We start from the raw sequence: 72,089 nt of genomic DNA on the forward strand, positions 1-72,089 counted from the left end.
AAGTCAGTACCTAAGTGAACTGCGGTTCAAAATGGTTCAAATGGCTCTGAGCACTATGGGACTCAACTGCTGTGGTCATCAGTCCCCTAGAACTTAGAACTACTTAAACCTAACTAACCTAAGGACATCACACACAGCCATGCCCGAAGCAGGATTCGAACCTACGACCGTAGCAGTCGCACGGTTCCGGACTGCGCGTCTAGAACCGCGAGACCACCGCGGCCGGCCACTGCGGTTCAGCCAGTAAGGAGCCAAGTTAGAGGATAAAAATTTGTTCAATATCAGAAATTTCGAAGAGTCATTTACCAGATGGAATGTATTATGAAGAAAAGGTAACTGTAATTATTGGTTGGGAGATTCATCTGATAATGGACCTCAGTGGCATCCGCTTATATAATGCTTAAACAATCATAAACTGACTTAATTTGAGGGGAAATGTCTGCTCTTTACCGAACACCTACAAACAGGTTTGTTTCCTTGTCGTGATCGATTCCCCATCATCTTCTCGTTTGCTATAACCATCACTAATTCACGAAGAGATCGCTGCGATTAATTGTGAAATTCAAGCGGTTGCACATCAGAACAATATGGACTAGGATCTCTAGCGCAAACTGACGCATTTGCTCTTATTCATAATACCTGGAAGCCTGTATTGTAACCACGAAAAGAAAAAGTTTCGTTTTGCTATGACCTGTTTACAGCCGACGAAGGCAAATTAGTGCTAATTTACTTTTGAAAACGTTGTAGAAGCCGTGGACGTGTGATCAGGGACGAAATCTCTGCTCTGAATAAACGCTGAATAAACAGCGTTGATCAGAACAGGAACTGCCAGAAAAGGCTCACTTCAGCGATAACTCTGTATAATAGTGGTGGTGAGATTCACTCCAGTGGATCACTCAGCATAGGAAAATGAGAGATGCTCTTGTTTTTATAGACACATCACCAGCTAATGGAAAGTGGGCAACAGGGTCGAAAGTCATAAACGCTTCGGACTTTATGAGGCTTCATTCCCGAGTCGCTTCCATTAGCACTTTCCTTCCGTGTGAGTATACAGCTTTGAAACGAGCTTGCGGCCCGCTCACTCACAAAAGACGGCCGAACGTGGGTTGCTTCCAGTACGATTACCATTATCCAGCACTTGTAGGTACACTGAAAGTGTACACAGCAGACAATTTCTCAGTCTGTAACATAGATGGCTAAATGTCAACGAAGTTTTGTCTTTGTTTTCTCGACGTATTTCGCGCCATTGACGTAAAACAAGTATCAGCTTACTGTATGAATCACACTAGGCACACGGTTTTTATCAATAGTTGAACTGTGATTCTTGAGTTTCTCCCGGCGTATTTGATAATCAAAATATCCACGGGTGTGCTGCCGGTCTAGAGGGGGTACCATTACGCCCCATTGTCAGCAACATCAGGGCACCTACACATTTGTTGGCCAAATACCTGACGGGAATATTAAGTCCTTATGTGGGTAAATGCCCTCATCACATCCGTAATTCCGTGGATTTTGTTAAACGCCTAATAGCTTCAGGTTGGATGAGTCAGATATCATGGTGAGTTTTGACGTCCTTTCCTTGTTTACGAGGGTACCCCTGCGAGAGTCACTAGAATTGATTAGTCAGAAGTTTGACGAGAAGACCATTGAACTTTTTAGGCATGTCTTGACTTCTACGTATTTTCTTTTCAATGGAGAATACTACGAACAAACGGAAGGAGTCGCCATGGGTAGCCCACTCTCACCGGTGGTAGCGAATTTGTACATGGAGAACTTCGAGGAGGAAGCCCTGTCGTCATCCGTATGGAAACCTACTTGCTTTTTCCGTTACGTGGACGACACGTTCGTCATCTGGCCACATGGTATGTATAAACTCCTTGACTTCCTTACACATCTAAACTCCATACACCCCAACATCAAATTCACTATGGAGACTGAAACGTAGGGTAACTTACCTTTCCTTGACGTCTTTGTCAAGAGAAGGGCTGATGGCACCCTAGGTCATGGGGTGTATCGGAAGACAACGCACACTGATTTGTATTTGCACGCAGACAGCTGCCACCACCCTTCACAGAGGAATGGGGTACTTAAAACCCCAGGAATTGGAACATCTGAGAACTGTATTTCGAAAAAATGGGTACTCAGAGTGGCAGATTCAACGTGCTCTCCGCCCAACCACTGCAGCACAACCTGTTGAGATGGATGAAGTCACGAGGGAGGAGGTAGGCACTGCGTTTATCCCATATACAGGCGCACTCTCGGGGAAAATCGCCCGCATTCTGAAGAAACACCGGGTCGGAACTGTGTTTTGTCCTCCGAATAAAACCCGTGCACTGGTGGGGAGCGCCAAAGATGACCTCGGTTTGAGGAAGGCCGGCGTGTACCAGATTCCGTGCCAATGTGGCAAGTCGTATATTGGTCAGACGATGCGTACCGTCGAGGATCGATGCCGTGAACACCAGCGGCACACTCGACTGATGTATCCGAGCAAGTCGGCGGTCGCTGAACATTGTTTGTCGGAAAATCACGCTATGGAGTATGAACGCCCGAGGATTCTGGTACAGACGTCGAGATACTGGGACAGCGTTGTTAGAGAGGCCATCGAAATTCGCATCAATGACGACCTCATAAACCGTGACTGTGGCTATAATCTTAGCAAGGCTTGGGAACCAGCGATTGGGTTAATCGAGAGTAAATCGAGCCAACGTATAGTTGTGACGACCACGGCGGACAGAGCCATCACACCGACGTCATCTCAGACGCCGTCGCAATCTGTTCCACCGCGCGACCGTGGCGCGGGTTGCGGACGGCGGAGGGAGAGCGCCGCGGGCGGAGGGTATTTAAATCGGCCGCCGCCGCGACCGAACCCAGTTCCCTCTGAGCAGCCATAGCGTACGGATCTCCGTGCCGGCACGTTCACAGGAGCTCAGTCCGTCAGTTCACCTGATGGTGGCGACATGTATGATCGCCGAAATATTGTGCCTGTTGGACACTATAGACCGGCAGCACACCCGTGGATATTTTGATTAATAGTTGAACTGTTTGTGTGAGGGGGGGGGGGGGGGGGAGATCTGCTGGAGTCACACGTGGTCGTCCCAAAATAACATTGACATAAATATCAATAAAGTGCTAAATACACTCCTGGAAATGGAAAAAAGAACACATTGACACCGGTGTGTCAGACCCACCATACTTGCTCCGGACACTGCGAGAGGGCTGTACAAGCAATGATCACACGCACGGCACAGCGGACACACCAGGAACCGCGGTTTTGGCCGTCGAATGGCGCTAGCTGCGCAGCATTTGTGCACCGCCGCCATCAGTGTCAGCCAGTTTGCCGTGGCATACGGAGCTCCATCGCAGTCTTTAACACTGGTAGCATGCCGCGACAGCGTGGACTTGAACCGTATGTGCAGTTGACGGACTTTGAGCGAGGGCGTATAGTGGGCATGCGGGAGGCCGGGTGGACGTACCGCTAGCGGTTCTGGCGCTGCAGTCCGGAACCGCGGGACTGCTACGGTCGCAGGTTCGAATCCTGCCTCGGGCAAGGGTGTGTGTGATGTCCTTAGGTTAGTTAGGTTTAAGTAGTTCTAAGTTCTAGGGGACTTATGACCTAAGATGTTGAGTCCCATAGTGCTCAGAGCCATTTTTTGGACGTACCGCCGAATTGCTCAACACGTGGGGCGTGAGGTCTCCACAGTACATCGATGTTGTCGCCAGTGGTCGGCGGAAGGTGCACGTGCCCGTCGACCTGGGACCGGACCGCAGCGACGCACGGATGCACGCCAAGACCGTAGGATCCTACGCAGTGCCGTAGGGGACCGCACCGCCACTTCCCAGTAAATTAGGGACACTGTTGCTCCTGGGGTATCGGCGAGGACCATTCGCAACCGTCTCCATGAAGCTGGGCTACGGTCCCGCACACCGTTAGGCCGTCTTCCGCTCACGCCCCAACATCGTGCAGCCCGCCTCCAGTGGTGTCGCGACAGGCGTGAATGGAGGGACGAATAGAGACGTGTCGTCTTCAGCGATGAGAGTCGCTTCTGCCTTGGTGCCAATGGTGGTCGTATGCGTGTTTGGCGCCGTGCAGGTGAGCGCCACAATCAGGACTGCATACGACCGAGGCACACAGGGCCAACACCCGGCATCATGGTGTGGGGAGCGATCTCCTACACTGGCCGTACACCACTGGTGATCGTCGAGGGGACACTGAATAGTGCACGGTACATCCAAACCGTCATCGAACCCATCGTTCTACCATTCCTAGACCGGCAAGGGAACTTGCTGTTCCAACAGGACAATGCACGTCCGCATGTATCCCGTGCCACCCAACGTGCTCTAGAAGGTGTAAGTCAACTACCCTGGCCAGCAAGATCTCCGGATCTGTCCCCCATTGAGCATGTTTGGGACTGGATGAAGCGTCGTCTCACGCGGTCTGCACGTCCAGCACGAACGCTGGTCCAACTGAGGCGCCAGGTGGAAATGGCATGGCAAGCCGTTCCACAGGACTACATCCAGCATCTCTACGATCGTCTCCATGGGAGAATAGCAGCGTGCATTGCTGCGAAAGGTGGATATACACTGTACTAGTGCCGACATTGTGCATGCTCTGTTGCCTGTGTCTATGTGCCTGTGGTTCTGTCAGTTTGATCATGTATCTGACCCCAGGAATGTGTCAATAAAGTTTCCCCTTCCTGGGACAATGAATTCACGGTGTTCTTATTTGAATTTCCAGGAGTTTATTCGACGTTCTGTGAAACGGCGTATCATATGAAAGCGTACGGTAACTCTTACTGAAATATTACTGCGATAAAACTTTATGGAAGCTGATCACCGCATTTATTTAACGCTAAATAACTAAAACTATCTCCGCGGCCAGGCTGCGACGACGAAGCGCTTCTGACAGTACTCCAGTTATCCTCTGAGAACGGTGTATTTGGACACGGTATGGAGGTGCATGGGGTCACAACACCTTCCTCTTAAACGAAGTCAGCTTCTACATCTTGGAGACGATACATATCAATCAAGTATCCACTAAATAGCGCTGACCAGGATGAGTGCACTCATGTCAAGCTCTCTCACCGACGAAAAAACCTTGGCAGTACCGGAGATCAAACTCAGGTCCTCACCTGGCAACCACAAACACCCGACCGATCAGCTACGAAGACGGACTGTTGAATTTCAAACAAAATCAACACCAAAATTCAATTTCTCAGCAAATGTAGATAAGAAAAACTAGCATAGTGCATAGATTACTTACTGTGATTCAGAAATAGCTCTGTCACTTCATAGTTAAAATGGTGTGCATTTAGAGCAGACAATGAAAGCCTGTAACACTACAACAAAACCGGGTGAAGTTGGTTTCACCTTTCGGAAACGTTAAGGCCAGCGTTTTCTGCGATACAAAAGAATCATTCTAATTAAAGGTTTTTCAAGTGGTAGCACAATAGCTGGCAAATAGTACGTCGTTCTTTTCAGCCACTAAGAAGAAAAGTATGTGACAAGAAATATAGATTGCGGAGATGAAAAACGAAATTCTTTGCCAGGGAACACGGCTGTCCACAGAGTGTCTTTGGTAATGGCAGAAACGACAAAGGGACCACCAGACCTATTGATCAAAGTTTTATGAGTCGTAATATTGTTGTAGAAGGGCCTGCCCTGAATACATGGCTAGCAGCTTTTCATGAGACCCCCCCTAGTTCCCGATAAAATCGATTGCCTTCTCTGCTAGATAGCAATGGAGATACTATCGAAGACAGTGATTCTTGAGTTTCTCCCGGCGTATTTGATAATCAGAGTTACTAAACACAGAGTTACTAAACACAGAGTTACTAAACACAGAGTTACTAAACACAGCCTCACTAAATGCCTTCACAAAAGAAGACGAACTAAACATTCCAGAATTCGAATCGGGAACAGCTGCCAACATGAGTAACGTAGAAGTAAATATCCTCGGAGTAGTGAAGCAACTTAAATCACTTAATAAAAGCAAGTCTTCTGGTCCAGACTGTATACCAATTAGGTTCCTTTCGGAGTATGCTGATGCATTAGCTCCACGTTTAACAATCATATACAACCGTTCGCTCGACGAAAGATCCGTGCCCAAAGACTGCGAAGTTGCACAGGTCACACCAATATTCAATAAAGGTAGTAGGAGTAATCCACTAAATTACAGGCCCATATCGTTAATGTCGATATGCAGCAGGATTTTAGAACATATATTGTGTTCGAACATTATGAATTACCTCGAAGAAAACGGTCTATTGACAAACAGTCATCATAGATTTAGAAAACATCGTTCCCGTGAAACACAACTAACTCCTTATTCACATGAAGTGTTGAGTGCTATTGACAAGGGATTTGAGATCGATTCTGGATTTCTGGATTTTCGGAAGGCTTTTGACACTGTACCACACAAGCGGCTCGTAGTGAAATTGCGTGCTTATGGAATATCGTCTCAGTTATGTGACTGGATTTGCGATTTCCTGTCAGAGAAGTCACAGTTCGTAGTAATTGACGGAAAGTCGTCGAGTAAAACAGAAGTGATTTCTGGCGTTCCCCAAGGTAGTGTTATAGGCCCTTTACTGTTCCTTATCTATATAAACAATTTTGGAGACAATCTGAGCAGCCGTCTTCGGTTGTTTGCAGATGACGCTGTCGTTTATCGACTAATAAAGTCATCAGAAGACCAAAACAAGCTGCAAAACGATTTAGAAAAGATATCTGAATGGTGCGAAAAGTGGCAGTTGGCCCTAAATAACGAAAATTGTGAGGGTATACATATGAGTGCTAAAAGAAACTCGTTAAACTTCGGTTACACGATAAATCAGCCTAATCTAAAAGCCGTAAATTCAACTAAATACCTAGGTATTACAATAACGAACAACTTAAATTGGAAGGAACACACAGAAAATGTGGGGAAGGCTAACCAAAGACTGCGTTTTATTGGCAGGACACTTAGAAAATGTAACAGACCTACTAAGGAGACTGCCTACACTCCTACACTACGCTTGTCAGTCCTCTTTTAGAATACTGCTGCGCGGTGTGGGATTCTTACCATCTAAGACTGACGGAGTACATCGAAAAAGTTCAAAGAAAGGTAGCACGTTTTGTATTATCGCGAAATAAGGGAGAGAGTGTCACAGAAATGATACAGGATTTGGGCTGGAAATCATTAAAAGAAAGGCGTTTTTCCTTGCGATGGAATCTTCTCACGAAATTCCAATCACCAACTTTCTCCTCCGAATGCGAAAATATTTTGTTGACACCAGTCTACATAGGAAGGAACGATCAGCAAGATAAAATAAGGGAAATCAGAGCTCGTACGGAAAGATATAGGTGTTCATTTTTTCCGCGCGCTATACGAGATTAGAATAATAGAGAATTATGATGGTGGTTGGATGTACCCTCTGCCAGGCACTTGAATGCGATTTGCAGAGTATCCATGTAGACGTAGATGTAGATGTACATGTTGAAATAGTATGCGTACCTCCTATAGTAGTAACGGCAGTCATATTTCCACCAAGCAAGTAAAGCGCAGCACCTAAGATTCACGGCTACCATGCTCATAGTACGGGTTCAGTTTACTGCCAGTATACTGTTTTCGATCATTCGCATGTCTCGCGATCGATAGATTTCCACTTATGAAAATAAATTCCTCCTCGTTTTACATCCTCTGTCCATCAATAGATTATTACTTTGTGTTTCAATCAAGAGGCTCCGTCTATTAAATCATCCACAACGATGTTTCGTCATTCGGCCAAATGATCTTGTATTATACCGGATATTGCATCTCCAGTTGCAGTGGTATTAGTGGAAACCGTGCTCGGAAGTGTATTTGTAAGAAGAATAAAATCGTAAAGCAATATTTCTGCACATCTGGTGGCGATGGCGACCTCACCCTTTGATTCCACGTCGCACCCTTCTGCTTCTGACGGATATTCTTTTAGCCGTCCTTCTGTATACATGTTTGTCCCTTCTATTTCACTGTACACTCTTGACACACACACACACACACACACACACACACACACACACACACACAATGCACTGGCGATGCGCTGATAACAAGTGATGCTGACGACAAATGGCAGCTGGCAGTGTACAGTGTTTGGGAATTCCGTAACAGTCCGTGAGGGGGCAATAAGAGGCGAGCTCACGCCTAGGAAACGCAGAAAGCGGACGTGGTCCAAATACTGGGAATTTTAACTACGAACCACAAACGAAATACACATTTGAACGAAATTCTGTAATGACTGATTTAATAAAGAATCTACTATGGAAAATATGGCCGTTTTTGAATAATTTTGTATGAGATACGAGGGTCGAAACTTAAATAGTGGCAACTATTTATTCACAACCGATGCAAAAGAGTTACATGTTTGCACCAGTTACTGTTCTTCAAAGTAGTCACCAGCGTTGTGTAGAACCCGTTACCAGCGATGTGGAAGGAGTAGTATACCGTTAGCAGAGCCTGTTCTGTTGATGGTGCGAATGGAGCGGTCTAAAGTTATGGTGATTCTCTCGTACGACTGTGATGGTGTTATCCTAAGGCATTACGTTCCTCCACAGAAGACCGTCAATGCACAGTATTACTGTTCGTTTTTGGAGCATCGCCTGCGACCAGCTTTGCGAAAGAAGCAGCGACACTTTCTGCGCAACCCACGCATCATTCTCCACGACAGTGCACAGGCTCATACAGCGCAAACTGTGGCTGCACTGTTCGGTCCATGGGACTGGCAATTATTGTACCATCCACCATACTCCCCGGACTTAAGTCCTTGTGATTTTAATTTGATTCCGAAGATGAAGGAACCACTTCGTGGAATTCGCTTCAGAACTGTTCCAAAGATTCGACAGGCAGTAGACATCTCCATACGCACCATCAACAGAACAGGCTATGCTAACGGTATACTACGCCTTCCACGTTCTTGGCAACGGGTTCTACACAACGCTGGTGACTACTTTAGAGGACAGTAACAGGTGCTAACAAGTAACTCTTTTGTATCGGTTGTGAATAAATAGTTGCCACTATTTAAGTTCCAACCCTCGTATAATATTGAATGATATTCTGTACAGTTTAAGTGAAAAAAATGCTCGGGCAGAGACCGAACCCGTAACGTCAGCGGAGTAACCGAAAACTTCAGTCGCTATGCTACGCTTGCTTGACTTAAAAAGGACGGACGTTACACGCACAGAAGGCTCTCGCACAACATCAGCATTGATTTTCTGGGAAAGTAGGGGTCGTCATACCAAAAGCAGCTAATCACGTTCTTCGGACAAGTCAATCTACAACGTATCTACGACTCTTCAAAACCGGTGATTAACAGACCTAATGGTCCACCTGCGAGAGATTTTTTATACGAAGTGATGAAATAACGAACTCAACATCTTCGGCACCTTCACACTTCCACATATTACCACTACTGGCCATTAAAATTGCTACACCAAGAAGAAATGCAGGTTATAAACAGGTATTCATTGGACAAATGTATTATACTAGAACTGACATCTGATTACATTTTCACGTAATTTGGTTGCATAGATCCTGTCAAATCAGTACCCACAACAACCACCTCTGGCCCTAATAACAGCCTTGATACGCCTGGGCATTGAGTCAAACTGAGTTTGGATGGCGTGTACAGGTACAGCTGCCCATGCAGCTTCGACACGATACCACAGTTCATCTAGAGTAGTGAGTGGCATATTGTGACGAGCCAGTTGCTCGGCCACCATTGACCAGACGTTTTCAGTTGGTGAGAGATCTGGAGATTGTGCTGGCGAGGGCAGCAGTCGAACATTTTCTCTATCCAGAAAGGCCCGAACAGGACCTGCAACATGCGGTCGTGCATTATCCTGCTGAAATGTAGGGTTTCGCAGGGATCGAATGAAGGGTAGAGCCAAGGGTCGTAACACGTCTGAAATGTAACGTCCACTGTTCAAAGTGCCGTCAATGCGAACAAGAGCTGACCGAGACGTGTAACCAATGGTACCCCATACCATCACGCCGGGTGATACGCCTGTATGGCGATGACGAATACACGTTTCCAATGTGCGTTCACTGCGAAGACGCCAAACACGGATGCGACCATCATGATGCTGTAAACAGAACCTGGATTCATCCGAAAAAAATGACGTTTTGCCACTCGTGCACCCAGGTTCGTCGTTGAGTACACCATCGCAGGCTCCTGTCTGTGATGCAGTGTCAAGGGTAACCGCAGCCATGGTCTGCGAGCTGATAGTCCATGATGCTGCAAACGTCGTCGAACTGTTGGTGCAGACGGTTGTTGTCTTGCAAACGTCCCCATCTGTTGACTCATGGATCGAGACGTGGCTGCGCGATCCGTTACAGCCATGCGGATATGATGCCTGTCATCTGGACTGCTAGTGATACGAGGCCATTGGGATCCAGCACGGCCTTCCGTATTACCCTCCTGAACCCACCGATTCCATATTCTGCTAACAGTCACTGCAATCTGACTTTTATCAAAGTCAGAAACGTGATGGTACGCATTTCTCCTCCTTACACGAGGCGTCACAGCAACGTTTCACCAGGCAACGCCGGTCAACTGCTGTTTGTGTATGAGAAATCGGTTGGAAACTTTCCTCATGTCAGCACGTTGTAGGTGTCACCAACCTTGTGTGAATGCTCTGAAAAGCTAATCATTTGCATATCACAGCATTTTCTTGCGATCGGTTAAATTTCGCGTCTGTAGCACGTCATCTTCGTGGTGTTGCAATTTTCATGGCCAGTAGTGTAGTCCAGTTACAGATATTTATAGATACAAATCGTTTCGAGCTTTCTAAAAGGTAGAAGTGTGTTCAGGGTTGAAATCTGTGCACTGATGAACGGAAATACTGCATTTATCTGAGAGGCAACTAAGAAAATTACGTGCATTTCTGACCTTAGAATATAGTCTTTCACCACCATGCTGACATATTCACATAATGCCTATGAAAAATAATAGTGTTTCAGGTAAGTGGAAAGCTGTTTCAAATTTTAGTGATCTGCACTGCTTGACAGGAAATTGAAGCACCCAGAGATGTCAATGTACGTGTGCCACGCAAGCATCATTGACGCGTATATAAACGATTCGATCTGCATTTCTCTGTGACAGGTAGAACAGCCACGACAGTAAATTGTGTTGTTCATGTGTACTTCTGTTACTGGGCCTGGTAGGACATTTAAGAGGCCTGAACAGCGTCAGATATTGAGTGATCGCTGTCAAGAAGACGGAGAAGCCGCGTACTCGTTTGGGAAAGCGTTATCAGCACCTGGCAGAGTTTGAGAGGGGCTAATTGTGTGTCTCCATTCGGCCAGTTGGTCGAATCATGCAATATCCAGCGTTGTGGGACGTTCGGAAGTGACGGTGTCTCGATGATGGAGTGTATGGAAGAGTGAGGCATGAAAGTTGTCATAGTTCCAGTCGACAGTGTCCCTGTAGATTTCAGTCGGGAGGTAAGAAAGTGTCTCAAAGTTGCTTATCGCGATAAAGGGACCAGTCGTGCAGGACTAGTTGCTTGCCCGCCATAATTCCGGATCTCAGCCCCCGGACGTCTACCTTTGAGGCCATCTCAAGGAGCTCGTCTATGGTGTTTCAATTACAACTACAGCAGCGAACTGAAAATGGCTGTGCGACTGTGCAGAATGAGATAACGGAATCTGCAAGATTCCGTGAGGGGTGAGACTTACAGCACGTCACCATCTTCGTCTACACGTACGAGGGCAGTTCAATAAGTAATGCAACACATTTTTTTTCTCGGCCAATTTTGGTTGAAAAAACCGGAAATTTCTTGTGGAATATTTTCAAACATTCCCGCTTCGTCTCGTATAGTTTCATTGACTTCCGACAGGTGGCAGCGCTGTACGGAGCTGTTAAAATGGCGTCTGTAACGGATGTGCGTTGCAAACAATGGGCAGTGATCGAGTTTCTTTTGGCGGAAAACCAGGGCATCTCAGATATTCATAGGCGCTTGCAGAATGTCTACGGTGATCTGGCAGTGGACAAAAGCACGGTGATTCGTTGGGAAAAGCGTGTGTCATCATCGCCGCAAGGTCAAGCAAGACTGTCTGATCTCCCGCGTGCGGGCCGGCCGTGCACAGCTGTGACTCCTGCAATGGCGGAGCGTGCGAACACACTCGTTCGAGATGATCGACGGATCACCATCAAACAACTCAGTGCCCAACTTGACATCTCTGTTGGTAGTGCTGTCACAATTGTTCACCAGTTGGGATATTAAAAGGTTTGTTCCCGCTGGGTCCCTCGTTGTCTAACCGAACACCATAAAGGGCAAAGGAGAACCATCTGTGCGGAATTGCTTGCTCGTCATGTGGCTGAGGGTGACAATTTCTTGTCAAAGATTGATACAGGCGATGAAACATGGGTTCATCACTTCGAACCTGAAACAAAACGGCAATCAATGGATTGGCGCCTCACCCACTCCCCTACCAAGAAAAAGTTTAAAGCCATACCCTCAGCCGGTAAAGTCATTGTTACAGTCTTCTGGGACGCTGAAGGGGTTATTCTATTCGATGTCCTTCCCCATGGTCAAACGATCAACTCTGAAGTGTATTGTGCTACTCTTCAGAAATTGAAGAAACGACTTCAGCGTGTTCGTAGCCACAAAAATCAGAACGAACTTCTCTTTCTTCATGACAACGCAAGACCTCACACAAGTCTTCGCACCCGAGAGGAGCTCACAAAACTTCAGTGGACTGTTCTTCCTCATGCACCCTACAGCCACGATCTCGCATCGTCGGATTTCCATATGTTTGGCCCAATGAAGGACGCAATCCGTGGGACGCACTACGCGGATGATGAAGAAGTTATTGATGCAGTACGATGTTGGCTCCGACATCGACCAGTGGAATGGTACCGTGCAGGCATACAGGCCCTCATTTCAAGGTGGCGTAAGGCCGTAGCTTTGAATGGAGATTACGTTGAAAAATAGTGTTGTGTAGCTAAAAGATTGGGGAATAACCTGGTGTATTTCAATGCTGAATAAAACAACCCCTGTTTCAGAAAAAAATGTGTTGCATTACTTATTGAACTGCCCTCGTACATCACTTTGAATACGTCCTGGGGTAAACGTACAGTACGTAGCTGAATTGAATTTCAGGTCCCCTCGTGTCGTTGCTTTCTGACACGAATTAATGTGGTGTTGCTTGTGTTGCACTTTTTATTCCTACTTTATTGCATAACTCTGAAATAAAACGATTTCAAAATAAACTTTATTTAAGGTTCTACTCTTACTTTTATTCATACATTATATCCGCGAAGTGCGTATAGTTACCTTTGAATGACCCTGCATAATTTCACGACGACAGTTCAGTATGAAAACCGGGGCATAAATAAAGAAATATTATCTATCAGAGTCTATTCTGGTATTCACAAAAAAAGTGAGCTTTGACCAGGAAACATAAGGCGCTCTGCATTCAGCGAGGAATCACAGTACTGAACTATCCCGGATGATCATCGTCGGGGAGTACGGTCACTACCTGAGTCGAGGTGCCATTCGACCAACGTTTTGGACAGGCACAGCAGTCGTACACACCCACCAATGCAGTCGTACTCCTGGCGTGATGGTGTGGGGAGACATCAGATACGGCTTTAGACCATGGCTGACGAAGAAAACTCTTCCGGCACAAGTGTAAGAAAATGAATCGCCTACAGCAGTTCTTGTGATCTTATTTATTGTGTAGCTACCAGTTTCGGCGCTTCAGTGAGCCATCTTCAGGCTGTATCTGATGCTGCAGGGGTTATCACCATCAACATGTACGCTGAAACAGTGGCCAACATAACTGGTTTAGCCGGCCAGAGTGGTCGCGCGGTTCTAGGCGCTACAGTCTGGAACCGCGAGACCGCTACGGTCATAGGTTCGAATCCTGCCTCGGGCATGGATGTGTGTGGTGTCCTTAGGTTAGTTAGGTTTAAGTACGAAGTTCTAGGGGACCGATGACGTCAGATGTTAAGTTCCATAGTACTCAGAGCCATTTGAACCATTTTTTTAACTGGTTTCTGTAACTGTGATGTCAGCACTCTAGCCACCAGGCCGGATTGTTTTCCTGTATAGAATACACATAACTTTTCAGTTGTACCACAGTAAGTCCTTAGCGTACTATAGATGATATGCTGTTATTTATTTCGCGCAGGTTATGTACTAAATTTCATCAGTTTTACCTGGATGTTTCGAGACCAAGATACAGACAAAATGGTTGAAATGGCTCTGAGCACTATGGGACTCAACTGCTGTGGTTATCAGTCCCCTAGAACTATGAACTACTTAAACCGAACTAACCTAAGGACATCACACACATCCATGCCCGAGGCAGGATTCGAACCTGCGACCGCAGCAGTCGCACGGTTCCGGACTGCGCGCCTAGAACCGCGAGACCACCGCGGCCGGCAAGATACAGACAGCAACTGCACAATAATTTCAGTAATGCTCTCACAAACGTAAGTTGTGATGAAATTGAATGAAGAAGAAAAACTTGCTTGTGTCTAAATGCGTTCGGTTCTTATATGACACTACCAGAGGGTGACAAGAAGCACTGACGAAGAGGTAAAAGTCCTGCACATCGTGTAGGGTCTTTATCGAAAAACAAATCAAACTGTTTGTATTTAAGCTTCATACGTAATAGAAAACAGGTAAAATACTTAATCATAGAGAGATTTGTAGAAGCTCTCGTGAAACATGCAGAAAGTCGAAAAATGGTGTGCTCGAACACAGACCAAAAGGAAAGTGTATATCATTAGTTAATCCTACAGATATTGCTATCATAGTACACTGTTAGGGATGTGATATATCTGAAAGAGTAATAAGTATCATCACACAATTAACAGAACGCTCACTGTTTAAGAACGAGCCACAGTCTCTCTACACACAAAAGGGATCTAAGCAGCTTGTTCTGAGAGACTGCACCATCTAGTTACTTACATTAAACTACTTAAATATTGTTCTATAGAATATTATTCCACATTCACTTAAATAAAATTTGACCAAAATACACCCAAAATTAAATAGTTGGTTCCCTTCCATTATTTATAATACAAAAATCGATATCAATTTTCCTTTCTTCAAATGGTAGTACAGTATACACATAAAACTTTCCAATAGTGCCAATGAAACTTCATGTAACTCCTCCAGTGTTAAATATCAAAAGGTTTTATTTTTATAAACTAACCCACTACCCAGAATTAGATGATGATACACTGATGAAACTTCCAAGACTATGCATATAGTATTTACACGAAATTACTTGTCGGTTTACCAATATGTCGCTGTACCCATTTCATGCCGGCCGAAGTGGCCGTGCGGTTAAAGGCGCTGCAGTCTGGAACCGCAAGACCGCTACGGTCGCAGGTTCGAATCCTGCCTCGGGCATGGATGTTTGTGATGTCCTTAGGTTAGTTAGGTTTAACTAGTTCTAAGTTCTAGGGGACTAATGACCTCAGCAGTTGAGTCCCATAGTGCTCCGAGCCATTTGAACCATTTTGAACCCATTTCATCACAGCGCGCTGCATTTCTACCACAGGTCTCTACCGTTTGGAGACAGGAGAGAAATTAGAGCCAAAAACTCATTTTGTGTGTGCTTTATCGAAGTTCATTCGAATGGTACCAGAATAAAGCCGTTATTAGCACTTCTCAAGAAACATTGAATGACCAAAATTCTTATGCGCTCGCTGTGTGATGTAACGATGTGTAGTAGGATTCGTAAACGAGCTCATAATGCCTCAATTACATACACTATGTTGAAATGTCTCGGCAGATTAAAATTGTGTGCTGGACTGAAACACGAAATCCAGACCTTTGCCTTTCGCGAGCAAGTGCTCCACCGGCTGACCTGCTTAAGCACGACTCACGACCTGTCCTGTCTGCTGAGCACCGGCCGGCGAAGGACAAGTGTCCCGAGTTCGAGTCTCCGTCTGGCACACAGTTTAAATCTGCAAGGAAGTTTCATGTCAGCGCACACTCCACTACAGAGTGAAAATTTCATTCCGTATACACTGTATTCTTTGAAATTGAGGTGCCCATGACTCTGTGGAACTGTCAGATAGGTGTCTCGGGAGTTGGGTGCTGATAGATCGAAACGAACAGAGTACGGAGGGATGGACAGTTTAAAACAGAATCCAATTATTTTGGTGTGGTAGGTTTAAAATGTGGCAGAAAAACTCGCACACATTTTTCATTTAACATGAGATCGAGTCTGCAATTAGTGGTTGATAACAGTTCGGTTTTCATTGGCAATGTTTTTATTAAAATACACTCCTGGAAATGGAAAAACGAACACATCGACACCGGTGTGTCAGACCCACCATACTTGCTCCGGTCACTGCGAGAGGGCTGTACAAGCAATGATCACACGCACGGCACAGCGGACACACCAGGACCCGCGGTGTTGGCCGTCGAATGGCGCTAGCTGCGCAGCATTTGTGCACCGCAGCCGTCAGTGTCAGCCAGTTTGCCGTGGCATACGGAGCTCCATCGCAGTCTTTAACACTGGTAGCATGCCGCGACAGCGTGGACGTGAACCGTATGTGCAGTTGACGGACTTTGAGCGAGGGAGTATAGTGGGCATGCGGGAGGCCGGGTGGACGTACCACCGAATCGCTCAACACGTGGGGCGTGAGGTCTCCACAGTACATCGATGTTGTCGCCAGTGGTCGGCGGAAGGTGCACGTGCCCGTCGACCTGGGACCGGACCGCAGCGACGCACGGATGCACGCCAAGACCGTAGGATCCTACGCAGTGCCGTAGGGGACCGCACCGCCACTTCCCAGCAAATTAGGGACAGTGTTGCTCCTGGGGTATCGGCGAGGACCATTCGCAACCGTCTCCATGAAGCTGGGCTACGGTCCCGCACACCGTTAGGCCGTCTTCCGCTCACGCCCCAACATCGTGCAGCCCGCCTCCAGTGGTGTCGCGACAGGCGTGAATGGAGGGACGAATGGAGACGTGTCGTCTTCAGCGATGAGAGTCGCTTCTGCCTTGGTGCCAATGATGGTCGTATGCGTGTTTGGCGCCGTGCAGGTGAGCGCCACAATCAGGACTGCATACGACCGAGGCACACAGGGCCAACACCCGGCATCATGGTGTGAGGAGCGATCTCCTACACTGGCCGTACACCACTGGTGATCGTCGAGGGGACACTGAATATTGCACGGTACATCCAAACCGTCATCGAACCCATCGTTCTACCATTCCTAGACCGGCAAGGGAACTTGCTGTTCCAACAGGACAATGCACGTCCGCATGTATCCCGTGCCACCCAACGTGCTCTAGAAGGTGTAAGTCAACTACCCTGGCCAGCAAGATCTCCGGATCTGTCCCCCATTGAGCATGTTTGGGACTGGATGAAGCGTCGTCTCACGCGGTCTGCACGTCCAGCACGAACGCTGGTCCAACTGAGGCGCCAGGTGGAAATGGCATGGCAAGCCGTTCCACAGGACTACATCCAGCATCTCTACGATCGTCTCCATGGGAGAATAGCAGCCTGCATTGCTGCGAAAGGTGGATATACACTGTACTAGTGCTGACATTGTGCATGCTCTGTTGCCTGTGTCTATGTGCCTGTGGTTCTGTCAGTGTGATCATGTGATGTATCTGACCCCAGGAATGTGTCAATAAAGTTTTCCCTTCCTGGGACAATGAATTCACGGTGTTCTTATTTCAATTTCCAGGAGTGTATATCATATCACAGTGGCTGTTCATACTGAGCTTTATGTAGCTTTGAATCCTGTCATTTAACATGGTGCTGGAATTACTTACTTCTATGGCGATTTTTGTGTGTGAGCGAAGAAACAGGACGATGTATTTGGGACGGGACAGGCGGACAATACAACGGAAAAGAGCGGCGCTTAGCCACCAGCGCAGACCGGTGCCTCAAGTGTTGTCTTCGTGGAAGCTGGGATGCCAGTTGCCGGGCTCAGCGGTAGCGTACTATTGTGTAGCCCTGCCGAGCGGCCGGGCTGGAACGCGAGCATTGGGTGACCGCTACTTTCTCACGTTTTGCAGACAACTTTGTGAAGATAATTATCAGATGCTTTTTTAAAGAAACGCAGAAAATAATGGCATAGTCTCACGAGCTTCTTTCTATTTTCACAGGGTCTCTGATGCGAGGCTAGTTGCTGGGCGCGAGGAAGCATCGTTGATAAAGTAGTCAGTGACGTCACGGAGACGGAGATGAAGCGGCCGTGTTTTAGAAGTGGAAAGGCATTTTATCGAGACGCGTTGTGTTGGTGAGATTTTGTGTTGGGAGGAACCACGTTATATGGCCATGGCGTTTTGCATTTTTTTCAGCATGGGCGGGCAGGCTCTGTTTGGTGGGAATACATAGTAGAGCATAAGCATCAGCTAAAACTATAAAAGTCGGTGGATGGACATGCAGGTGAGTGCATCGAAGGGGTCCGTGCGAAGCCGCAAACGAGTGCTCGCTAGAAGACTTCATACGAAGACGTGGCGGAGAGTGCATCTTACAAGGGAACCTCCCCATCGCACCCCCCTCAGATTTAGTTATAAGTTGGCACAGGGGATAGGCCTTGAAAAACTGAACACAGATCAATCGAGAAAACAGGAAGAAGTTGTGTGGAACTATGAAAAAAATAAGCAAAATATACAAACTGAGTAGGCCATGCGCAAGGTATGCAACATCTAGGAGAGTATCAGCTTGCGAGCGCCATGGTCCCGTGGTTAGCGTGAGCAACTGCGGAACGAGAGCACTAACGAGCGCAGTGTACTACCTGTTGTGGCGTCGAAATATATTCAAAGTGGCGCAAGCAACGTGCTCGCTGCCAACAAAAGAAGGGGGACTAGGTCTAGTTGATATAAAGACCAAATGTGCAGCCCTTCTACTGAAACGAACGCTCGCCATCCAGGACAAAAACCCTGACAGCGTCACAGCCGAGATAATTGGAAGATACAAGCCCGCATCACAAGAAGCGCCGGTCGACACGAGACACATTCCCTGCAGAATGCGACACGTCAGGCTGCACTGCGCCAACAAAAGTTACGTTCTGGACACCGTGGCGAACCCCAGCCACAGAACAGCCAAGAGAATATACTGGGCCCTCAGGGGGAAGCCGGCAAAAAACAAAATTGAACAAAAACTCCCGCAATACAATTGGAAACAAGTATGGGGGAACGTCTCAGAAAACATGTTGCCTAAACATGCGAAGGAGACATGGTACAAAATAATTAACAGAACGGTACCAACCAACCAAAGACTGGCGGAAATAAAACTCGTCGCAAGTGACAAGTGTGACGTATGTGGCATGACCGACACCCTCGAGCACCGATTCACGTGCGGGAATGCCATCAACATCTGGGAAGCGTGCCAGCAGATGGCCCACATCAACAGAACGGCGCCGGGAAGCATCACAGTGGAAGCAATCACCGCCCCAGACTGCAACCCATTTCCACGACCCAAGCGACAGGCGACTCTCTGGATACTCGCCATGACGGCACACGCCATCGTAGCGCGGAGGCAGACTGACCGGCTGGCCTTCCTGATGGACCTCTGGGAGGAGAACAAGACGGCCCAGCAGCACAGGCGATACCACGAGAACCTCAAAAACTTGCTGCAATCGCCAGAGTCCTTCCCAGCCTGTGACCCTCAGCACCGCCACCAGCCACCTCACCACACTCACCACAAGAATAACGTGTGCAGTGATAGTGAACAAGTGCAACAAAAAAGATAAAGTGCTTTCTCTTCTCGCATCAAATAGTGAAGTATAGTAGTATAAAGTGTTTCTTCCTAGTGGAATCAGTGACACAAAGTGCTCCTTAGTGGAAAGTGCCAACTACTCATTAATATTAGATATTTGATTTCCTTTACTTTGTGCCTATAAAATTCTATTGATTACTCTCACTATCCCTTCTGCTTCTCTTATGTAATATGACAAAATTTTCTCTCTTCTTCAATTAGGTATATTCTGTAGTATATGTAAAAAAAAAAAAAAAAGTTTCCTCCACTTCTGCTCCACCTATCATGGTGACGTTTCCTTCATACTGTCCCACTAAACAGTGTAACTAGAGGAAAAGATCAAACCAGAATACACAATGTGCCTGTGTCATCACAAGTGCATCACATACAGAAACATAAACTCAAATCAATGCAACGATGCCAAATATAAACTGTTATGCCTGTCCTGCAATGTCTACCCCCCTCAAAAAAAAAGACAAATGGCCATGTAAAAGGGTTTAAGGAACAAACAATAAGAGAAAACGAAAAAGGAAAATATAAAAACGAAAACATATAAAATGACAATAATATTAATCATCACAAGGATAATAGATTAATAGAATAAAATGTCTTTTTTTAAATGTATCGTTGTTAAAATATTTAAATAAATATATATGGTTACAAAAAAAAAGGTTCAAATCTTCTCACGAGTGAAAAGTTTAATTTTTTATTTTCAGACAATTATTAAAGTTCAGGCACTCACACATAATCAACTTCGCTCTCCAAAATTCCAGGACATGTTTAGATTTGCTTGGACATATGCAGGATTTGACGGTCTACACACGGAAACATTTGAAAACGTAAAAAACATATGTTTTGACAGAGCACAGGGAAAACTGTGCGACTGTGAAACTGTTGCATTCATTTGTTGCAGTTTATGTGACAAACTCTTATGTTTTCATCACTTTTTTGGGAGTGATTATCACATCCACAAGAAAACCTAAATCGGGCAAGGTATAAGAATCTTTTTACCTATTCGACAAGTGTGCAAGTTAGGTGGGTCGACAACATATTCCTGTCATGTGACGCACATGCCGTCACCAGTGTCGTATAGAATATATCAGACGTGTTTTCCTGTGGAGGAATCCGTTGACCTTTGACCGTGCGATCAAATGTTTTCGGTTCTTATTGGAGAGGCACGTCCTTCCGTCTACTAATCGCACGGTTTTGGGGAGCGGTCGCAAGAATGAACGGACAGATCGTAACTTTGCGAAAATAAAGAAAGTAAAATTCTCACCCGAGGGTGGATTCGAACCAAGGACCTCTCGCTCCGCAGCTGCTTACTCTAACCACGAGACCACGGCGCTCCTAAGCTGAGATTGTCCTTGATGTTGCCTATCTTACACATGGACTACTCAGTTTGTATATTTTGCTTATTTTTTCATAGTTTCACACAATTCCTCCTGTTTTCTCGATTGATCTGTGTTCAATTTTTCAAGGCCTATCCACTGCATCAATTTATAACTAAATCTGAGGGGGGTGCGATGGGGAGGTTCCCTTGTTAGCAGACGACCGGGAACAGGTGTTGTGGCAACAGCAATGCACACTCGTACACGTCGGAGAGCTACTCGCACGACGGCGTTGGTCACAACGGGCGTCGGTGAATAACTTACGGCGAGTGTAAATAGCAGCACCGACGTAATAGGACGTTCTTGGCCTGCACTTCGGAATTCTGTACAATCCCCCGTCTCAGGTCCAGCATCGCTGTACTGAGTATATAACAGGTTTTCAGAAATTACTGCAACCACTCGCCTTTTATGTAGATGTATTTTATTTAACCATGACCGGTTTCGAGCTGCCTAGCAACTCATCATCAGATGGTGTATACATTTAGTATACACCATCTGATGATGAGTTGCTAGGCAGCTCGAAACCGGTCATGGTTAAATAAAATACATCTACATAAAAGGCGACTGGTTGCAGTAATTTCTGAAAACCTGTTCACACCACAGTCGCAGTGCTCCACATCCACAATGGATAAAAGTCTTACTGAGTATATAAGCTTCTTAATATGGCAGCAGGTTTGGCTCTGAGCACTACGGGACTTAACATCTATGGTCATCAGTCCCCTAGAACTTAGAACTACTTAAATCTAACTAACCTAAGGACAGCACACAACACCCAGCCATCACGAGGCAGAGAAAATCCCTGACCCCGCCGGGAATCGAACCCGGGAACCCGGGCGTGGGAAGCGAGAACGCTACCGCACGACCACGAGATGCGGGCGGCAGCAGGTTTATAATCACTGTTTTTCGTTTGGGGTTAACGAGGTGTGAGACTGATTTTATGATCGATATTTGCGTCAGGAGGGCACTGTTTCATCAATGAATCTGCTCTCATTAACTATGTCTTTTCTCAGTAAATTATTGTATTAAGTGAAAGACTGTGTCTGCTAGACACCTTCTGACATATTAAAGTATTTATTTTGTGCAAATTCCCACTTTAGTACCTGTAGCTAGGCCCTTAAAAAAACCAGTTATCCACTGAAGTTGCCGACTCACAGTTAGTTTTCTGAGTCAGGGTAACTTTCACATACAGTGGGTTTCACAACTTGTTACCGTTCATGAGATATGGGTCCACAACTAAACGACAAAAATGAAACAGCAGTCGAAAGCCAGTAGCCCTCCACGAATACAGGGAATGTCAGTTTCGTCTGCTGTGAAGTTTATTACTAGTGTTATTTGGAACGCAAAAGCAATATTTTACTGTCCTGTGGAGGACAAAATAATAACTGTGGACTAATGGATCACTTCAATGAAACAAAACGTGACAAGAGACCTGAATCAGCGAAAGAAAAATGCCTTGGGGGATAAGAAAATTATGTGAAGTACGAATTGTTCTAACATATAAACTATTTATTATGTTTATTGTACTTCGACTTATTCCTAAGCCTAAAGGAGTATGTGGCTCTAAAACGTTTAGAGCCCAACGGCAGCCGTAAATGGTGATTTTGCAGACCTTCCAGAATCCTACTACAAGGGTTGTGCCTTCCAACTAATAAGGCTTTGGAGAGAGTGCTTCGACCACAAAGAGACTATACGTTAAATAACAAGTGGACTGTGGACCCTGAAAGCAGTAATCCACTGAATTAAGTGCCCATATAATTAACGTCGATATGCAGCAGGACGACCATTATGAATTACCTCGAAAAAAACGGTCCATTGAGACACAGTGAACACGGATTTAGAAAACATCGTACTTGTGAAACACAGCTAGCTGTTTGCTCGCACGAAGACTTGAGTGCTATTGACAATGTATTTCTGATTGATTCCGTATTTCTGGATTTCCAGAAGGCTTTTGACACTGTACCACACAAGCGGCTTGTAGTGAAATTGCGTGCTTATAGAATAGCGTCCCAGTTATGTGATTGGATTCGTGATTTCCTGTCAGAGAGGTGACAGTACGTAGTGACTGACGGAAAGTCATCGAATAACACAGAAGTGATTTCTGGCGTTGCCCAACGTAGTGTTATTGGCCCTTTGCTGTTCCTTATCTACATAAACGATTTAGGAGTCAATCTGAGCAGCCTTCTCAGGTTTGTTTGCAGATGACGCTCTCATTTTTCGATTAGTAAAGTCACCAGAAAATGAAAACAAATTGCAAAACGATTTAGAAAAGATATCTGTGTGGTTAAAAAACTGACAATTGACCCTAAATAATGAAACGTGATAGGTCATGTGCATGAGTGCTAAAAGGAATCCGTTAAACTACGAATCAGTCAAATCTAAAGGCCGTAAATTCAACTAAATACCTAAAAAAAAGCACTCCGTCTTCAGTCCACGAGTGGCCTACCGGGACCATCCGACCGCCGTGTCATCCTCAGCGGTGGATGCGGATAGGAGGGGCGTGGGGTCAGCACACCGCTGTCCCGGTCGTTATGATGGTATTATTGACCGAAGCCGCTACTATTCGGTCGAGTAGATCCACAGTTGGCACCAAGAGGCTGAGTGCACCCAGAAAAATGGCAACAGCGCATGGCGGCCGGGATAGTCACCCATCCAAGTGTCGACCACGCCCGACAGCGCTTAACTTCGGTGTGTCAGTAGGCTGTTTAGGTTCTCATATTGGTAACGCCACCCCACGTAGCGCTCTGTATGAAAATCACTGGCTGTGCTGTGTGCAGTCTGTGGCTGGTTTGCATTGTTTTTGGCTATTGTAGTGTTGGGCAGTTGGCTGTTAATAGCGCGTAGCGTTGTGCAGTTGGAGGTGAGCCGCCAGCAGTGGTGGATGTGGGGAGTGAGATGGCGGAGTTTTGAGAGCGGATGATCTGGACGTGTGTCCATCAGGGACAGTAAATTTGTAAGACTGGATGTCATGAACTGATATATATATATATTATGACTTTTGAACACTATTAAGGTAAATACATTGTTTGTTCTTTATCAAAATCTTTCATTTGCTAACTATGCCTATCAGTAGTTAGTTCCTTCAGTAGTTAGAATCTTTTATTTAGCTGGCAGTATTGGCGCTCGCTGTATTGCAGTAGTTCGAGTAACGAAGATTTTTGTGAGGTAAGTGATTTGTGAAAGGTATAGATTATTGTTAGTCAGGGCCATTCTTTTGTAGGGATTATTAAAAGTCAGATTGCGTTGCGCTAAAAATATTGTGTGTCAGTTTAAGCAGTCATTTATAATTTTTCTAAGGGGACGTTTCAGGTGATCGCACGGGAACCGGTGTAGCCACTGCGGCAAGGCCGTTGCCCAACTAAATACCTAGGAATTATAATTACAAACAACTTAAACTGAAAGGAAAAGATACATAATGTCGTGGGGAAGGCTTAACCTAGACTGAATTTTATTGGCAGGACACTTAGAAAATATAACAGATCTACTAAAGAGGCTGCCTACACTATGATTGTCCGTCCTTAGAAAATATAACAGATCTACTAAAGAGACTGCCTACACTATGATTGTCCGTCCTCTCTTAGAATATCACTGTGCGGTGTGGGATACTTACCAGACAGGATTGACGGAGTACATCGAAAAAGTTGAAAGAAGGCCAGCATGTTTTGTATCGGGTGAAATATGCCAAAGAGTGTCACTGAAATGATACAGGATGTGGGGTGGACATCATTGGAACAAAGGAGTTTTTCGTTGCGGCGAAGTTTTCTCACAAAATTTCATCACCAACTTTGTCCTCCAAAATCGAAAATATTCTGTTGACGCAGACCTACATCGGGAGAAACGATCATCATACTAAAATACGGGAAATCAGAGCTCGCACGGTAAGATATAGGTGTTCGTTTTTTTCCGCGCGCTATACGAGATTGTAATAGGAAAGTGTGAAGGTGGTTCGATGAACACTCTGCCAGACACTGAAATGTGATTTGCAGAGTATTCATGTCGATGTAGATGTAGATGAAGAAAGGCAGTTTGTTACTACCACTCCAAAAACTTTTCGTCTTGTTCTCGTTGCGTCGAGAAATTATCGTGCATAAAGTCAGTGGAAATGTAGACAGTTCGTTCAGTCCTGTACGCTCTATGTGAAGTACCATCAGTACACTGCAAGAAAAGATGGAGAGCGTCTTTATCTCTGCGGATGCCAGTGCGGCGAAATGATTTCGGATACAGTATATAAAACGTCTAGTATTTGAAGAAATTTTAATCGCCAAAACTTAGCCTGCATAGAGAGCACAGTTAGTGAAGAATAGACTGCAAGTAACCTTCCTTAGACGGCAAATATCTGTGTGTATGAGCTGTATTCCAGATACAAATTTTAAGCTCTGTCTGTCAACTTTTGTTTCCCTTGATGGGGAAGAAGAGGAAGGAGGAGGCAGAGGGTGGGGGGGGGGGGGGGGGTAGAGCTAAATATTAAAATTTTCAGCAGCATAAGAAAGCATTTCATGGTTGAATATGAGTCGCCAGCTAACATGCATTCCTTAGTAATGCAAGCAGGTTCGTTACCCTCGCGTCGACAGTTTTACCGACGGATTAACACGAATTCATCTCTAACAATGATAGAGGTACCAGGTAACTCCTTTTGTAGCTGTGGCGACAATGTACAGTTTCCTAACACGCTAGGTAGGGTTGTTAGAGGATTCTGAGATTTCCCATTGGCCGTTATGTACTGTTTTGCAGGTGACATTGTATACACGTTGAGACAAGCAGTGGTGAATACGCGGTGTTCGGTCACGTGTGCTCCAGTGGCGCAACCAGACATGGCATCGATGAATAGTAGCGACGACTCCTGTTGCACAGTTTTCTCGCCCCTTTTGTCTTACGGGGAACCAGGAAGTTTCCTAGCGGGCATGTCTAATTCGAGAGCGCTGAAGTATAATGCTGTTGACGAAGAGGGCAACAACGCGGCAGTGGCTCAGAAAGGCCCCAACACACGCACACACTACGTTTCCCCGGCTTTCGGCGTGCCACAGAGCCCCGTATGCACAATACCCCAAAGAGGTTTTGTGCCCACTTCACACACAGCTTATCCGTCTCCTCCGGGAAAGCAAGCCACACATATTCTCGTTTGCTGCACCCGTTACACCTGACCAACTGCGTACTGCTGTAGTTATTTAACAATGATGGAGACACCAACGGGTTGAGTATTATGAGAATTAGTATTCTAACGAAAATTATCGATATGCACTGTTAAATTCCTGTTTCGATGGCCAACGTGCAGCACAGCTGTGTTATAAAAGTTATTGTTTAGCTTTCCTTTCGTCTTAAGCGTACTGTAAATTGAAAATTTCTTTCCCTGGGACGCATAGTAACAACATTTGCTCATATTCAGGTTAGATATTTAATCAAAAATTACGGGCATTACTATTTAGTGTGATCTATCCTCAAGGGCAATTTAATCAGGGACAGGTTTCGCTTTCAGCTATGTCGGCGGACCGATTCGATGACAAACCGAAATTTTTGAGGATCTTAACTTTAACTTTTGCGCTAGTCAGAGCAATAGTAAATGTTTTTCTTTCCCAGATGTAAATCAGTGGTCTTGAGAGTTTTAATACCTGTAGGATTAACAACGGTTTCTTTTTTCAGCAACATAAATGTGCTGATAAATCTCCATAAATATTTCAGAACTACAGTAAATATTCATTAATAGTATCCGTCTCCAGTACGTAATGACGGAATCAGTAATCATTTAATGCCTGTCTCTTAACAGGCTCACCTAGATTATTGAAATTTCTTGCATGGATTCATAGCATGGAAAAGACTTAGCTCCAATTGACAAGCATAATCTATTTCATTTTCTGTTGTTATTGGAATTACAATGGGTACACACTTCTTACTTACATTCCGCATTGCCACTCTTGAGATGCTATCATAAGCTTGTTTAAAGTCGATATAAAGTCGGTCTATGTTAATTTGATGTTCGTAACATCTTTCAAGTATTATGCGCAATGTGAATACCTGGTCAGTTGTTGACCTATTTCTTCTAAAGCCACTCTGATAGTCTCCAACTCTCTCTTCCACATAAGGAGTAAGCCTGTTGGTTAGTTGTTAGGAAATGGCTCTGTGCAATGCAAATGAAGACTAGAGTTGCCAAGAAGAAGCCATTTTCAACTTTTGCAGTTAGGGAAACAGAGGCTGGCATGGGCCAGACTGCACGTAAAAAGGGCAAACGAACAGTGGAGAATTGTAATATTTTCAGACGAAAGCCGATTTTCCATAATTAGTAACAGAACACATCTAGTCAGGTGTGAGCTCAATGGAAGGACCCCGACTACCTTGTGCGAACCATGAAACATGCTCCATCGGTAATGGTGTGGGCAGTAATGATTTGTCAAGATGTTGGAAGGCTGTACTTCGTTCAGGGAACATTGGACAGTCATCACTACGAAGTAATTGTTCGACGCCCTCTGTTGTCCATTGCACATGATGCTTTCCTGGATGTGCATTGAATTTTCCAACAGCATTTGGCTCTATGCCACACATAAAAAAGGTGAGTTTTGGTTATTCTATTTTTGTAATACAATTTCCAGAGTTACTGCTCTGAGCACTCCGTATTCAGGCCACAAGTGGCCCACCGGGAACATCCGACCGCCTTGTCATCCTCAGATGAGGATGCGTATAGGAGGGGCATGGGGTCAGCACACCGCTCTCCCGGTCGTTATGATGGTATTCTTTGACCGGAGCCGCTACTATTCGGCCGAGTAGCTCCTCAGTTGGCACCAAGAGGCTGAGTGCACCCAGAAAAATGGCAACAGCTCATGGCGGCCCGGATGGTCACCCATCCAAGTGCCGGCCACGCCCGACAGCGCTTAACTTCGATGATCTGACGGGAACCGGTGTATCCCCTGCGGCAAGACCGCTGCCCACTGCTCTGATATATCGTCTAAAACCATCATTTCAGACTCGCCCTGTCACGACTGAATTAGGTATCACAGAACTTTTGTGGCCAAGCAATTCAGCAGGTCTGGTTGCGAATGGGGTTCAGAAGGAGAAGCCAACAACAGAATAGGAGCTGGTGGACGCGAGTGTGAAAGTATTCCTCCGCGAATCTTACATCAAAACCGTTAGAAAATTGATCGACTTCATGCCTGACAGAGTGAAGTCTGTTGTAAGGGACAAGAGAGGATCAACAAAATATTCATTTAAAGTATGACTACCATATACTCGTAATGCACTTATGATACACAATATTTTACACTGTGACCAAATTAAATGGATATTTCATCAAAATATCTTCGGTATCATCAGTGCCATGGCATGTTACAGTACAGATACGTACATACTGTTAACATATTTCCTTCAATTAAAATATCAGAAATAGTCTTGTCCTTCATTATAAAGTTCGTGCTCACTTGTATGCGATCCTTCTTCTCAAATAGCGAGCATGATTGGTTCCAGAGTCTTACTCGTAGTGGGAAATACTCTTTCTGCATTCCCTGCAGAAGAAGTACTAGGAACCGATCTATAGTCATTTGTTCCTGCCGGCACTTCAACACTTGGCGAAAATTCGATACAGTTTATCGTCAAGTAAATTTGTAGCTTTATTGGGGCAATTATTTTCAATGTACGATGCAACCGATTCCCATGCTTTGAGCATTTCTCGTATTGCGCGAGAAGATTGTTGCTTTGCTGTTACCGCCTTCTCCTCCTCCTCTGAAGAACTACTCTTCACAACTTCCTGCTGTGAAACGCCCTGCAACTCCATAAGCTCTTCGGTGGTCATTTCTTGGTTTGATCTTCCACAAGCTCATTAATATTGTTGTTATCCACTTCTAGTCCCAAACTCTTGACCAAAGACACAATCTCGTTGACTACAGGCTCCACAGGTACTGACTCGAATGCCTCAGAGTCACATCTGGCAACGCATTCTGGCCAAAGCTTCTTTCAAGCAGAAGTGATAATTCTCTTGCTGACCCGTTCCCACACGTTTTCAATCATCTTGACGCAGGCAACGATATAAAATGATATTTCAAATGCTGTTCAAATGCGTGTGACATCTTATGGGACTTAACTGCTAAAGTCATCAGTCCCTAAGCTTACACACAACCTAAATTATCCTAAGGGGAAACACACACACCCATGCCCGAGGGAGGGCTCGAACCTCCGCCGGGACCAGCCGCACAGTCCATTACTGCGGCGCCCTAAACCGCTCGGCTAACCCCGCGCGGCAAACTGATATTTCCAAAGCTTGAAATTGGTAGCTTAGTCAACTCAAAGGAATGCTCGAAGAGTGCTTTAGAGCAGCCCTTCTTTCAATTAGCAGGTCCTAGGTTGGAGGATCGGAGTGGTGTTGGGAGTCAGAAATTGGATCCGGATGAATTGAAATTCTTCAAGGAGATTATCTTGTAAACCTAGACAATGGGGAGGAGCATTGTCCATAATAAGCAACACATGGAGTGGCAGATTCATCTCAAGTAATTTTTTTTTACATAAACCCTTCATTGATCCAGTCACATAAAAGATCACGTGTCACCCAAGCCTTGTTATTGGACATCCACATCACATTTAACCTGCTCTTGGCCGGCCGCGGTGGTCTCGCGGTTCTAGGCGCGCAGTCCGGAACCGTGCGACTGCTACGGTCGCAGGTTCGAATCCTGCCTCGGGCATGGATGTGTGTGATGTCCTTAGGTTAGTTAGGTTTAAGTAGTTCTAAGTTCTAGGGGACTGATGACCACAGCAGTTGAGTCCCATAGTGCTCAGAGCCATTTGAACCATTTTTTTGTAACCTGCTCTTCTGGAATTTACGAGGCTCGTGAAACTTCTGAATGGTAAACATGCAGCTGTTTAATTTTCAACTCAGCGCTTGCATTCGCACAGAATAGCAGTGTGAGGTGGTCTTTCATGATTAAGTTCATCCATTACCGATATTTTAGAGCCTGTGACTGTTAACTGAATGTAAATACATAGAACTGCAACTAGTCACTTTTTTGAGTAGTTACTTATTATTCCATGAAGTGCTTTACGAAACTTTTCAGGTTCATCTTCAGACGGTTTTCTGGAAGTTACATCACTGTTTTTAGTACGATCGTGGGTGCTGGCTTGCGACACCATGGGCGGCTTTTTTCGTTAGAGTCCATCTGTCTGATTTCATTTTGATGACCAGTTGGTACATCACTTCACACACTTTTACACAACCTGTATTCGCTGTCACAGTGTAAATGAATGTTTCATGTACTTACACGTCTTTCATTGGCATGTGACCGGGAAATGCATTCTGCTCTGCTGTTATAAAGGTACGCTTGGTCATCTTTTTACAGGAAAGACCCGTCTCGTCACACTTAAAAACCTGTTGCGGCAGACAACCCTCAGAATCTAGGAGCATCTTCAAGTTGCTGATGAAGTTCTCTGCTGCCTTTGTGTCGCAGCTGGCTCCTTCGCCGTGCCTCACAAATCTGTTGATGCCGGATCTTCTCTTAAACTTCTTGAACCACTCACGGCTTTCCTTAAACCCTTCTTCGGCCGCTGACGGTTCTGGCGTCTTCTTAACGAGGTCGGCTAAGATCATTGTTGCCTTCTCACAAATTAAGGTCTCGTCAATAGTTTCGCCTTGCATTTGCCTTTCATTTATCCATATAAGGAGCAACCTTTCGACATCGTTCAGAATATGAAACCGTTGTTTAGATTCTCTTCTTACTCCGTTTGAAGCATCTGCCTCCTTAATCTTGTCCTCGTTCTTGAGGATAGTGCAGATAGGTTCAAATGGTTCAAATGGTTCAAATGGCTCTAAGCGCTATGGGACTTAACATCTGAGGTCATCAGTCCCCTAGACTTAGAACTACTTAAACTTAACTAACCTAAGGACATCACACACATCCATGCCCGAGGCAGGATTCGAACCTGCGAGCGTAGCAGCCGCGTGGTTCTAGACTAAAGCGCCTAGAACCGCTTGGCCACCGCGGACGGCTGCAAATAGGTGATGTAGATCGATTGCATGTGCGTTTTTCAATGATTTTACGTTTCACTGTGTGAACACACATTTAGAAAAACGTGTGATCACGAGCTGCACTAAGATGGTAGCAGGAAGATCGCTAAACCCAGACTGCAATACGTATTAAAGATATTGTTCATATGCCGCTGCCGACAACGAAAGGTGTTCATATTGCTGAACGTTTCTCCCGCCACGCGCGAATAGCTGGTGACGTCACACTAAATGCTCGTCACTCCTTATGCGAAACATCGCTTGTTATGGGAGTAATTTTTTTACAATTTGTTCCGCTCGTTATGAGAAATGCTCGTTATGGGTGGTGCTCGGTAAGCGAGTTTCCATTGTATTTGAAATTTCAAATACGAATAAGTTTTAAGAGGTTCTGTACCAAAATTCTCAGAATTCTATAGGGAGTTCCAATACTTCAGAATAGTAATGTACATGTAGAGAGATGCATATAGCAACTAGCAGGCGAATCCAGTCACATACAGACAGAAAACTATGGCTGGGGAGTTTAATTTATAACATATATAGAAGGAGAATGCATGCATTCATGTACAGATTGCGGTACCAGTAATAATTTCGTGTGCTTCAGAGTCCTGGTGCAAGTCTTCCAATTTGACATCTTTTCTGCGGCTTGCTTCTCCCTACCCAGATATACAACCGGGAAAAGGCGATGTACAGTTGGGCGTGATAATCGAAACACGTTTCGTCTCTGGCGAATCACCAATGTCTTTGAGAGGTGTTTGCTAGGCTAAAAACAGGGACAGTGCTAGGCTAAAAACAGGGACAGAAGTCCGTGGTCTGACCAGAATTCAATACCGTGACCTTACGCTTGTCAGGCACGCGCTAGACCACCAAGCTCGGTTTGTGCCCAAGTTTCATTGCTGGATCAAAATCCTTACAGTAGCTTCTCAGATTAGTTCGCACATACATACCGATTCCTGAATGCGGACTACATATGCGGTCTTTTACAAAAGCGGTACTTAATTGTAGCAAGGGACATTAAGATAAATGAGACTGTTGTATCACAACGCAGTCAGTAGAAGAAAACGCATGTAGATCATTGATCACACCTTTAGTGTTTCACGTTGAGAAGTGCATTTAACTATTATAAATACTATTATTAACCAGAGTCATTAGCACACACTGTAAAACCGACGCCATTTCACCACGCAACTTCAGTGGCACAAATGACAGATCGCTGACGTTGGTAGTAATCCGAAACAGACAGCTGCAAGATGTAAAGCCCCATAAATACATCCCCCAACATCCTGTGGCGACCATCGACCACGAGGTCATTAACTCTGTTGTTTGACTCACATTCCCTTTGATCGATGTTTTTTGCTTCACTTCTCTTCGCGGGTTTTCACATGCTTGGTAATTGTGTTATTGTCTCAAGTGAATAAAAGTTTTCCATCATTAATCGAGTGTTGGTGATTTCTGACTCCATCATATGACTAATGGACGGAATTTCCCTCAATCTAACTGCCAAACCGGCGCTCTGTGATTTGTAAAATTATTTTTCCTGTATTGCAGGAGTTTGATTTCATAAGCATGGCTGATCACTGTCGGCAAGTACACAATAATTTTATTTGAAGAATGAGTCAGATACAGCCAACAGCTGCGAATGGTAAGTATTTATTCTTTACCGGTGTCGAAAATACATTCCCATTCGTTATTGGTGTTAACGTTTAATATCTTCATAAGAAGAATAACTTATTTATACCGAAATCCGGTAAAGAATTAATACTTACCATATGCAACTGTTGACAGTACCTGAATCCTTCGTCGAATCACAAACAAATTGGAAAAATCGTAACAGGCGCGCGAGGAGTTGGCCGATCATCTCACGGGCGAAGCTTGGTTCAAGGGCAGATAGATTAGCCGTTGTGGGGTGAAGGGACATGATAGGGATGATGTTGTTTTGTTTGTCTTCCGATGCTGACAACTCATGGGCAAGTGTGTCTCGTACCAAACATCTGCTATGGTACAGTTCTAAACGCAAGTAACATAGACTTAACTTCAAAGAGGATACATATTTGTATCAAGGATTGTGAAATAAAGTTAAGACTGTGGTAGTATCGTGCAACTAGTAGAAGAAAAGTGATATTATAAACATTTAGTAAACATTTTTATCAAGTCTAACGTTGCATAATGCATTTAAATGTATGTAAAATTACTGTTATTAATCAATTAATCATCCACTCAGGAAGACAACACAACAACACTTCGTCAGGCAATCACAGCGTCACACTTTTCGGGCCCTTGAGGGAGGCAGTAATCTAAAGCAGAGAGCAGTCAACAGGAAGTATTCTGAATGGTGTCTACTTTCAACGGTAAGTACCTGGGGGATAATGATGGTGGTTTGTGGGGCGCTCAACATCGAGGTCATCGGCGCCCGTACGAGTTTCCAGTCTTTCCAGTTCCAGTCTCGCCACTTCACGAATGATGCTGAGATGATGAGGACAAAACAAACACCCAGACCCCTGACGCAAAAAATCCACCATCGGACTGGGAATCGAACCCGTGACCCCATGATCCAGAGGTAGTAACAATAGCCACTTTATCTTTTCTTGATTTTTTCCCGCGTGGCAGGAGAGCATTCTATGACTATTTTTCAACCAATTGCGCCATTTTTTTCACCATAATCAGGAATCATGCCCCTTTTTTATTTTTATTTTTTTTTTTTTTTTGAGCCGTGAAAAAAGGAAAAGTTGTATGTGCCCGAAGCAAATAAGAAATCTCATAGCACTTGTAGCAACGTTTGTTCTTTTATTTTATGTCTTTTAACTTCAAACTTTATAATTTTTTTCTTTTATTTTTTTAAACTGTTTTTAATTTTATCGGCAGCTTCTAACACCGAAGGAAGCAGGTGTGTCCCTGCTGGCAGATAACAAAAAATACCAAACTAAATATTTCTTCTGAAATATCTTCTCCTGGGAAAGGAAATTATTATGAAACACAAATTTGTCCCTTTTCGGAAGTTTCAGGAGACAAAAGACAGTCTGCGTAGGTATTATAATCTTTTTCTTCAGTATGAGAGAAACTAAATCATCTTACAGATGATCATGTAATTCCTTTCCTATGGTGGCAGAACGATCACTCGAAGAAACGTTTGGAATGTTGGCTGATACCGATGTCCAAATTGGTTGGTAGTGCGCCAGTGTTGATTTCATAGATATACGTGAAAATCTAAGACGTTAGGGACACTGATGGACAGAGTGCAGTTGATAAAGTGTCCTCCTGCCATAGGTAACTGTCATGTTTGGCAGCCAGGAAGAGTCTGAAATCTGGGCGCAGAATGTCTTGGATTTGTATTGCATGTGGCGCGGTCCTGTTGAGCACAGCTAGTTTTTTGTGATGATAACATGCTAATTTACTTAGGCTACCAATTAATAATAAGATCGGTACATATGCAATCCGAGGTGTCACCCCTCACTGTTAGTACTGGCTCTTGAGCAAAAACATTTGACACTCAGTGGCCCAGATAAACGCAGATGCTACCAACTGTCTCCTCAACGACTGTTCAAGGAACGTTGCTGTGTATGGGCCTCCGCGATAGACACCTGGTTCATACGTCCTTCCTGACTGCTGTTTATCGGAGACGAACGCTGGAATTTACACGCCAACTGGACATCCATTTAGTGGCGACAGGTGACCTTCTCAGACGAATAATGTTTTATGCTCCATGAGCATGAAACGTCTGAAAGCAAACACTCTGTAACAATCGTCGGAAGGATCCAGGCCGGACGGGGAAGGTTATGGTCTGGAGAATGTTTTCGAGGTTTTCCCTGGGTGATCTCATCATTCTTGAAGGCACAATGGATCGATGCAAGTGTGCATTTATGCTTGGGGACCATTTCCGTCCCTAAATGCAGTTTGATTTTCTGCAGCACGATGCCATCTACCAGCACGATAATGCAACGTGTCACACAGCTTGCAGGATACGTGCTGGTTCAGAGAGCACCAGGATGAATTTACCGTACTCCTCTGGTCACCAAACACCCCGGGTTTAAACCCAACCGAGAATGTGACGGACCATCTCTTTCGTGCTGTTCGTGAAATGGATCCTCAACCAAGAAAGCTAACGCAGCTGGTCCCAGTAGTGCTATCGGGCGGCTCCCACATCCCTGTCGCTGCCTACCAGAGCCTCTCTGGCTCTCCTGCTGTTATCAAACTTCAGACAGATGGTCACTTTAATACGACTGGACAGTGTATATTGACATGAACATTAAAACTAGTAGCATAAAATGCAGGGCCTACAAATCAAGATCGGTTGTTACGACGATTTTACTTGAGTTCCAGATGTTTATATTACATGGAGTACAAATCTTAACGTCAGCTAGATACGTATTTATAGTAAAATAGAGTAATATTAGCATGCATTCCCATGAAGCATCGCTTGAATATACTACTCTGATTATAAACACAATGTGTGTCAGTTTCGGTTCGAATGTGCCTATTTTAGTTTGCCTATCATCATCGCCAAATGTTATGCATTTAGGTACACCTTCCAGTTATTTATGGCAGAACATTCGTAGAAACATGGTTTCTGAAATTACTGGAGAATCGATATGATAGAATTCAGTCTGCACCGTAAATCACAATATCTGTCTTTCTAGGAAGAATATTTACTAACTTCAGGAAGGAGTCCGTGAATATTTGTTACAGCTAATATGAAACATGCCAATCAATTGTACAGTCGTTTCGAGGCACCCTAATGTGGAAATAAACGAGTGCTGCGGCTCATTCCAGAGACATCCACTCAAATTCCTGTTAGGGATTTGGCTTGATCGCCGACCGTTTTGATCGAGCGGTTCTAGGTGCTTCAGTCCGGAACCACGCGACTGCTACGGTCGCAGGTTCGAATCCTGCCTCGTGCGTGGATGAGTGTGATGTTCTTAGGTTAGTTAGGTTTAAGTAGTTCTAAGTATAGGGGACTGATGACCTCATATGTTAAGTCCCATAGTGCTCAGAGCCATTTGAACCATTTTAGGCTTGATCATAAAATGACTAATGGCGCTGTCGCTTTACGATAGAGAGTACCGTCATGTTTGAATTGGAAAATTCAACCTCCACATTTATTACACAGCGAAAGTAGCAGAAAAGCGTCTAGTACATCCTGATAAGAACTAATGCCAAAAAATCTGGATAGAAAAAAAGTCAGGTCCATTCCATGTCACCAACATCCAGTAGCAGGAATAATCCAGTAACGCAAACCTCGTTTATAGGTTCATAGTATTACAAGAACTTTTGACGTGATTCATCAATACGCCCGTCAATTATTGTGCGGTCCAATGCGAATTTGTATTGCCCTTCTAAAGTGTCAGCAACTGTACTGTCACGTGAGCTATCTCAGGTACACGTCTCGATGTGTTGTGTGGAATCAACCTTTATTCCAGTTGCCGGCAGAAAAGCTAGTGAATGCTGAACTGTGACTACAAATAGTTCTTAATCAGGCTGTAAAACCTGACAAAGTACTGATACAACCTACAGAACTTGATAACGGAATGTACTGTATAATAATCATACGTTAGAAAAGAATCTGTTTAAGCTCATGTGCTTACAAAATACCTCAACTATTTCAGCACTTCAGTATTTAGTATCTTGCGGCTGTCGTTTTGAATTACGAGGACCGACTAATTCCAGTTTGTGCCACGGGTAAACAAAGCCAGAAAATACTGTTTAAATAGATGTAACGCAAATACACTTCTCGAATGGCTGTCGGAATATTAATGTGAATATAATAGCCTATTAAAAGTCACTCGAGCACCTTAATAGCTGTAGATAAATTACATATCTTCGACAGCGACTCATCTATTCAGAATAATCTCTTAGTAATCCACTCAGTTTCGGAGATGGACTTTTGTAAATTCCATCCTTTCCACTGATATTCCGTCCGTGTATCTTCTGGCCAATCTTTCCTCTCTACAATGGCAAAATTTATGGGCACCAGTGAAGTAGGTTCACTGTTTGGACAGTTTCTGGTGACTAACGTCGAAAAATGATAAGCCCCGGGTGGTGTTTCTTCATATATCTTTGCATACAAAGTAAACTATTGTTCTAGACTGTCTATTAAAGCATATATCCTTTTCCATGTTAAACGGAACATCAGATATAATCAGCTGCCGAGAATTCTTCCGGGTTGTATGGCCGTGGTCCATGGAACTCTTCTATCCCTGACGTTTCGTCCAAAGCTACGTTGGACATCTTCGGAGGTGCTCCTCGTTGTGCAGAGTCTTGCCGACTGGCGAGTCGGACGTCGAAGAACGGCCTAAATACCGTGGAAAGTAGGCGTGGTCTGGATTTCACGTGATAGCAGACATAAGCCTTGTCAAGGATAAAATATAACAATCGATCACAGTACGTCAAAGATAAAAACTTCTCATCGATTCTGTAGCTCCAAAGTCCATATCTCACTTAGTTTCATAGCTTCTTCTGATATATGGACTGTGGCGCTACAGAATCGATGAGAAGTTTTTATCTTTGACGTACTGTGATCGATTGTTATATTTTATCCTTGACAAGGCTTATGTCTGCTATCACGTGAAATCCAGACCACGCCCACTTTCCGCGGTATTTAGGCCGTTCTTCGACGTCCGACTCGTTAGTCGGCAAGACTCAGCACAACCAGGAGCAACTCCGAAGATATCCAACGTAGCTTTGGACGAAACGCCAGGGATAGAAGAGTTCTATGGACCACGGCCATACAACCCGGAAGAATTCTCGGCAGCTGAAACATCCTGTTGCGAAAGCCTTCACTGTATGATCAGATGCGTAGTAATAAGACAAGCTGTAATGGGGCAATATGTGGTTACTGCACTGTACGAACTGGTAAGTATTCGGCTTCAACGTGCAACTCCTTAATGAATGATGAAAATATTGGCTTTTCAAATAGACTGAAGTTAAAATTTTCAAAGAAGAAAGTCCGATAAACTAAGAACAATCGAATGAATTTATGACATTTATCTTCCACCTGTATGTGTTGCTCATATTTCACCATCCATGTTTCTCAATGAATTTTCGTTTTTCACCTGTTACATTCAACGCCAATATACGATTCCCCAAATGATATAAATTATGTACTAGCATGAACAGAAAGAGTAAATATAGAAACCATCCAGTACGCTGAGCCGGCCGCGGTGGCCTCGCGGTTCTAGGCGCTCAGTCCGGAACCGCGCGACTGCTACGGTCGCAGGTTCGAATCCTGCCTCGGGCATGGATGTGTGTGATGTCCTTAGGTTGGTTAGGTTTAAGTAGTTCTAATTTCTAGGGGACTGATGACTGCAGATGTTAGGTCCCATAGTGCTCAGAGCCATTTGAACCAGTACGCTGATGATATGACTGTGCTAGCAGAAACGTAGAAAGAGTTCCAGGTAACAATGGAGAATACTATGAGTGTGGATGAAGAGTTTGGAATGAAAGTTAACATTGACAAGACGAAAGCGATGAGAATCAGAAAAGAAGACGACAGGGTTAATATATCACTAAGTGGAATGATATTAGAACAGGTTCAGTCATTCCAGTCTTTGGGAAGCTTGATGACTTCTAGCAGAAGCAGTATAGAGGAAGTCAGACGCAGGTACTTCATGGGACAGGGAGCTTCCGAGAGAGTAAAAGGTTTGCTAACAGCCAGAAGCACCCCCTTTACACTTCGGAAGAGGCTGGCCAAATGTTTTATGTGTAGCGTGACGTCTTAAGGCCAGAACTGTTGACAGTCAGGCACAAAGAACAAAAATACCTAGAAAGTTTTGAAATTTTATTGTAGAGAAAAGTGGAGCAAGGGAAACAGCTCGACAAGATGAGAAATATGGAGGCTCTGTGCAGGGTAGGAGAGGAAATTCATGAGGATGATACAGAAGACGAAAATACCTTGGATGGGACACATACTACGGAGCATTTATCTACTACAGAGAATCATGGAGGAAGAATTAAAAGCAAAAAGAACGAGAGGAAGAAGGAGAATTGAAACGCCCACAAATGTGAAGAGAGGAAGAAGTGACAAGTTAACGAAGGAGGATTCTTAGGACAGAGACACACTGAGAACGTCTAGTTGATTCTTGTCTGAGGACACATTTACTGTAAGAAGAAGTAGGAGCGTAAGTAAAACACTTGTTTGGCGCACAGATAGCAAGAAAAAATATTAAAACATCTGAAGCAATTCTTAAATTGAATAAGCTCGTACATGTGCTTTCTATGAATGTTCAATCGTGATTTCTGTTCACGTGTTTCTGCTTCACTGGAAACTGTGGGAAAATGTAACTGTTTGTCAGCCACAGTGATACATTACGACTCACTTTCATGAATTTATGATGACAAGTAACCTATTAACGGAAGAAACGGGTGAGTTTCAAAGACATAGAAAATGACAAAACTCGAAGAGTCTTGCTGCCCCCATTGATGAGTCAGAAAGCGCAGCGTTCTAAATTTCCGAGTATGCTCCACGCAGCGCATGCGCAGAGCTAAGGGACTACGTCGGCGCCTGCTAACGTCGGAATTTAAGACCTATTCTGGTCGATCTCACTCCTATTATACAAAAGTATTATGTGCTTTCATGTCGCCTTACTCTTAAAATGCTGTCTGCTTTGTTTCGTAGCACATTAAAAAGTTACACATGGTATTGCTATTTTTTTCTACCTGTTAGTGATCTCCTACAAGAGAGAAGCAAAATGCGTTTACTTTTTTCAGAGAAAAAACCTGCACTACGCATGAAGAAGAAAGTAAATAGATAAACGTGTTGTAATGAAAATTGTTTCAGCTGTGAAAAAGTCTGAGTTATTGGACGAGAAAAATAATTTTCATTGTTATTTGGCACTTATCAAGAAAAGATACAAAGGATAAAGCAAAATTCCGCTGTTTACTGCGTTCTACATATCGTCTGATGTGTTTGCAAGTACTATTTTCTCGAGCAAGTACATGTATGTGTTCTGATATTTTTGGATGACATTTTTCCTATTCTTTAAGTTCTCAGGAGTGTAGAGAATTCACCACACGACTTTTGTCAAGAACTTCCACTATGAACTCTGCTTTGGTCACTGATAAACACTACTGTCACTGACTGGACAGCAGACAGCTATCACAACACCGGCTATTTTTGAACTGACGTGTACAGGAAAATTCCCACTCAAAACAGGCGAGATACGGGAATAAAACGCCAGGGGAGCTGCAGTAGACGCTCTTGTCTCGAGCAGCCAACTGACAAGAAAGTCGATAGTGTAAAAGGGGCTTTACGGCAGCGTGAGGTTTCTTGCTGGGGCAGCGACTCTAACTTTTTTTTTTTTTTTTTTTTTTTAAGTCATCGGTTTTCTGACTGGTTTGATGCGGCCCGCCTCGAATTCCTCTCCTGGTGGTCAACCTCTTCACCTTAGAGTAGCACTTGCAACCTACGTCCTCAATTATTTGCTGGTTGTATTCATATCTCTATCTTTCTCTACGGTTTTTGCCCTCTAGTACCACGGAAGTCATTCCACAATGTCTTAACAGATACCCTGTCATCCTCTTCCTTCTCCTTGTCAGTGTCTTCAAAAATGGTTCAAATGGCTCTGAGCACTATGGGACTTAACAGCTATGTCATCAGTCCCCTAGAACTTAAAACTACTTAAACCTAACTAACCTAAGGACAGCACACAACACCCAGTCATCACGAGGCAGAGAAAATCCCTGACCCCGCCGGGAATCGAACCCGGGAACCCGGGCGCAGGAAGCGAAAACGCTACCGCACGACCACGAGCTGCGGACGTCAGTGTCTTCAACAAAGTCCTTTCCTCTCCGATTCTGCGCAGAACGTTCTCAGAATTTTCAGCATCCCTCTATATCACCACACCTCAAATGCTTCGATTCTCTTCTATTCCCGTTTTCCCAAAGCCCATGTTTCCCTGCCGTTTAATTCTGTTCTCCAAACGTACATTCTCAGCATTTTCTTTCTCAAATTAAGGTTCAAAATGGATCAAATGGCTCTGAGCACTATGGGACTTAACTTCTGATGTCATCAGTCCCCTAGAACTCAGAACTACTTAAACCTAACTAACCTAAGGACATCACACACATCCATGCCCAACGCAGGATTCGAACCTGCGACCGTAGCGGTCGCGCAGTTCCAGACTGTAGCGCCTAGAACCTCTCGACCACTCCGGCCGGCTCAAATTAAGGCCTACTAGTAGACTTCTCTTCGCCACAAACGATCTTTTTGTCAGTACTAGCCTGCTTTTGTGTCTCCTTACTCCGTCCGTCATTGATTATTTTGCTGCTCAGGCAGTAGAACTCCTGAACTTCATCTGATGTTAAGTTTCTCTCTGTTCTCACTTCTACCACATCTCGTTACTTTCGTCTTTCTTTGATTTACTCTCGATTCATATAATGTACGAATTAGACTGTTCATTCCGTTCAGCAGATCATCTATTGCTTTTTCACTTTCTTTCAGGATACCAATGTCATCAGTGAATGGTATCTCTCGTATATCCTTTCACCCTTAATTTTAATCCCACTCCTGAATATTTCTTTTATTTCCATCATTGCTTCTTCGATGTACAGATTGAACAGTAGGGGCGAAAGACTACACCCCTCTCTTACACCATTTTCTCCGAGCACTTCGTTCTTGGTTATCTTTACTATTCCCTCTTGGCTCTTGTACATAATATATACTAGTCGTCTCTTCCTATAGCGTTCCCTCTTTTTCTCATAATTTCGAACATCTTGCACCATTTTACATTGTCGAACGTTTTTTCCGGGTCGACAGATCCTATGAAGACTCTTGATTTTTCTTTAGTCTTGCTTTCATTATCAACTGCAACGTCAGAATGGCCGCTCCCGTGCCTTTACCTTCCTAAAGTCAAGTTGATTGTTATGTGACACATCCTCAATTTTTTTAGTTTCTTCTGTATCTTATTTTTGTCAGCAACTTTGGATGAAGAGCTGTTAAGGTGATTGTACGATAATTCTCACACTTGCAGCTCTTGCAGTCTTCGCAATTGTGTGGATGATATTTTTTCGAACGTCATATGGTATGCCGCCAGACTTATACATTCTACACATCAACGTGAATAGTCGTTTTGTTGCCACTTCCCCCAATGATTTTAGAAATTATGATGTAATGTTATCTATCCCTTCTGCCATATTTGATGTTAAGTCCTCCAAAGCTAAATTCTGAATCTAATACTGGATCCCCTATCTCTTCTAAGTCGACTCCTGTTTCTTATTCTATCAGAACAGACTAAACTTCCATCTCACAGAGGCCTTCAACATACTATTTCCACCTATTCGCTCTCTGCATTTAACAGTGAAATTCTTAATGTCAGCCCCCTTGATTTTAATTTCACTGAAGGTTATTTTGACGTTCCTATATGCTGAGTCCGTCCTTCCGACAATCATTTCTTTCTCGATTTCTTCACATTTTTGATGCAGTCATTTAGTCTTAGCTTCCTTGAACTTCCTATTTATTTCATTCCTCAGCGTTTTGTATTTCCTTATTCCTGAATTTCCCTGCAGATTTTTATACTTCCTTCTTTCATGTATTATCTGGAGCATTTATTGTGTTACCCATGGTTTCTTCTCAGTTACCTTCTTTGTACCTATACTTTTTCTTTCCTACTTCCCCGTTTGCCATTTTTAGATATGTCCATTCCTCTACAACCGCGTGCCTATAAAGCTATTCCTTATTGCTGTATCAACAGCCTTAGAGAACTTCAAGCGTATCTCGCCATTCCTTATTGCTTCCGTATCCAACTTGTTTGCGCATTGATTCTTCCTGACTAATCTCAAACATCACCCTACTCTTCATCACTACTACATTGTGATCTGAGTCCGTATCTGCTCCTCGGTACGCCTTACAATTCAGTATTTCATTTCGGAATCTCTGTCTGACTATGATATAATCTAAGTGAGATCATCCCATATCACCCGGCCCTTTTGGAAGTATACCTCCTCCTCTTCTGATTCACGAACAGAGTATTCGCTATTACGAGCTGAAATTTGTTACAGAACTCAATTAGTCTATCTACTCTCTCATTCCTCAAGCCCATTTTCTTCTGCAACCTTTTCCTCTATTCCTTCCGCTAAAACTGCATTTCAGTCCCCCATGACCATTAGATTTTCATCTCCGTTTGCGTACTGTATCACTCTTTCAATATCCTCATATGCTTCCTCTATCTCTATCTTCAGCTTGTGACGTCGTCATATATATCTGAACTATAGTTGTCAGTGATGGTTTGCTGTCGATTCTGATACGAACAATCCTGTCACTGAACTGTTCACAGTTACACACTCTCTGCCTTACCTTGCTATTCATAACGAACCCTACTCCTGTTACACCATTTGCTGCTGCTGTTGATATTACGTTATACTCATCTGACCAGAAATCCTTCTCTTCTTTTCACTTCACCTCACTGACCCCTACTATATCTAGATTGAGCCTTTGCATTTCCCTTTTCAGATTTTCTAGCTTCTCAACCACGTTCAAGTTTGTGACATTCCACGCCCCGACTCGTACAACGTTATCCTTCCGTTGATTATTCAATCTTTTTCTCATGGTCACCTCTCCTTTGGTAGTCCCTTCCAGGAGATCCGAATGGTGGAATATTCCGGAACCTTTTGCTAATGGAGAGTTCATCATGAGACGTTTTCAATTAGAAGCCACATGTCCTGTGGCTACACGTTATGCGTCTACGACGCAGTGGTTTCAGTTTCCTTCTTCATCCTCATGCCGTTGATCATTGCTGCTTCTTCCGCCTCTAGAGACAGTTTCCCACCCCAAGGCCATCTTTGCCTTTGGCAAAGCCGCTGGCAGAATAAGTGTGACTTCTTATGCGGGAAGTCTTCGGCAGCCATTATTAAGCAAAATGTAAGGGGTGGCGGTTTTCCAATCCGGGACCGCGGACGTTTTGATTATGAATCTCATTTTATTCGTTACTGCTCGTTGCATTTGTTCGGGACGGACGTCCCATGACACCCGTTCAAGATCATCACTCATCCGTTCTCATGGTTTTTTTTTTGCCATACAGAGGCCAGCTAACCCACTTACTGAACACGCTGAACTATCGTGCCGGCATCCGGCTCGCTTGACGAAGCTTGGCGTAATATTGTTTACAGCATCTGCACATCTTTAATGGGCATTTTATCTACATTGAAACCAAAAGTTGATTATTCAGTGAGGTGGTTAGTTTCAAAGTACTTTGTACAGAATTGGGTTTCCATTAGCCTATCTGAACAACAGGCCTGTTGAACTCTGTATACTCTTATTTATTAAATACACTCCTGGAAATTGAAATAAGAACACCGTGAATTCATTGTCCCAGGAAGGGGAAACTTTATTGACACATTCCTGGGGTCAGATACATCACATGATCACACTGACAGAACCACAGGCACATAGACACAGGCAACAGAGCATGCACAATGTCGGCACTAGTACAGTGTATATCCACCTTTCGCAGCAATGCAGGCTGCTATTCTCCCATGGAGACGATCGTAGAGATGCTGGATGTAGTCCTGTGGAACGGCTTGCCATGCCATTTCCACCTGGCGCCTCAGTTGGACCAGCGTTCGTGCTGGACGTGCAGACCGCGTGAGACGACGCTTCATCCAGTCCCAAACATGCTCAATGGGGGACAGATCCGGAGATCTTGCTGGCCAGGGTAGTTGACTTACACCTTCTAGAGCACGTTGGGTGGCACCGGATACATGCGGACGTGCATTGTCCTGTTGGAACAGCAAGTTCCCTTGCCGGTCTAGGAATGGTAGAACGATGGGTTCGATGACGGTTTGGATGTACCGTGCACTATTCAGTGTCCCCTCGACGATCACCAGTGGTGTACGGCCAGTGTAGGAGATCGCTCCCCACACCATGATGCCGGGTGTTGGCCCTGTGTGCCTCGGTCGTATGCAGTCCTGATTGTGGCGCTCACCTGCACGGCGCCAAACACGCATACGACCATCATTGGCACCAAGGCAGAAGCGACTCTCATCGCTGAAGACGACACGTCTCCATTCGTCCCTCCATTCACGCCTGTCGCGACACCACTGGAGGCGGGCTGCACGATGTTGGGGCGTGAGCGGAAGACGGCCTAACGGTGTGCGGGACCGTAGCCCAGCTTCATGGAGACGGTTGCGAATGGTCCTCGCCGATACCCCAGGAGCAACAGTGTCCCTAATTTGCTGGGAAGTGGCGGTGCGGTCCCCTACGGCACTGCGTAGGATCCTACGGTCTTGGTGTGCATCCGTGCGTCGCTGCGGTCCGGTCCCAGGTCGACGGGCACGTGCACCTTCCGCCGACCACTGGCGACAACATCGATGTACTGTGGAGACCTCACGCCCCACGTGTTAAACAATTCGGCGGTACGTCCACCCGACCTCCCGCATGCCCACTATACGCCCTCGCTCAAAGTCCGTCAACTGCACATACGGTTCACGTCCACGCTGTCGCGGCATGCTTCCAGTGTTAAAGACTGCGATGGAGCTCCGTATGCCACGGCAAACTGCCTGACACTGACGGCGGCGGTGCACAAATGCTGCGCAGCTAGCGCCATTCGACGGCCAACACCGCGGTTCCTGGTGTGTCCGCTGTGCCGTGCGTGTGATCATTGCTTGTACAGCCCTCTCGCAGTGTCCGGAGCAAGTATGGTGGGTCTGACACACCGGTGTCAATGTGTTCTTTTTTCCATTTCCAGGAGTGTATTTTCGGCACATTCCTATGCATACTGAATTCGTGTTGTTTCATTCTTTCTTTTGTGGTAGTCCGGTATGCCATGTGTTTCAGGCATGGACTATTGTAGGTACTCTTTTATCAATAACTATGTCTAAGATTGAAATGAAAATAGCTTATTATTTTATTCGTATTCCTGTGTCACTGATAAATTCTGTTAATTTGGTGCTATTGAGTGCTTGTTGCAACTTGCATCTAATTACGGCACGAAACTATGCACATTGTCTACGCTCGGCAACAATACTGTTCAGTGTAGCCACGGTTACAATCAACATACATTTTTAGGAGCTGCCTGCAGCCCCGGTCTCGCCGCATCGGGCTTTCACATGTTCCGTTGAAACCTTCCCGTCTCCTCTATAACTCTTTTGTTACGCAACCTTCCCTTTTACAATAACCTATGAAACCTTCCTTTAAGATTTCTATCTCTTGCTCAATAATAACAAATGAAATCTTCCCTCTGAAATTTATTCTCTTTCTCAATCTTCGCATACAAATTTAAATGCTGCTTATTAAAAGTGATTTTCTGATTATTTCGACGAAACATAGAATGTGTCGTCGTCGTGGCCCTCAGTCGTTACCTGCAATAACCCAAAACTGTTCCTTACCTTTTTTTACTGTTACTGGATCGCCATCTGACTGCTACATCGAACTGCGACATGAATAAACTTACTCCGTTTTACTATACTCTATTAGCTGCTGGTGGGCTGTCATAATAAGTGGCTGTATTTATTACTAAAGCTGACGTTATTCTTTAATAGCAAAGCTGGCGTTATTCTTTAATTACTGTGACTGATGTTACGTAATTCATAGTTAAACTTTTTCTTGACAACAATTAAATTTTGCAAAGTTTTACGTTGATGGTTTTTTGGATTAATTATAATCAGTAATGCACTGTTGCTCGCAAAAATTAATTATATTCTGATTTTACAAATTAATTATATTCTGATTTTACAAACGTTCAAAGGGGACTTAAATTTTACAATAATCTTACAACTAGCATTGCGCAAACATACCTTCAGTAGTCTTGAGTTTCTCAAAAAAATAATTCAATAATATTAGTTCCTCTTATGATAATAGTTAGCTGATGTCTCTGTACATCCGTTTATAATCTCTTGTAAATCATAGCTAGTGGCTGGCAGGCACACAGCTCCTCTCAATCTCTCACTTCAGACCTGCTACCGACTCGCTGCACTTCTCGCTTACTACTGACTTCCTACGGACGCTAAAGTGCGGTCTCTCCCGCCAAAAATGCTTTCTGGTGCAGACAATCCCTGCTACTATTACAAAATGTATCAATGCGCGGTCTTTCCCTCTCTTTTCTTAAAATGTATCCATGCGCGTTCGCTCCCGCCCTCTTTAAAATTCTATCAATGTGCGGTCTCTCCTGCCAACAATACTTTGGTGCAGACATTCCCTGCTACTACAGTTATTTCCAAAATGACATATTAATTATTCCTACTTAATCCTATTAATAAAATGTAAAAAATCGTTCATAAATTGTGGTTTGACGACAATATAAATATACACGTCTTACACCGTGTATTCAATTCACGGGACATCACTTCCTGACCAACGCTGAGGTGGGGCAAACTGTACGACAATTCCTTGCATCGCAGGCACTGTGTTTTACCATTGTGTATTCTTCAAAATGATTGCACGCTACGACAAGTGTCTCAGTCCAGATGTATAGTTTTTTGATGCCGTGCTGTATTTCTTTTTGGCAATAAACTTTCCGCTTGAGAAAGAATGACTAAACTTACTTGCGCCACGTCTTTCATATGCTTGTGAGTAAACATGAAATGGAGATAAAACCGCTTCCTGTGTTCGCAGATGCCGTTGCGCTTTCCCTGAAGCGGCGCTGTCTGGACGGCAGTGACGCGGCCGGTATTCACACGTCGGCCTGCCCTTCACCTGCCACAGGCCCAACCATGCTCACGGCCGCCGATCATTTGTCGGCGGTGTAGCTCGTGAGATTCCACCGCCGAACGGTTCTCATCATGCCGTCCGCGTCAAGTAAGATTACGCGCCACGGAATCTGAAAATGATTGCTCACCACAGGAGATTAGCGGAAGTGAATGAAACGCAGAGACGGATTCCCGGAAGGTGCAGGCGCGAGGAATGACTCGCGTGCGCCTGCTGCGCCAGTTTAGATGCGCCAGCCGGCTGGGTCTGCTTCTCCATCTTCGTTCAAATGGCTCTGAGCACGATGGGACTTAACATCTGAGGTCATCAGTCCCCTAGAACTTAGAACTACTTAAACCTAACTAACCTACGTACGTCACACACATCCATGCCCGAGGCAGGATTCGAACCTGCGACCGTAGCGGTCGCGCGGTTCCAGACTGAAGCGCCTAGAACCGCTCGGCCACACCGGCCGGCTTCTCCATCTTCCTCCCCACTCCTAAGTTCATGCTTGTCCAGTGAAGAACACGACTGGCACCATAAGATGCAGACGTTTTGTGAGCTCAGTCTGTAGATTGCGACCGTAAGGGTGGTATCGCAATATGCACTTGGTGTGGATCACGAAATATAACGCAATCTATCTCAACAACTCGCCGAAAATCAAAGTTCTTATCTGCGCTCAAGTTCTACATCAGCTCGGTGCCCCAAAGTGCTGCTGTACGAAAAGATTAACCAACACATTACACAGCACGATTACTTCAATGGGCCCACGTAAACATGGTTGGACTTACACATTTGGCTACGTTTCGTCTATGGGACGCCAAGTCACATTCGATGCAATGTACCCGACGTTCCACAAAAGTACCGGGTGATCAAAATCTCAGTATAAAAAGTTTCATATCAGCGCACACTCCGCTGCACAGTGAAAATCTCATTCTGGAAACATCCCCCAGGCTGTGGTTGGTTGGTTGGTTGAGGTTTAAGGGACCAAACAGCAAGGTCATCAGTCCCTTGTTTCAAATATACTCCATTCTGCTAACGGGACATCTCAGAAAAGTCAGAACAATAAAACGGAAAAAGGCAGAAACGTAAAAGGGCAGTCACGTTGTCACTGGTAAAAAACAAATGAGGAAAGTTGGCAAGAGAACGAACCCAACACTATGCTGAAGCAGCATAGGCAAGACCACCTGTGACTTAAAAGGTACAACTGCTATAATGCAGAAAGTACGTATGGGAATAGAAAGACTAACCAAGACTTAAAAAAAAGGGGGTACAAACAGAGTAAAAGGGGAAGAAAAGAGGATTCCGGTCAGGGAGATGAATCGGGAATCTCTGAACACTGCCTACAGTGGGAGACACCCAAACACTCACCGCCCTGCCCCAACACCAGAGAGAGATTAAAAACCTTAAAACTGAGAATAAAAACCACTCTCCCGGAGGAAACCGAGAACCAGAGAGACCATCCGGGAATCGTCAGCCAACATCAAAGGTAAAGTGTAGGGGAGTCTGTACTTAGCACGCAGAGCCAAAAGAAGGGGGCATTCAACCAAAATGTGGGCCACTGACTGGAAGGCTCCATAACCACATAGCGGGGGTGGCTCATAACGCAAAAGAAAACCATGGGTCAGCCTGGTATGGCCAATGCGGAGACGACACAGTGTGGTCGAGTCCTTTCGGGAGAGGCGAAAGGAAGAACGCCATGGGCCTGGTGTCACCTTAATTGCACGAAGTTTATTAGACAGTGGAGTAGTCTCCCAAGCATTGGCCCATGACTGTGCGAAGTTGGATTTGATGTGAAGCCGTAAATCCGCTGCGGGAGGGGTTACAGAAAACAGGGGGTAAGTAACTGCTCCCCCAGCCAAACGATCAGCGAGCTCATTACCCGGGATACCCACATGGCCAGGGACCCATAGGAAGTCAATGGAACAAGCAGCACGGTGAATATCAGCGAGATGGTCATGGATGATAGAGACCAAGGGATGGCGCGAAAAACACCGGTCAATAGCAAGAAGGCCACTCATCGAGTCCGTACATAACAAAACGCAGTTGTGTTGGGATTGTTTAATAAAGGTAAGGGCCCGGGAAATTGCCATCAATTCCGCAGTAAACACCCCACATGTAGGTGGCAGCAGATGATTTTCCGTTCCAACAGAGGACATGAAGGCATACCCAACATGATCAGCAGATTTAGAGCCATCAGTGTAAAAAACAACAGCATCCCGAAACTCCCATAAAATTTGGCGGAAAAAGGAACGGAACACCACCAGGGGGATGGAATCTTTCGGACCGCGACGGAGATCCATCCGAATTCGAGGCCGAGGAACTAACCAAGGAGGGGTGGAGGGGAGGGAGCGAGGAAGACAGGACAAAGAAGGAAGCTGAAAATCACGGTAAAGAGACGCAAGGCGCAGCCCAACCGGTAAACCCGCCCCAGGGCGGGAGTCGGGTGGGCAACGTCCATGGTCTGGGAACAGGATAGAATAGGAAGGATGAGTGGGAGAAGAACGGATAGTGAGGGCATAAGACACCAGAATCTGGGACCGCCGAACAGAAAGGGGGGGGGGGGGATCCCAGCTTCAACCAGGAGACTATCAACAGGGCTAGTAGGGAAGGCACCGGTGGTCAAACGGATAACACGATGGTGGACTGAATCCAGCACGTGCAGTGTGGAAGGAGCAGCTGAACCATAAACTTGACAACCATAGTCCAAACGAGACAGAACTAGAGCACGATAAAGACGGAGGAGGAGGGAACGGTCCGCACCCCAAGAGGAGTGGGCAAGGAAGCGAAGGACATTGAGTTTACGGAAACATCCTACCTTCAAGAGTCTGATATGGGGCAGCCAAGTGAGCTTGTTGTCGAAAAGAAGACCCAGGAAACGAAACTGTGAAACCACAGGCAATCGTTGTGCAGCAAGATAGAGCTCTGGATCAGGGTGGACCGTAGTACGGCGACAGAAGTGGACCACCCGCGATTTTAAAGGAGAGAATTGAAACCCGTGTGAGAGGGTCCATGCAGAGGCACGCCGTATAGCCACCTGGAGCTGCCGTTCTGCAAATGCCATCGAGGAGGAACTAACCCAAATGCAGAAATCATCCACACACAGGGCAGGGACGACCAAGGGACCGACAGAGGCCACAAGTCCATCGATAGCAATGAGGAAAAGAAGGACACTCAAGACAGAACCCTGTGGGATGCCCATCTCCTGGGTCCGTGGAGAACTAAAAGCAGTACCAACTCGAACTCTGAATGACCGATGGATCAGGAACTGGCGGATAAAAATCGGGAGTGGGCCCCGAAGACCCCACTGATGAAGGGTTAGTAAGATGTGGTGGCGCCAGGCCGTGTCATAGGCCTTGCGAAGGTCAAAAAACACTGCAACCAAATGGCGGCGCTGGGAAAAAGCCTGCCGAGCTGCGGATTCCAAGCGAAGTAAATGATCGATTGGAGATCGTCCCTCTCGAAAGCCACACTGGTAAGGGGACAATAGATCCCGAGATTCGAGGACCCAAGTGAGCCGACGGGCTACCATCCGTTCAAGTAACTTACAAACAACATTGGTCAAAGTAATTGGCCGATAGCTGTCAACAGATAGGGGGTTCTTACCAGGCTTAAGGACAGGAACCACAATGCTATCCCTCCACTGAGAAGGGAAGTCACCCTGGAGCCAGATACGGTTAAACACCCTAAGAATATGTTGCCGTTGTGGAGCACTGAGATGTTGAAGCAGTTGGTTATTAATGGAATCTGGGCCAGGGGCCGTATCATGAGAAGAAGATAGAGCAGAAAGAAATTCCCATTCAGTAAAAGGTTCGTTATAAGATTCTGACTCACAAGTGGTGAAACATAAGGTGAGAGCTTCAGCCTGCTGTTTTTGATGAAGGAAAGCAGCTGGATAGGAGGCTGACGCTGATGCCACTGCAAAATGGGTCGCAAGATGTTCTGCGATAACTAATGGGTCCGTACAAATGCCATGTGGGAGGTGAAGGCCTGGGAGGGTGGACTGCCGATGGCAACCTTGGAGAGAGCGAAGTGTAGCCCATACCCGTGACAGAGGGACAGTGGAACCAAGGGAAGAAACGAATCGTTCCCAACATCCGCTTGCTCTGTTTGATTAAATAACGGCCTTTAGCGCGAAGGCGTTTAAAGGTAGTAAGGCTGGCGACGGATGGTTGCCTCTTAAAGTGTTGCAAAGCTCGACGGCGATCACGGATGGCAACGGCAATGGCCGTACTCCACCACGGGACTTGCCGGCGACGAAATGGTCCAGATGAGCGTGGGACAGCAAGGTTAGCAGCGCGAACAATTGTAGTGGACTGACAAGGCAGCCAGTCCACAGTGACGGGTAGCCGAGAGGGCACGCGTACACACACGCCGACTGGCGCGAAGTCTGGAACAGGATTCGTAATGAATGTGATAAAGGAAAGAACGTAGCTACTAGAACACTTAACTTTTATATCGTCCTTTGGTATACAGCATTCTTGATGATACAAGTGAGACTATCTTGAGATACATGCAATGGTACAAATGGCGCCTTGCTAGGTCGTAGCCATTAACTTAGCTGAAGGCTATTCTAACTGTGTCTCGGCAAATGAGAGAAAGGCTTCGTACGTGTAGTCGCTAGCAATGTCGTCCGTACAACTGGGGCGAGTGCTAGTACGTCTCTCGAGACTGCCTTGTGGTGGCGCTCGGTCTGCGATCCTGACAGTGGCGACACGCGGGTCCGACATGTACTAATGGACCGCGGCCGATTTAAGCTACCACCTAGCAAGTGTGGTGTCCGGCGGTGACAACACAACAATCGCGTCAGACACGTCACGTAGGACGTCATCAATACAACCCGACAAAGAGGGAGAAAACTCGACCTGTGCAGTGTAGAGAGGCCAATCGGCGCGGTGGAAAGACCAACGAGATAACCTGTCGATCGGGGAGCGGGAAGGGAGCGTGATAATCAACGGGAAATGGTCACTATCACAAAGGTCGTCGTGTGGCGACCAGTGTAATGAAGGGAGGAGAGAGGGAGAAGAAAGAGAAAGATCAATGGCAGAAAAGGTACCATGACCAGTACTGAAATGAGTAGGGGAGCCATCATTAAGAAGGCACAGGTCGTGGTCTGCAATAAATTGGTCTATAAGAAGACCTCGTCTAGATGGAAAGGCACTGCCCCACAAAGGATGATGAGCATTAAAATCCCCAAGGAGGAGGAAGGGAGGAGGAAGTTGCTGAAGAAGGGTGGTTAAGGCAGCAGGTGTAAGAGTCCTGTCAGGAGGGAGATAAAGATTGCAAACTGTGACTGCAGAGTCTAAGTGGACCCTAACAGCAACCGCTTCCAATGTAGTTTGGAGCGGAATCCACGTGCTAGCAATGTCTGTACGGACCAACGTACAAACGCCACCAGAAGCCCGCAAGGGTCCGACCCGATTTCGACAGAAAACACGGAACCCACGGAGGGTCGGTGAGTGAGCATCAGTGAAATGAGATTCCTGGAGAACCACACAAGCTGCAGAGTAGGACGAAAGAAGGGATTTCAATTCCGGAAGGTGACGATAGTAGCCATTACAATTCCATTGGAGAACCACAGAACGATGGTTTAAATGAGGGCTGAACACGCTAAATCCAGTCATACCGCCGGGTCCCCACCCGTCACCGACAAGGAGGGGGCGACATCCATGAACGACAGGTCAGAATCCGGTTGTGAAGTCGGGGAAGGGACCTCCGGTGACACCAGAGGCTCTTTGTCCCGGGACTTATGTTTCTTCTTCTTTTCAGGCTGAGATCGAGGAGGGCTGTGTGGCATAAAGGAGCCAGCTGCAGCAAGATCAGGAACAGAAAGAGACCGGGCGACCTGGGGGCCGACAGACCGCGACTCTCGCGGTCGCCGCGCGGCAGCAGACCTTTGACCTGGAAGGTGCCGGGAAGGGGCATCCCGGGAGAGGCGCCCTTGACCGGCAGACGCCGAAGGAGTGGGACACTTCTCCGGCTGGGGAGGGTGAGCAGCGCCCAGAGGAGATGGTGTGGGAGCCGCAGGGGAGGGGGGGGAGGAGAGGGGTCCGGGATGGGGGTAAGGAAGGGGGAGGAAGGGGTGAAGATGTAACCAAGGCGTAACTAGATGTCATGGACACAGGGTGCAGTCGTGCATATTTCTTACGGGCCTCTGTGTAGCTTAAACGATCGAGGGACTTATACTCCTGTATCTTTTTTTCTTTCTTATATACTGGGCAATCTGATGAACGTGGAGAATGACTACCATGACAATTTACACATACAGGAGGGGGAACACAGGGACTCCCCTCATGGAGTGGACGTCCACAGTCACCACAGAGAGGGTCCTGGGAACAGCGAGAAGACATGTGGCCAAAACGCAAGCACTTAAAACACTGCATAGGAGGTGGGATGTACGGCTTCACATCACAGCGATAGACCATAATCTTAACTTTCTCAGGAAGGGTATCCCCTTCAAAGGCCAGGATAAAGGCACCAGTATCAATACGATTATCTTTAGGACCCTTCTGATCACGCCGAACAAAGTGAACACCCCGCCGTCCGAGATTGTCCCGAAGTTCCTCATCAGTTTGAAGGATGAGGTTCCTGTGAAAAATCACACCTTGTACCATATTTAGAGACTGGTGAGGGGCAATGGACACAGGAATTGTGCCAAGATGGGTACAGGCACGAAGGGCCGCAGATTGGGCAGCTGAAGCAGTTTTTATCAGCAACGAACCCGACCGCATCTTGCTCAGGGAGTCCACTTCGCCCAACTTATCTTCAATGTGGTCCACAAAGAGTAAAGGTTTGACACTGGTGAACGTATCTCCCTCAGTCCTGGTGCAAACTGGATAACGGGGGAAAGGTTTTGTCCCTAGCCGACGGGCCTGACCCTCTTCCGAGGGGGTAGCCATGGAAGGGAAGGCCGAAGTGGCAAGAGAAGCAGCACTTGAGGAATCAGTACCACGCAGAGAGACGGCCGCAGAAGAACGGCCAGAGTTTTGGACCCGTATGCGTTTCATCTGCATAGCGTCCGCCCTGATACCACCCACTGCGATCAGGGGCTCTCCTCACGGGCGCCACCCAGCCACAGCAAGGGCCGTCTGGCACGGCGGCCATTGCCGGGAGTTCCGATGCTCCAGGATGACGAGCAACCACTCCAAGGCATGCATGAGGAGGTCACAGCTCAGGTATCAGAAGTGTGATCCCTGTGTGTTCAGGGGGCTCAACCAAAAGGGTACATAGCTACCCCACCACACGAGCTGGCTACCGTGCTGGCTATGCACCCTAGCATCAGACAACGACGTGAAAGAAAAGGTGGAATGTACTAGGAGGGCGCACGTCGGAGACACTAGGTAAGGTGCTCTTCCCCAAATGGCTCACACTATGGAAGAGAAATTTTGGAATAGAGGTCAAACCCCAGAGGGGACCAAGGAATGCCAAAAGGAGGAGAGGATTACGCAACAAAGCCAGAGTGTAATACCAACAGAACCAGGAGGATAGCGGGGGCCAACATAAGCAAGGACACCAACAGAGGGAGAGGAGAGGGCGAGGGGAAAGGAGCATGGAGGGGAAGGGAAAGGAAATGCAGCCCGGGAGAGAAAGAAGGCTGCAATGGCTCGGGGCCCCGTGCTCGCCACGCACGTATCCACAAAAGAGTTGTGGACCCCCTGAGGGGCCCAGGCTGTGGCTAAGCCATGTCTCCACAGTATCCTTTCTTTCAGGAGTGCTAGTTCTGCGAGGTTTGTAGGAGATCTTCTGTAAAGTTTGGAAGGTAGGAGACGAGGTACTGGCGGAATTAAAGCTGTGAGGACGGGGTGTGAGTCGTGCTTGGGTAACTCAGTTGGTAGAGCACTTGCCCGCGAAAGGCGAAGTTCCCGAGTTCGAGTCTCGGTCCGGCACACAGTTTTAATCTGCCAGGACGTTTCATATCAGCGCACACTCCACTGCAGAGTGAAAATCCCATTCTGGAAACTCAGTATAAGTTTGAAAACTTAATAAACCACGGAATAATGTAGATAGGGAGGTATAAATAGACACATGCTTGGAATGACATGGGTTTTTATTACAACCAAAAAAAAACAAAGTTCACAAAATGTCCGACAGATGCGCGTCGTTTGGTGACGATCGTGTGCTCAGCCGCCACTTTCGTCGTGCTTGGCCTGCCAGGTCCCCAGACCTCTTTCCGTGCCATTATTGGCTTTGGGATTACCTGAATTGGCAAGTGTATCGTGATCGACCGACATCTCTAGGGATGCTGAAAGACAACATCCGACGCCAATGCCTCACCATAACTCCGGACATGCTTTACAGTGCTATTCACAACATTATTCCTCGACCATAGCTATTGTTGAGGAATGAAGGTGGACATATTGAGCATTTCCTGTAAAGAACATCATCTTTGCTTTGTCTTACTTTGTTATGCTAATTATTGCTATTCTGATCAGATGAAGCGCCATCTGTCGGACATTTTTTGAACTTTTGTATTTTTTGGTTCTAATAAAACTCCATGTCATTCCAAGCATGTGTGTCAATTTGTACCACTCTATCTACATTATTCCGTGATTTATTCAGTTTTCAAATTTATACTGTGTTCTAGCAGTAGTGGACACCAGAATATCCTGAGGAATATCCCAGCAGAGGGGTCGATACGTCATTCATTTTAGAAGAAACATTGCATGGGGGCTTAATTAAATAAATGAAAATAATTATTATTTTTCGTAGCTGTATGTCCGATTACGAAGTCTCGTAAACGGTTGGCCCTGACTAGTATTACTCCGCGATCTGACTGCATAGAATAGCAACAAAGAATGAAAGAAAACTTCCGTTAACACAATTAATTAATTAAGTCCCCAGCAACTATGAAAGCTACGAAACAACAAGCCACAAGTGTCGCTGTTCTGTGTGTGGTAGTGTGATTCAACGTACACATCTGGCACGGTTCTTCTTCAATAAGATAAGAAATTTTAAATACCATTTATACTGAAGTAATTAAAAAAAATAGAAATACTATAATTGCGCAAGAAAACCAGATTTACACTCTAATACAAGAACACAAGCCAGAAGCTTTGTTGACTGAACCTGTAATGACGCATTATTTAAGACATTGAAATTATAAAAAGAAAAGGGAATTTTTTTTACCTTCATATATATTGACGAAAAGCACTCTGATCATTACAATATCTCCATTCGAACAACATCTGCTGTCTAGCCCATCAAACAACTGCATAAAACATGGAACAAGCACTCCCTACTACAACATCTCAACACCGACTCACTACTACCCCATCTCGATAAGCACTCTCCACCACGACTTCTCGACAAGAACTCTTCACTACGACATCTCAGCAAGCACTGACTACTACCACATCTCGACAAGAACTGCCAGTGGAGGCGGCGGAATAAAACTCTCTGGCGCGATCTTTGGCGCTGTGGCTCAGTGTAGCCACCTTTCAACATGACGCGGCGTCGTTTGGTGACGATCGTGTGCTCAGCCGCCACTTTCGTCGTGCTTGGCCTGCCAGGTCCCCAGACCTCATTCCGTGCCATGAAAGCTTCAGTGACAACGGCCACGACAGCCTGCAGACTTACATATATACGAATTTCTTATCTCGAAGACGTCTTACTATAGTGGGCAATCAATCATCTGCTACAGTCTGACATTGAAAATTTATGGTAAGGTCTTATGGGACCAAACTGCAGAGGTCATCAGTCCCTAAGCTTACCCACTACTTAATGTACCTTAAACTAACTGACGCTAAGGACAACACACACAGCCATGTCCGAGGGAGGACTCGAACCTCCGACGGGTGGGGGGCGGGGTGGGGGGGGGGTGGGGGGGGGGGGGTAGACGCGTGAGCCGTGAGAAGGCGCCTCAAAAGATTCAAATGGCTCTGAGCACTATGGGACTTAACATCTATGGTCATCAGTCCCCTAGAAATTAGAACTACTTAAACCTAACTAACCTAAGGACATCACACAACACCGAGTCATCACGAGGCAGAGAAAATCCCTGACCCCGCCGGGAATCGAACCCGGGAAGAAGGCGTCTCAGACGGCACGGCTACCCCGCGTGGCTGCTACAGTCTGACAATGGGTTACGCTTTGCATTATAAAAGAAAATCAATTATTTGTTAGAATATGCATTTCTTATTTGGAACTGGAAGATGACACTTAGCTGTGGATGGACTGTAATAAAACATTACAACATCCTACTCAGTTTCTTTTCAGTTGGAGATGAAAAACGTCTGGTGCTGAAAAATACCGTTACATTGACAGATGTTTCTATGTCTAGGTTTGCCGGACACAGGGTAGGTGAAATACTGGAGTCCATGACTGGGTGAAGTACACTACTGGCCATTAAAATTGCTACACCAAGAAGAATTTGGAGATGATAAACGGGTATTCGTTGGACAAATATATTACACTAGAACTGACGTGTGATTACATTTTCACACAATTTGGGTGCATAGATCCTGAGAAATCAGTTCCCAGAACAACCACCTCTGGCCGAAGTAACGCCCTTGATAAACCTGGGCATTGAGTCAAGCAGAGCTTGGATAGCAAATACAGGTACAGCTGGCCATGCAGCTACAACACGATACCACAGTTCATCAAGAGTAGAGACTGGCGTATTGTGAGTAGCCAGTTCCTCGGCCACCATTGACTAGACGTTTACAATTGGTGAGAGATCTGGAGAATGTGCTGGCCAGGGCAGCAGTCTAACATTTCCTATATCCAGAAAGGCCCGTATAGGACCTGCAAGATGCGGTCGTGCATTATCCTGCTGAAATGTAGGGCTTAGAAGGGATCGAATGAAGGGTACACCCGGCTACAGTTTGGAACCGCGCGACCGCTACGGTCGCAGGTTCGAATCCTGCCTCGGGCATGGATGTGTGTGATGTCCTTAGGTTAGTTAGTTTTAAGTAGTTCTAAGCACTAGGGGACTGATGACCTTAGAAGTTAAGTCCCATAGTGCTCAGATCCATTTGAACCATTGAAGGTTAGAGCCACGGGTCGTAACACATCTGAAATATAACGTCCACTGTTCAAAGTGCCGTCAATGCGAACAAGAGGTGACCGAGACGTGTAACCAATGGCACCCCATTCCATCACACCGGGTGATACGCCAGTATGGCTATGACGCATACAGGCTTCCAAAGTGCGTACACCTCGATGTCGCCAAACACGGATGCGACCATCATGATGCTGTAAACATAACCTGGATTCATACGAAAAAAATGACGTTTTTCCATTCGTGCAAACAGGTTCGTCGTTGAGTACACCATCGCAGGCGCTCCTGTCTGTGATGCAGCGTCAAGGGTAACCGCAGCCATGGTCTCCTAGCTGATAGCCCATGTTGCTGCAAACGTCGTCGAACTGTTCGTGCAGATGGTGGTTGTCTTGCAAACGTCCCCATCTGTTGACTCAGAGATCGAGACACGGCTGCACGATCCTTTACAGCCATGCGGATAAGATGCCTGTCATCTCGACTGCTAGTGATACGAAGCCGTTGGGACCCAGCACGGCGTTCCGTATTACCCTCCTGAACCCATCGATTCCATATTCTGCTAACAGTCATTGGATCTCGACCAACGCGAGGAGGAATGTCGCACTACGATAAACCGCAATCGTGATAGGCTACAATCCGACCTTTATATACATCGGAAAGGTGACGATACGCATTTCTCCCCCTTACACGAGGCATCACAACAACGTTTCACCAGGCAACGCCGGTCAAGTGCTGTTTGTGTATGAGAAATCGGTTGGAAGCTTACCTCGTGTCAGCACGTTGCTGGCGTCGTCACCGGCGCCAACCTTGTGTTTTTTTTTTTTTTTTTTTTTTTTTTGTGGTTTTCGGGCGCACAACTTCAATGGTCATTAGCGCCCTGACTACTCTAAGAATGCACCGCGAGGCACAAGTTGACAACAACAACTAAAAGGGAAAACACAATAAAAGACAGACTGACAGGCATAGGATTAAAAAACATCATCAAATGTCCTTAGCGAGGTTTGTCAAATTGATAAAACAAAGAACACGAGCAGCTGCTCGTGGGTCATCCGCTAAAATGGCATCTAAAGTAGTAGGCAGGTTAAGATCGAGGCGCAGTGTTTTAAGATCGGGACAGGACATTAAAATGTGACGAACCGTCAGCAAGTGCCCACATGGGCAGAACGGCGCCGGCGCAGCCGTCAGCAGATGGCGATGGCTGAACCGGCAGTGTCCAATTCTTAACCTTGCTAAAACGACCTCCTCCCGCCGAGAAGGGCGTGAGGAGGACGTCCAAGCCACGGGAAGAGGTTTTAAGGCCCGAAGCTTGTTGTCGGTAAGTGCAGCCCAATCGGCATGCCACAGCGACACAACGCGCCGACAAATGACCCTGCTAAAATCGGACGAAGGGACACAACAAGAAGCTGTCCGAGGCTGGAGGACCGCAGCCTTGGCCGCGGCATCTGCATCCCAGGGATACCGACATGGCCAGGAACCCACATAAAGCTAACCGGCGTACCGACGTCCACCAGCTGCTGAAGAGAGCGTTGGATCCGGTGTACGAAAGGGTGAACCGGGTACGGATCACTGAGGCTCTGGATGGCGCTCAGGGAATCTGAGCAGATGACATAAGCAGAATGTCGGTGGCGGCAGATGTACAGAACAGCCTGGTAGAGGGCAAAGAGCTCAGCTGTGAAGACCGAACAATGGCCATGGAGCCGGTAGTGGAAACTTTGTGCCCCGACAATAAAGGAACACCCGACCCCGTCATTGGTCTTAGAGCCATCTGTATAAATGAAAGTCATGTTGTTGAACTTCGAACGAAGTTCCAAAAAACGGGAGTGGTAGACCGCCAACCTTGTGTGAATGCTCTGAAAAGCTAATCACTTGCATATCACAGCATCTTCTTCCTGTCGGTTAAATTTCGCGTCTGTAGCGCGTAATCTTCTTGGTGTAGCAATTTTAATGTCCAGTAGTGTATAAAATGAGAGTAGTTCATGACTTTGTTCAGTGGAGTCCGGCCACACAGGAGCACTACACAGACGGAGAGAGGTGCCTCACATCAGAGGAGGCCGCGAGGTTTCTCCTACTACCGCCGCAACAGCTTCCCCTGACTGTCGGCTCGCGGTTGCGTTGCGGGCCCGCCGGCTGCCGTTCCCCTGTCACTCGAATCGGCGGACCGTCGCCGCGAGCGGTAAATCACCCGCGGGTCGGGTCAGCGCGCCATCCATCACGCGGCGCACACATGGAGGACACGTGTGTGCAGTGCGGCCACCTTACGCGGGGGTGGCTAGCGCCATCCGCGGCCGCAGAGCTGGGCGGGTGTATCGCCATATTTCATCCCTGCGCTCGCGCTGCGCTGAGGGGACGGCTCGTTAAAGGCGTTTCGCCCTTTCGGCCGAGTGGAAAGAGCTGAACAGAAGAGGTCCCGAGGTTTCAGCTTTACGGGAGTCGGCAATGCGAAGTGTTTCCGGGGCGCCCCAAAGATTGCCACGTCGGTCGAATAATTACGAGGGCTATTCCGAAAATAAGGTCCGATGGGGTGCGAAATGGAAGCCACAGTGAAAATCCGATAAAGCTTTGCACAGGTGTGTTGGGCAGAGTCTCTAGTACGCCAGCAGATAGCGCAAGTCGTTCTTAGCGCACAGTGACACGTAAAGATGCTTAGAACAATAATGTCTCCCGCCAAGTATGAGGGCCTTGTGTGAGATCTCGCCTGAAGTCATGCAGCCCACATAACATAGCTGTCATGCGTTTCCTTCTGCATGACAATTCTCGGCCACACTCTGAAGGGGCGATGAAGATGCTCCTGCAGCGTTTTCGATGGGAAGTGTTTGATCACTAACAACAGGGCGCGTAAATGACTCTCCCTGAGTTTCATCTCTGCTCACATGAAGAAGACAACGTTCTGGCCCAGACGGCGAGCTATAGACCAGAGAATTGGCAGGAAGCACAAGCGGCTTCCTTTTATGACGAGAGTATTGGAAAGTTGGTACAACGCTTCGTTGTTGTTGTTATTGTGGTCTTCAGTCCTGAGACTGGTTTGATGCAGCTCTGCATGCTACCCTACTTACTGCAATAAACATCCTTCTGAATCTGCTTAGTGTATTCATCTCTTGGTCTCCCTCTACGATTTTTACCCTCCACGCTGCCCTCCAATGGTAAATTTGTGATCCCTTGATGCCTCAGTACATGTCCTACCAACCGGTTCCTCCTTGTCAAGTTGTTCCACAAGCTCCTCTTCTCCCCAATTCTATTCAATAACTCCTCATTAGTTATGTGATCTACCCACCTTATCTTCAGCATTCTTCTATAGCACCACAATTCGAAAGCTTCGATTCTCTTCTTGTCCAAACTATTTATCGTCCATGTTACATTTTCATACATGGCTACACTCCATACAAATACTTTCAGAAACGACTTCCTGACACTTAAATCTATACTCGATGTTAACAAATTTCTCTTTTTCAGAAACGCTTTCCTTGCCATTGCCAGTCTACATTTTATATCCTCTCTACTTCGACCATCATCAGTTATTTTGCTCTCCAAATAACAAAACTCATTTACTACTTTAAGCGTCTCATTTCCTAATCTAATTACCTCAGCATCACCCGACTTAATTCGACTACGTTCCATTATCCTTGTTTTGCTTTTGTTGATGTTCATCTTATATCCACCTTTCAAGACACTATCCATTCCGTTTAACTGCTCTTCCAAGTTCCTTGCAGTCTCTGACAGAATTACAATGTCATCGGCAAACCTCAAAGTTTTTATTTCTTCTCCATGGATCTTAATACCTACTCCGAATTTTTCTTTTGTTTCCTTTACTGCTTGCTCAATATACAGATTGAATAACATCGGGGAGAGGCTACAACCCTGTCGCACTCCTTTCCCAACCACTGCTTCCCTTTCATGCCCCTCGACTCTTATAACTGCCATCTGGTTTCTGTACAAATTGTAAATAGCCTTTCGCTCCCTGTATTTTACCCCTGCCACCTTTAGAATTTGGAAGAGAGTATTCCAGTTAACATTGACAAAAGCTTTCTCTAAGTCTACAAATGCTAGAAACGTAGGTTTGCCTTTCCTTAATCTTTCTTCTAAGATAAGTCGTAAGGTCAGTATTGCCTCACGCGTTCCAATACGCTACAACGCTACGACAAATGTCTAAATCGGAGCGGCGACCATGCAGGGAAGTAGCTGGAAGGCGTAGCTAACTGTTGCAAATAAAACACTTTCTTTTCACAGTGGTTTGCATTTTGCGTCCGATCGGACCCTACTTTCCGCATATTCGTCGTAGTTTTGTTCACCGTGGACGTCTAAATACACTGCTGCTATTAGTTGGTCAAGACAGCGACCGGAGACTTTGAAAGGTGATCTCCTTCCTTCGATGGTCTGGATCTGATGAATGTGAACCCGACTGTTTATATCAATATTTTCGATGATCAAGAGTTGCCCTTTCTTCGTTGTCTTCATGCTCAGTATGCTGTGTACGCTCCTATCTACCAATATGACAATAGTTGTATCCACAGCACTGTACGCATACGTGAAAGTGACCTGAGGGGAAACCTGTTGAATCCCGTCAGCATACCCGGAAACACGCCTGTTAAGATAGAATGTGCGCAGTCCAAGAAACAAGATGTCTCCTTCAGAACATCGAGCTTTTACAGAGCATGTTTGTCATTGTGAACTGTCGCTTGACAAAGTATAATCTATGGGCCCTGTACACAGCTCGCTGACTAAAAGTGAGAACAACTGTGAAATCACGCTCTCCGTAGCTCACTCATAAATCCTGGGAAATACGTTCCAGGAGGGGGATTCAAATGGTTCAAATGGCCCTAAGCACTATGGGACTTACATCTGAGGTCATCAGTCCGATAGACGTAGAACTACTGAAACCTAACTATCCTACGGACATCACAAACATCCATGCCCGAGGCAGGACTCGAACCAACGACAATAGCAGCCGTGTGGTTCCGGACCAGGAGGGAGATAATCTTTCCGGATCCCACTCTTAGCAGAACACACTGGTCTCTTTGTAGCACAGCTGAGTGTCAGAATATCAGAAAAGAGCTATTGGACAAGCCTGTTGCCACACAGTGAATGAAGTGGCCCGATTTGTTGATGTATCAGCGCGCACTGTACACGTTTCTGTAAGGAGCATGTAACACAGCGGAAGACTAGTGGTCGTAAAAAGAGAAACGGCAGTAACCAGACAATTGTCACGTCGTGTCAGTAACAGTGGGTTTTAAACCCAAAATTTCTGCTGTCAGCGAATGTAGATCCGTCTCAGTGACTATCCGAGCTGACTGGGAGGGTACCGCATGCAACGGACGTATGGAATGAGGTACTTCGCAAAACGTCTTTGCTCACGGTAGCACAAAAAGTTGCACGTCTGCAACGAGTTAAATAACACAGACTGAACTGTAGCTGACTGATCGGGTAGTATCTTACGACAAGTGGCGATTTTGCGACACTACGAATGGTACAAGACATCGAGTGCACAGGCAGCCCGAGTACAGGCAGTGGACAAAAATATGGAAACATCAATGATGCAACACAATATCGTGCATAATACAGTGTAAAATATGTGGAACGCCCGGTTAGGTGTAAGAGATGGCCTGGTGGCCCTATTCTAAAGCAGGTTAAATAAATCAATAAATAAATAATATGGTGTAGGAAACCTCTTGGCATTCACAGCGGCTTCCAGTCGTCTTGAAATGGGTAACTACAGGTCATGTATGGTTTTCAAGTGAATCTTTTACCATTCCACTCTCCCTGTAAAATAGTGAAAACTTCAGGTAGCAATGCTGCAGATGGATAGCGAGCACACACCTTTCTCTCCAACGTACACCCCCAATGACAATTCATCGAAGTGCTCACAAAAACAATCCTGCACGACATGAGCTGCGTGAAGAGTGGCGCTTTTGTCTTGGGGCACAGCATCACCATTGGGGAACAAACACTGTAAGGGGGACGGACTTGATCAGCCACAATAGTCACGCAATCCTTCGCAGTAATGCAACCTCGCTGAATAACCACAGATCCAAAGGGATACCACAATATGGCTGCCAAAATTGTCATCAAACGCCCGCCATGTTTCACCCTTGGGAAGTGAACTTGGGCAAAACGCTGGAAACAAGACTCATTCTGAGAGGTGGCATGAGCCCCCTCTCATATTTCTATCTTACGATTCTCCTCTCTAATTGCATGTGGCGGAAAGTTGCTATTCCTTCACACGCGGACTTCCCACGCAGCGTCTCTCGTCACCCAGGTGGTCCGGTGACAGGCGGGCTCCGCTGATCTCGAGAGGGTTAAGCCGACGGGTGTGAGGCAGTCGAGTGAATGCTTTCCAGACGCCGACATTGTCAAGAGGCACGCCCGCCGGGGCCTGAAGTAGCGGCTGGGCTAGAGGTTCCGTTACTTCGCAGAAACTTAGCGAAACCACTTTCTGGCGGGCTACCAGCGAGGCGTGGGAATGACTTGTGTACCCAGGCAGTTGTGGCGGGAAAATTCCCGCGCTTTCTGCAAAATAGTAACTGTGATTGGCTTGCTCAGGGCATAGCTCCGTGACGTAGCAAAATCAGCGCAGAAATTGGCGCCAAGAATCTCCATTGGTAGAATGGTAGTGCTCCGGCAATAAAGTAGAATTTTCCGCCGGTTTTCGAGTTGCTGATTGGAACGTTTAACCACGGCCACTGTCGTGGGGGGCGGGAGTGTTGTGTGTTCGGCCTGTACGGGTGCTCTAGGTAGTCGGCTCTCGCCTTTCGGTCGAGGACGTCGAAGCAACCAGCCATCGCCTCCGGTACGCCAGATCGTGTTCTGGCAGTTAAGAAGACAGTTTGGTAATGTATGTCCGCAGCACCGGCAAATAGGTGATAATCAGAGCTCAGCAGAGCACGCCTGTTCGTCTTTTTCTAACTTTGTTCTGTCTTGAGTAGCAGCAATTAATGTTGGGTTAGCTGTGTGTCTCTCTTAAGATTTGAATGGCAAGGAATTGGCTCCACATACCACTTCATCATAAACCTCACAATCTAGTTTAGGGACAAATTCACCTTCACAGAGTTTGTTTGAGTATCCAATTGAGCCAATTTGATGTATTATAAATGTTTCATGTGTTTTGTTTATTATTTTGTGTTTAGTCTTAGTAAATCATATTGTCATTTTGGACAGAACTTTCATTCTGTTAATCGGTAGAGCAACCCTATCATTCCTCACTATGTTAATGAAACCTTCGTTTATTTAACTTATTTATCAAATTAAATTATTGCAGGTGCCAAACTCTCTTCTACTCCACTGGCAGGGTTGATCAAAGTCAGTTCGCGTATTTTTTTTAATCCTTGTGCAACAGCAAAAGTCGGAGTTAGAATAGGGGGGGGGGGGGCTTAGAGCATCATTTACATATGGAGATTCTAGGAGAATTTAGTGTTAAATACACTGCTAGCCCTGGCACCTCGCAATTCCACGAAATTAGTTGCTTCAATTGCTTCATAGCCTGTTTTATTGCTTTGCCACCTTGTTTCCCTGTTACGGACATTTTCACCACTGGTGAGTAGTTTTGGAATTGTAGGTCGCCTGACACTCCCTGCTTGTGTACCTCCCTTCCTGTTTTGGTGCTGACAGGGTTCGCGAGTGCGATATTCATTCCTGAAATCGTTGTGGCCGATCGGTTCTAGGCGCTTCAGTATGGAACCTCGCGACCGCTACGGTCGAAGGTTCGAATCCTGCCTCGGGCATGGTGAAACATCCCCTTAATATAAATGACTGTGCTGGTATACCTCTACACTATTTGATTTACAAACAGCTGAGCAAAAACTCAACGTACGCAAGACAGTTTTCTCTTTACTTATTCTGATCATCGCTAAACTAACACACAATATTTTAGCGCAACGCAATCTGACTTTCAATAATCCCTACAAAAGAATGGGTCTGACTAACAATAACCTATACCTATTATGAATCACTCACCTCACAAAAATCTTCGTTACTCAAACTACTGCAATACAGCGAGCGCCAATACTGCCAGCTAAACAAAAGATTCTAACTACTGAAGGCACTAACTACTGATAGCCATAGTTAGCAAATGAAAGATTTTGATAGAGAAAAAGCAATGTATTTACCTTAATAATGTTCAAAACTCATTATATATATCATGATATACAGTATTACAAATTTACTCTTTCTGCGTCCAGATCGTCTGCTCTCAAAATTCTGCCACTCTCTCCCCACATCCACCACTGCTGGCGGCTCACCTCCAGCTGCGCAACGCTACGCACTGTTCACATCCAACTGCCCAAAACTACAATAGAGAATATTCCAACAATGCCAACCAGCCACAGACTGCACACAGCACAGTCAGTGATTGTCATACAGAGCGCTACGTGGTGTTACCAACATAAAAACCTAAACAGCCCACTTACAATGGATGTGGTTGATGTCCTTAGGTTAGTTAGGTTTAAGTAGTTCTAAGTTCTAGGGGACTGATGACCTCAGATGTTAAGTCCCATAGTGCTCAGAGCAGTTTGAACCATTCCTGAAATGACTTTTGCAGCTGTCGTCCTCATACTTTTCGTCACAGTCCTCTTCAGTAACCTACCGTCACGATCACTCCAACACTCACTTCCGTCCTTTTCTGACTTGTCTGTTTATGTTTATCCGCTTGTCCTGTATGCTGTGTAAATCTTTGATAGACCGAACATGAATCGGAAGAACCCACCAAACGAGCAACAACAATTCGCCCCAGTTCGAATTCACCTGACTTCGACATAATGCACTCACAACTACACGCAGCAGTGTTTCGACCATGACGGTCACCGGCAACGTGTGGAGGACATTGGACGGGTGCTGTTCGCGCATCTCGCAGGCCTGGCTAGGATCTGCCTTTATCTTCAAGGATGCATTTCCTACGGCGTTCCCATATTTTTGTCCACTTCAAAAAAATGGTTCAAATGGCTCTGAGCACTATGGGACTTAACATCTATGGTCATCAGTCCCCTAGAACTTAGAACTACTTAAACCTAATTATCCTAAGGACAGCACACACATCCATGCCCGAGGCAGGATTCGAACCTGCGACTGTAGCGGTCACGCGGTTCCAGACTGAAGCGCCTACAACCGCATAGCCACACCGGCCGGATTTGTCCACTTCCTCTGCGTGTTTAACATGCAGAACGTAAAGAGTCTAGCTGACGCAGGAGGTGGTTTTGTGAAGTTCTAGGCGTATTGCTCGTACCTTGATTTGGATCCCGTCATTCAGGTAACCGTGCACATGACCCAGGATGTTTATTTGGACATTTTAGGTGACCAAGTGTTGTCCATTCTTCTCTATCTTCACGTTGAGTAGGTTGTGGGCGCTCCCATCAACTTCGATGACAACAGGCGTATTCACAGCGCTATACGAATACGTTTCTTGTTTGACGAACATTCAGGCACACTCGAAACTCAGCTGGCGGCCTAAATCAACCTATTTTAATCCCCAATTCATCTGGTAGACAGTTTTAATCTACCCGAAAACTTCATATAAGCGCACACTCCACTGCAGAGCGAAAATTTCATTCTGCGTGTCTAGGACCATTCTGGAACAGCAGATAAAGTACAGCTGTCAACTTCTTTAAAAATTGGTAGCTCTGTTGGGTCTCATCATCAATGGTGGTTTCAGATGGATATGGCATACCTTGAAAAAACTTGTGAACTCTCTTCGTCGCCAAATTGAGGCCGTTAGCTGCAGGCGGTGTCAAACGAGTTTAGGGCGAGGTCTTGTGAGGGAGTGATTAATTTTTTGGCCAGTGACCAAATATAAACACGTTTCTTGAACGAATACATGAATGAGTACGGAAGTTGGATCTTCGTGCGGCGTTCCCCGGCATCTTTTCTCACTATGGCGTGCCAAAGAGGAGTGTTGCGAATACATAGAAAGAAGGATCCTTTATTGTATGATTATATGATAGCGGAACAAACACTGGTAGCAGTTACTTCTGTAAAATGTCTGGGAGTATGCGTACGGAACGATTTGAAGTGGAATGATCACATAAAATTAATTGTTGGTAAGGTGGGTGCCAGGTTGAAATTCACTGGGAGAGTCCTGAGAAAATGTAGTCCACCAACAAAGGAGGTGGCTGACAAAACACTCGTTCGACCTATACTTGAGTATTGCTCATCAGTGTGGGATCTGTACCAGGTCGGGTTGACAGAGGAGATAGAGATGATCCAAAGAAGAGCAGCGCGTTTCGTCACGGGGTTATCTGGTAAGCGTGATAGCGTTACGGAGAAGTTTAGCAAATTCAAGTGGCAGACTCTGCAAGAGAGGCGCTCTGCATCGCGGTGTAGTTTGCTGTCCAGGTTTCGAGATTGTGCGTTTCTTGACAAGGTATCGAATATATTGCTACCCCATACTTATACCTCTCAAGGAGATCACGAATGTAAAATTAGAGAGATTCGAGCGCGCACGAAGGCTTTCCGGCAGTCGTTCTTCCCTCGAACCAGGGAGGTAATGACAGTGGCACGTAAAGTGCCCTCCGCCACACAGCGTTGGGTGGCTTTCGGAGTATAAATGTAAATGTATGTAAGACTTCCGGCAGTAGCTAGGCATCTGTCAAAGTGAGCTGAGGGGGAATCTGATTAATCCCTTCAGCATGCAAGGAACCACACCTGTCGAGATACGACGCGCACAGCCCAAGAAACAAGATGTGTGCTCCTTCAAAACACACTGTTTTGCAGAGCACGTTTATCACTGTGCACTGTGTGTTGGCAAAGTATGATTTGGGTTCACGTGCCCCATGTAACACAGCTTGTAAGTAGGCTGTTGTTGTTTTCTTATTGGCAACGTTACGTAGCGCTCTGTATGAAAATCACTGGTTGTGCTGTGTGCAGTCTGTGGCTGCTTTGCATTGTTTTAATACTCGCCATTGTAGCGTTGGGCAGATGGCTGTTAACAGCGCGTAGAGTTGCGCAGTTGGAGGTGAGCCGCCAGCAGTGGTGGATGTGGGGAGAGAAATGGCGTTTTGAAATTTGTAAGACTGCATGTCATGAACTGCTATGTATATTATGATTTTTCAACACTATTAAGGTAAATACGTTGTTTGTTCTCTATTAAAATCTTTCGTTTGCTAACTATGCCTATCAATAGTTAGTCCCTTCAGTAGTTAGAATCTTATTTAGCTGGCAGTACTGGCGCTCGCTGTATTGCAGTAGTTCGAGTAACGAAGATTTTTGTGAGGTAAGTGATTTGTGAAACGTATAGGTTAATGTTAGTCAGGGCCATTCTTTTGTAGGGATTTTTGAAAGTCAGATTGCGTTGCGCTAAAAATACTGTGTGTCAGTTTAAGCACAGTTACTTGTACAATTTTTCTAAGGGGACGTTTCAAGCTCGCTGACTAAAATGAGAAGAACAGTGTAGAACTGCCTGATGCCAGCACGTTCATTCTCTAGCACTCTTGTTCAATTAGTAATGTTAAGTTCATTTATGTTATGCTTCAGGCGATCCCTTCTGGCGGTTCTCTTTCTTAGCTCCCTAAACGACAATTTTCAGGAATTCTCACTATTGTATAGACTATGTGACTACTTGAAATGAGTTTAACAAAAAATATTACGTACACATCGCTACTTCTGAAATGTACGAGATCCACATCAAGTCAGACTTGTAGGGGACATCGATGGCTATACAAAGAATGGTTGCACGAATGAACTGGCGAGGGGATCTGACAGTAATATTCAAAAATGTGAACTAGCGAGCACTCTAAGAAAGGCGCAGTAAACCTCGAGATAACTTCCTTATAAAACGCCACGAACAGTCTCTCAGGTCAGAAACAGCAGATATTCTTGAGCCGCCCCTTATCCGTCCCTTAGGTAGCGTAGGGTCCAATCTAGGCCGATAAAATTTCGCGCAGGGGTGTGCAAACTGTCACTCTTTCAACACCACATGCGGGGGTGGAACAGAAAATAATCTTAATATGTCGCTGTGATAAAATTATACTAAACTCTGCCCCCTTTTCAAAAAACAGATCGATCGCAACAATTCGATCTACTAGCAATGGATTGCTTCAAAAGGAATGCCCTTTGCTCAACGTAACGTAAGTCTTCATATAAGAAAAGCTGGTTCTGATGTATCGTAACAGTCACTTAGGCTGCTACAAAAAATTGCTTCGCAATCATCTGCATTGTATTTACTTCTTATTTCTTGGTGTGATTAAAGTTTCTGTACTTGGGTACTGTTCTAGAAATTATTTACAGCATTCCTAACATGTACTGGTCAGAGCCACCTCTTATTTGTCGTGACACAAAAGGTTTTGTCGATGAAGCTACAAATCCCGAAATTGAGGCACTGCTAAATTTACATTATTAAAACAAATGAAAAACGTTGGTTTGCTTTTTTCTACAGTATTAATTTATTGTGTTAACCGGTTTTCGGCTTACAAAACCATCTCCAGACATTTGCTAACTACTGTCGCCAAAGAAGTGACAACGTTTGCAAACGACATTGGAAAAGAAGTTACGCATATAGGTTGTACAATTAACGCACAGTAAATGACATCTTTGACAGTGTGTTGGTGATCCAATGTAAAAAGTAAAAAGTTGAACTACAAATAAATATAAAGGGTGCAAACAGGAAAAAACTTTAACACTAGGCTGGAAAAGCATGCTTACATAACAATTTATATTAATGTGCAACACTAATATAATGAAATAATTACTTGATAAGACTGCTTCAGGAGGTATAAAAGATGGGAGTGATACATAAACCAATTAAAAGAAAGAATTTTAAATTGTAACGACAAAATCTATGAAGAACGCATTATCAGTAAGATAAGCAGAAATGAATAAATTCAGGGAAATGGAGGGATGTGAGGGGATATACAGTAAATGCCATCTTTGAGTGTGCGGTGGGACTGCACTTTGAAAAGCGAACAAATAGGAAAAACACTAACACTATACTCAAAAATTGTGTCTGTATAACAGTTTGCATTAAATAAATGAAGCAAGTAAAATAAAACAGTACTTGACTAGCCAGCTTCAAGTTCAACTTCTCATTACTTCCGTCTTCCTTCAATTTACTCTCATTCCATATTCTGTATTCATCAGATTATTCATTCCATTCAGCAGATCAGTAATTCTTTTTCACTTTCTCTCAGGATAATAATGTCATGAGAGAATCATATATTGATATTCTTTTAGCTCGAATTTTAATACCACTCCTGATCCTTCTTTATATTTCCATCATTGCTTCTTCAGTATTCAGGTTGATCGGTAGCGGCGAAAGACTACATCCCTGTTTTACACCCTTCTTAATCCGAGCACTTTGTTCTTGATCGTCCACTTATTATTCTCTCTTGGCTCTTGTAAATATTGTATATAACCCGTCCCTCCTTATAGCTTACCCCTATTGTCTCAGAATTTCGAATATTTTCCACCATTTTACATAGTCGAACGCTTTTTCCAGGTAGACAAACCCTATGAAC

The 72,089-nt window shown here is 45.5% G+C and overlaps 1 pseudogene; it reads right to left on the reverse strand.

The window, feature by feature from the left end:
* Positions 1-27,884: 27,884 nt before the first annotated feature.
* Positions 27,885-28,002, reverse strand: LOC126261348 (5S ribosomal RNA; annotated as a pseudogene).
* Positions 28,003-72,089: the final 44,087 nt, after the last annotated feature.

Source organism: Schistocerca nitens, chromosome 5 (assembly GCF_023898315.1).
Source record: "Schistocerca nitens isolate TAMUIC-IGC-003100 chromosome 5, iqSchNite1.1, whole genome shotgun sequence".
Classification (NCBI taxonomy): Eukaryota; Metazoa; Arthropoda; class Insecta; order Orthoptera; family Acrididae; genus Schistocerca; species Schistocerca nitens.